At 39.0% G+C, this 72,089-nt stretch overlaps 1 protein-coding gene across 1 annotated transcript; it reads right to left on the bottom strand.

Moving 5' to 3' along the window:
• Positions 1 to 15,617: 15,617 nt before the first annotated feature.
• PTTG1IP2 (PTTG1IP family member 2) lies at positions 15,618 to 47,977 on the bottom strand. Its single transcript, XM_047754390.1, has 6 exons — positions 47,771 to 47,977; positions 37,824 to 37,870; positions 21,798 to 21,891; positions 20,036 to 20,129; positions 16,911 to 17,016; positions 15,618 to 15,791 (listed from the first exon to the last, which is right to left on the bottom strand). Exons 1-6 carry the CDS (start codon positions 47,916 to 47,918, stop codon positions 15,618 to 15,620), a joined length of 663 nt encoding a protein of 220 aa, XP_047610346.1. The 5' UTR covers positions 47,919 to 47,977.
• Positions 47,978 to 72,089: the final 24,112 nt, after the last annotated feature.

Raw genomic sequence — 72,089 nt, 5'->3', positions numbered from 1 at the left:
CACAAATATTCCCTGAAAAGGTTCAACTTGGCAGAAAATAAACCATCTATTCCAAAAGATCACCACGTCAGCCCAACTTTTCATCTGCTGTGAGAAAAATCCTGTAGAAGTCCATTACTGTAAGGCAGCAGCTGTTCTGTAGAAGGACAGCCTCCAAAAGACGACAGTTTCTCATAAGCCCCAGTGCAATTCCTCCTCTTCACTGACTATTTCTGGTCTCTTTGACACACACCATTCTTCCTCACCACTCCAAGGCTTTGCTCATTCACCTCAAATACCTCCCAAATATTCCTCTACATTTTACATAATTTTACATAGTCTTTTCTTTTTTTTTTCTTTTTTTTTCTTTTTGCTTCATCTATGACACACAGAGGTTTCCGGGCCAGGGACTGAACCCTCTCCATAGCAGCAACCCGAGCCGCCATAGTGACAACACCGAATCCTCAATCCACTGCATCCCAAGAGGACTCCTACATTTTACAAAGTCTTGAACACAGCCGAAAATCCAGCCCTCCCAGTCAAGTCTAACACAACCCAAACTCCTTTTACTGGCCTATAAAACCCCTGCATGATCTGATCCCTGCCTATGTCTCCTGTTCAATCCTTGCTCACTCCCATCCATGCTGCATTCAGCTTCTCCAACACTCTAAGCTCTGGCTCACCCTGCAGCCTCCACCTGGTTTTTTCCTTTCCCGCACCCCTGACTCTGCTCCTTGGCTGACTCCTCATCATGTTTTGGTCTTTACTTAAATCCCACTCCCTCAACGCCTTTCCTATTTATCTCAAGTATGTTCCCACCTTTATTTCCCCCAATTTCAGTTCTTTTCTTTCCAGCAGTGCCACAATTTTTTATTATTTTCCTTTGCTCTTCACTTCTTTTATTTTACAATGGGAACATTGTCTCCCCTCCCCTAGCTTTGTTGAGATATGATTGACATATGACATTAAGTTTAAGGTATACAATGTGTTGATTTGATACACTTATATATTGAAATGATGACCATGATAGCATTAGCTAACGGGTACATCACCTCACATAATTATCACTCTTTTTTTTTGCAGTAAGAACATTTTAGATCTACTCTCTTAGTAACTAATATGGTCACTACATATAATATGGTATTATTAGTTGTAATCACCATGCTGTACATTTTGATCTTCAGAACTTATTCATCTTTTAACTGGCAGTTTGAACTTTTTGACCAACATCTCTTCTTTCCCCTGATAGTGTCTATCTTGTTTCATGCTGTATCCCCCATGTCTGACACAAAGCAAAATGCAACAAATGCTTATTCAATCAAAGCCATCCTATCCTGATCTTTTTCTAACTCCCTTTGTTCTTATTGGAATCAGAGCAAAATTAACTCATCATTTACTCAGTTTTATCATTACTATTCAAGTCAACACAAATACCTATACGCCAGGAACTGTCAGGTGCTGCTTACCAGCTATTATTTATTCAGTATTCACTATGTGCTAGGCACTGTTATAAGTACTTCACATACAATCTCATTGTATCATCACAAGTATGTAATCCAGCAACTATTTTTATCCCTATTTTATTTTATTTTTTCATTTTGGCCATGCCCGTGGCATGCAGAAGTTCTCTGGCCAGGGATCAAACCTATGCCACAGCAGTGACAATGCCAGGTCCTTAACCTGCTGAGCCACCAGGGAACACCTATTCTTATTTTAAAGATGAGGAAGCTAAGACAGAGAGAGGTTAATATGTGCTCCAGATATCACAAACAGTAAGTGATAGAGCTGAGATTCTGCATTCTGTCCCATAAAACACAATTTCCACCTTAAAATCAGTACTGAGAGAGGGGAAAAGAAAGTGAGCTGAAAATGCAAAGGGAAGTGATAACAGTTGCTTAAGGCAGAGCAGTAAAATTTGTTTGAAGGTGGCATTTCATCAGAGGGATTATGAAAGCTGACCCTTAAAAACGTCAGTGGATGCGAAGAAAAGTCAGAGGGAACTAGAGAGAGGCACTACACATAGTGACGGCAGTACAGTGATGAAATACTGTCCTCGCCCAGGGTGTTATGTTCTGACACAGAGATGAAGTGATTTGTGTAAATTTCACAATAAATGCAATAAATATGTTAGAAGAAATGTAAAAGACTACAGCTCTAGAATTCCACAAAGCAAAATTGTTTTAAAATTATTTCCAATAGGTATTTAAATTATAATGGTATTTTCCAAAAAGTATTGACATACATCTTTTTCAAGACTAAGAACAGTAAATTTCTAGAAAAATGAATATTTATAAAATAAAGGATTTTTTTGCAATAGTTCCTTATATAGAACAGTGAGGGGTCTCATCTAAACTTTATTAATATGAATTCTCCTCAATGAATAATCCAACTCAGCACTTGCTTTTTATATTCCCTGCCTGTGGCTTTCTATAGTCAAAGTTCTTGACTGGAGAAACTGAAATAATCCCCCCCCCCATTTTGGTAAAAAAGCAATTACTTTCCATTTCCTTCACATATTTTCACCATACTCCCATTAGAACATTTATCTAAACTCTCAAACAACTAAATACACACACACACCAAAACACACCCAATGCTTGTATTAGGAAACAGCTGAGTTAAAGGTATGTGGTGATTCCCTGTCATTTCTCCTGTTGAATGCACATAATTTTTCTTCATTCATTCCCTTTGAAGTGCCTGACATTCAGCCTCATTTTATACATACTGGCAATGGAAAACCGGGCTTTAAAATCATGAGAAGTCATTTCTCTCTCTCCCCCCCTTTTTTTTTAACAAGAGTTGATATGTATGATAAACTAGGCTTTGATTACCACAGAAATTTAGAATTTTAGCAGTACCTCAGAAAGCATCTAATCTGGAAAAGAGCAACTTAGACAAAGTATTCCCCACTCCCACCACAGAGGATGGGTATTGCTAATAGATTGCTGTGTTCTTTCCCACTAAGCCTAAGCATTACTCAAGATTCCTTCTCTACATGATGCTCCAGGCAATGTCTATCCTGTAAGATAAAACATTTATTGTGCATGATCCTTCTCATAGGATAGAAAATGCACTTCAGAAAGCTGCAATCTGGGTCATCTTCTGTGGTATGGATAGACCTGGTATTGCTTATCTATTCATCCATTGATGGACACTTGGGTTATTTCCACTTTTTGACTCTTGAGGAAGATGCTGCTATGAACATGGGGATACAAATATCTCTTTTTGACTCTGCTTTTCATTTTTTTTTTTCATCACGGGAATTCTGTACCCTTCCTCTTGTTTTCCTTCTTTATCTTAACAGCATCATTGTCTTCCAATTCCCCAAGCTAGAAACCTTGGAATCTCCAGCTCCTCTTTTTTATGCTCTACTTCTAAATGATCAAGAGGGTTTGTGAAGTTGAATCTGAAATGTCTTTCCTTGTCACTGCCCATGTTTGGGCTTTCATCTGTGCCCACTTGAATGATTGGCACTCTGCTAACTGATCTTCCTACTGGAATCTCCCCTCTCTAAACCATCCATCCATCCCATCTCCTGTCCCCACCCCCACCCCAATAATACCATCAAGATATTTTTCCTTATAAGTGTGATTGTGACTCCCCACCTCTGCCAAAAGTTGCCTTTCTTCAAGATAAAGTTAATGTCTCCCTTCACCTTTAAAATAAAGCTCAAATTCCTACGTGGGATTTCAAGTTTCTCCACAAATAAGGACCAGGTGCCTTTCTCATCACACATCATCATGATGATTAGAAGCTAAGACCCTGGGGCCAGACTACCCAGCATTGAGACACTAGGCAGGACTGCCCCCACTTTAGGGCAGGCTGAGGGGTCCCGAGTAAAGCATCTGACTGGGTGGGTGAGAGGTAGCAGGGGTAGAAGTGTGGCCTGTGTACCTCTCACCAAACTATGTCTCAGCCCAGGGCTACTATAGGCTCAGAGGATGGGACATCACTTTCTACTTCACAATATAGGCACTATAAGGGCTCAATTCCTTTATCTATAAAGTGATGCTAGGAGTTCCCGTCGTGGCACAGTGGTCAACAAATCTGACTAGGAACCATGAGGTTGAGGGTTCGATCCCTGCCTTTGCTCAGTGGGTTAACGATCCGGCGTTGCCGTGAGCTGTGGTGTAGGTTGCAGACGTGGCTCGGATCCCGAGTTGCTGTGGCTCTGGCGTAGGCTGGCGGCTACAGCTCCGATTAGACCCCTAGCCTGGGAACCTCCATATGCTGTGGGAGTGGCCCAAGAAATGGCAAAAAGACAAAAAAAAAATAAAGTGATGCTAGTACTAAAACTTATCTCATGGAGGTGTTGTGAGGATTCAACAAATTAATGTATTCAAAGCCCTTAGAACAGTGCCAGGCACAGGAGTGTCCAGGGTCAGCTGTCAATCCTGCACCTTCCCTTTTCCTTATACTTTAAAGAAATAGTAAAATTTCTTCACTATTTTACTCATATATAACTGTGCTTTTTCACCTTCATGGCTTTCATTGCTCCTTCTGCTTCCTTTCCCCAAAACTCCCTGCCCTAGCAGCTCTAAGCTCTGCCTGTTTATAACCCTGTTCACTCTTCAGACTCCATTGAGCTGCCATTTTGCTTCCACTGCGTCTTACTTGATACCTACGAATATGGGTTAGCTAGACTAACTCAAGTTTTGGGCACCTATGGATTACTGTTGCGGAACTTATTATATTATATTTTGTACTATCTGAACCTACATTATCCCAAGGCCTTCCTTTCCCTGAAAGATTTTAAATGTCTAAAAAGTAACCTGTAAGTTTCCCCTATACATTCTCATAGGGCCAACAGACCTGCAGTGACACAATAGGCAATGATTGAACAATTTATTGAGTTCCTGCTGAATGCCAGACACTATAAAAAGTGCTTTACATACAGTATTTAAATTACTTATACAACTTTTATAGTATTGTTATTTCCCTTTCATATAAGGAGACTTTCATATTTAAATCATTTGATTAATATTAAACAGCTCAAAAATGGTAAGCAGAACCTAGGATCTTGCTGGTTTAGGAACTAGACTCTACTTCATAGTATCTTGCCTGCTCCCTCCCTTGCCCAGGAGCTACCATTTATTTAATATATATATATATATATATATAATTTTTTTTTGTCTTTTGCCTTTTCTAGGGCCGCTCCTGTGGCATATGGAGGTTCCCAGGCTAGGGTTCCAATTGGAGCTGCAGATACCGGCCTTCGCCAGAGCCACAGCAACACCAGATCCGAGCTGCATCTGCAACCTACACCACAGCTCATGGCAACACTGGATCCTTAACCCACTGAACAAGGCCAGGGATCAAACCCTCAACCTCATAGTCCCTAGTCAGATTCGTTAACCACTGCACCATGACGGGAACTCCTTATTTACTATATATTGTATTCCAAAAGTTTTTCCTACATTATTCCTCAACTTCTTGCAAAGTTATTATTATTTCTATATGCAAGGCTCAGGGATATTGTTTGCTTTAGATCTTACAGCTAGTAAATTCCAGATACATCTTTTAAACCTGACCACAGAATGCTCCCATCTCCCAAAAAGCATTTTTCACATTTTAGGAGTCCCTTGAGAAAAATGTTATTGGTTTCACTTTTTTTTTTTGTCTTTTTAGTGCCACACTCGTGACATATGGAAGTTCTCAGGCTAGGGGTCAATTCAGGGCTGCAGCTGCCAGCCACAGCCACAGCCACAGCAATGCCAGATCCAAGCCATGTCTGCAAACTACATCACAGCTCATGGCAACGATGGATCCTTAACCCACTGAACAAGGCCAGGGATTGAACCCATGTCATCATGGACACTAGTTGGATACTTTACTGAGACGCCACCATGGAAACTCTGCCTTCACTAATTTTTTAAAATTACTCGAGGGTCTCACTTATGTGGTTCTATTTCATTTAGACACTCTTTTGACAGAAACCTTCACTATGTACACTTACAGAAAAAAAAGTTATTCCTGCATTATTGACTAATATCTTTTATCTTTATATACTATATATTATAAATATATTTTATACTTTATGTATTTATATATTATATATTGTCATCTATAATATATTTAATATATTTATATATTATAAATAGCTCGGCAAAAAATGCTTGTTCCCCAAAGAATTTGATGGGGGTTTACATAAAAAAATGATCTTGGGAGTTCCCGTCGAGGCGCAGTGGTTAACGAATCCGACTAGGAACCATGAGGTTGAGGGTTCGATCCCTGCCATTGCTCAGTGGGTCAAGGTTCTGGCGTTGCCGTGAGCTGTAGTGTAGGTCGCAGACGCGGCTCGGATCCTGCGTTGCTGTGGCTCTGGCGTAGGCTGGCAGCTGCAGCTCCGATTCGACCCCTAGCCTGGGAACCTCCATATGCGGCAGGAATGGCCCAAGAAATGGCAAAAAGACAAAAAACAAAAAACAAAACAAAACAAAACAAAAAAATGATCTTGATATCAGAAAGATAAAAGTAATTGATATAAAATAATTGCTTAAATAAACAATAAGTCAGGAATATATTGAGAGATTTATATTTAGTACTTGTCTTTTTTTTTTTTTTTTTCTTTATGGCTGCACCCACAGCATATGAAAGTTCCCAGGCTAGGGACTGACTCTGAGCCACAGGTGTGACCTATGCCACAGGGGCAGCAAGGCCAGATCCTTTAATCCATTGCACTGGGCTGGGGATTGAACTCACACCTCCACAGCAACTGGAGCTGTTGCAGTTAGATTCTTAACCCACTGCACCACTGAGGTAACTCCCTAGTATTAGGCATTATTCATTTCATCAGATCATTAGGTTTTGCCTGGTATTTCTTTTGTGTTTAAGTTATTTGGAAGATGAAGATAAAATAACTACATCTAAGGAAACAAGTAGGCACTGATATGAATACCAAAATGAACTTCCACTTGAATGCCAAGCACAGAGAGAAGGGGGAAAAGAAGGGTGCAGAATCAAAACTAAACATTAGATTTTTAAAATATATTTTATTTATTTATTTTGCTTTTTAGGGCTGCACCCGAGGCATATGGAGGTTCCCTAGGCTGCTGCAGCAACGCGGGATCCGAGCTGCATCTTTGACCAGCACCACAGCTCACAACACTGGATCCTTAACCCACTGAGTGAGGCCAAAGATCAAACCCACATCCTCAAGGATGCTAGCTGGGTTCATTAACCACTGAGCCATGATGGGAAATCCCTCCACCATTAGATTTTAAAAGAATATAAGAATATAATTTGGAAAAGGGAAAATTTGAGGAATTAACCATTAGATTTTAAAAGAATATGAGAGTATAATTGGAAAAGGGCAAATTTGAGGGATGTGATTTATTTATTTATGGGAAAACAATAATGCCAAATTAATATGTATAGAGTAACTACCAAAGTAATGAAAAGATACTTAAAATGAGGATATTGTTTAAAGTTACATGACTTGAGTATCATTAATCAATTTTGCCAATGCTCACTATTTGATTGGAAAAATCCTATTGGTTTTTGAGAGGAAAAAAAATGGGCAGGTGGAAGCAAAAAAATTTAATGAAACCAAGATCTTCCCAAGCAAAGAAATAACTCTTAAAAGAGTATTCCTCGTATGAAAGCACTAGTTTTTAGAGGTCTCAGAGGATTTTGAGTAAAACTGAGCATACTTGCAATGCATTATAAATGTGTAATTACCATTTAAATGGAAGGAGAAAAGCTGGTGGGTAAAATGAGAAAAAGGCATTTTCTTACAGCCAACCAGAAACTGGCATTTCAGGCAATGATCATCTAATCTAGAGAGTCAGGTTAACAAACCTATTGTCATTCTGCCACTCATCCTCAGCCTTTTAACTGTTTTACTCTCCTCTAGCAGGAGGAGGCAGAAGGTTAAGTCTGTCTCCATGATTTTCAGTCACAATTTGCTTGTTAGGCTCTGGCACGCTCAATATATAATTCAACAGCATATGTTTACCAAAAGACATAGTGACACAAAGGTTTCTCTTAATTCTCCCTTTTTATTGTTTGGCCACCCTATTTATAAGAGTAAATGAAATTTTGGAGTAAATTTTTATTGGTTAGGGTCAGCTCATCTCATCCATAGTCCAATGACGACTTTCCTTAATAACCGCCCTGTTTGTGGATTTGGCCAGGCAGCAATTTGGATGTGTAAAATACTGCCTTATTCCAAAAAGGCATTAAACATCCTTTGCAAAGGAGTTTAAAATGTGTCACACAGATTTCCAAACTCTGGAAAATTATCAGATGTGTTTTTATTGGACAGCTGCATAATAAAGAATAGAGGGTAAAAGATTTGTCAAGAATCACATAAATTAAGTGGAAAGACCTCTGTCACATGTATACTTCAGAAGCTTAATCTACTCCTTTTAGATTACTGCTACATTTCTTATCACGAGATTAGCTACTTTTTATGATGCATTTATCAAAATCCATTTGGATTTGTCAGGGTGGCATATGCTGGTGGATTAAGTGTTGCTTCCATCTCAATAATCTCAGTATTTAGGAAGAATATAAATGTGAAGCATGAAAAAATTACTAAATCATGAAATAAAAGACTGTGAATACAAGATCAACCATGTGGCAAAAGTTATGGGATCCTTGGTTACATAATGGTTACTTTATTCTAGCTTTCCCTTTTTATCTTCTTTTGGCTATTTTATTTGGAATCGTTGAAAATATTTGTTACAAGGCTGTGTAAAAAGCTAAGCAAACATGAGTTAGCCACTCACCACCTTTTTTCATCATCTAAACCAGGGCTCCACAAACTTTGCCTCACAAACCAAATGTGACCCTTTCATGTTTTGGTTTTTTTTATTGTTTTTTGTCTCTTTAGGGCCACACTGGCGGCATATGGGGTCGAATTAAAGCTGTAGCTGCTGGCCTACACCACAGCCATAGCAACTCGGAATCCAAGCTGTGTTTGCAACCTACACCACAGCTCACAGCAATGCCAGATCCTTAACCCATTGAGCAAAGCCAGGGATTGAACCTGTGTCCTCACAGATGCTAGTCAGATTCATTTCTGCTGAGCCACAAAGGGAACTCCTGGACCTCTCATGTTTTTGCAAATAAACTTTTATTGAAACACAGTCACATACATTCAATTATGTATTGTCTATGGCTGATTTTGCACGATAGCAAAGTTGGGTAGGCCAGAAAGCCCCAAAGCCTAAAGCCTAAAATATTTACTATCTGGTCCTTTAAGAAGAGTTTGCCAATTCCTGATCTAAACTCTTCCATCTCTTAGTGTTCTAGAAGAAAATTTTACTCTTTAGCCACAACCTCTACTTCCCCACCATCTGTTCCCTTTAGATCTTTTTCTGCTTTTCCAAGACATACATTTTTCAATACTTTCTACCATCTTCAATTACTTTCTGGCATTTCAGTTACAATTTACCATCTTCTGTTCACATATTTTTCTCTTCTCAGTCATCGTTACAATTTGTTCTATCCCCAAATTTATTGAACCTGAAAGCAAAGCTGGTCACATATGGCCCAATTTCTGCATAGGGTCAATCAAAATAATAATAGTAATAATAAGAATTTCAATAACAGTGGAAAGACATAATTGAAATAAATATTAATATTCACTTAGGCTATAAAAAAATGCTGAAGTAAGAGAGGGAGGAGTGTGTGCTTAGCGAGTAGTAGAACATTTCAGAATCCTCTCTTCCCAGCATCACTATTTTCAATATTTCCCCAAATCAGTGACAGCTGCTGTGGTAGATGCCCAGACTTCCCCTTCAGGAACAAGGCACTCATTGCTCCAGGGTAATGAGGTAATGAGAATTACCCTCAGCCAAAGGGAACTGCCCCACTCAAAGTTAAGCCTCCTTTTGGAGAGCATCCCACATCTCATAATAGTTGCTATGGAGGTTTGGGCTCCTTTGCTTCAGTTAGGGAGGCCACTGAAATTCCGGAACACCCCATAAAATTAACTGAGGACTTTGTTGTGACTGTATGACAATTCAGCTATTCCCGCTGCCCAAGTCTGCTTCTCTCTCCCCCTATAATGTGTTATTCCTAAGAGCATTCTTCAATAAATCCTTGCAGGCAAATCTCTGCTTCGGAACCCATTTTCCAATTTGAGATAGCTAACTTTCTCGTTAAATGCTCTCTTATCCCCTTCTCATCCCTCAAACGAAGGCTTCCCTGAATCCCAGTCCTTCTAGCTCTTTATTTCTCTCACCTCACAGTCCTGTTTCCTCACAATCCTGGGTCAATACCCTTCCTCTCAGTAGAGTTCACTACCTTTTCTTAAATTTACCGATTAGATATGAACAGGAATCACCAACTAGGTTCTACAGTTTGTGCTAGCATACTTGTATATCTTATTCTAAGATTTCAAAATACTGCCTTATAGGAGTTCCTGTTGTGGCTCAGCAGGTTAAGTAGCCAACATAGTGTCCATGAGATGTGGGTTCCATCTCTGGCCTCCTTCAGTGGGTTAAGTATACAGCATTGCTGCAAGCTGAGACATAGGTCACAGATGTGGCTTGGACATGGTGTGGCTGTGGCTGTGGCTGTGGCTGTGGTATAGGCCTCAGCTGCAGCTCTGATTTGACCCTAGCCTGGGAACTTCCAATGCCCAGATGCAACTGTAAAAAGGAAAAGGGAAAAAAACTTGCCTCACAGAAGATGGTTTTGGGCTGGAATATAGGGTCTATTTGTTTTTAATGTTTTGTTTTATTTTTAACAGACTATCTAACCAAAAAGCATTAAAAATTGTAACTTTTACATTATACATTTGAAAGTCTTTATGTGATTATCATGTCATCACCAGTATAGTAAAAGCTCTTCTGCAGCAGTATTTTCCCCCTGCAGTAGCATTTGATTCAAAATGAAATGCTCTGATACAAGAGTTGGACAGTAACAAAGCATGAGAAGACATAATTTTTTAAAAAAATTCTTAGGAGTTCCCATCATGGCCCAGCAGAAGCGAATCCGACTAGGAACCATGAGGTTGCAGGTTCGATCCCTGGCCTTGCTCAGTGGGTTGAGGATCTGGCATTGCCATGAGCTGTGGTGTAGTTCGCAGACGCAGCTCGGATCTGGAGTTGCAGTGGCTCTGGTGTAAGCTGGCAGCCACAACTCCGATTAGACCCCTACCCTGGGAACCTCCAAAGGCCTTGCATGTGGCCCTTAAAAGACAAAAATAAATAAATAAATAAAAATTTTAAAAAATTAAAAAATTCTTAATATCAAGTCTTTCTTTGGTAAATCTGCTTCTGGAAGGAAGAAATGAAAGAAGGAAGGAAAAAGAAAAGATAGAAAAAAGAGAAGATAAATCGAAAAAGAGAAAGAAAAAAAGGATGGGAGGAGAGGAAAACTAAATTGAAAGAAATCAGGAGGAAATCACTGTAAATTCATGAATTACTTTGCATGCAGAACCTCTGAAGTTCTAGAATAATTATCTTTTCCAGAGATCAAATGTTTAATTTTCTGAAATTTCCAGCATTAGCACAAGTTAGAATAAACAACTCATCTTTATTATGCTTGAACTTAAAATTAAGAAAAATGGAAACAAAAAGAGTTAGGCGAGGTGGGGAAGTTTAATATCATTTCCAGATATTAAAATAATTTATACATCCTCCATAATTAATTATGGTATTAGGGAGTGATTAGCCAGACAAACCAATGGCAGTGAACAGAATATACAAAAATATACTCAACTGTGTATGGAAATTTAATTTATGAAAAAGATTCCATCTCATATCACAAGTGTAAAGATGGGTTTTTAAAATAAATTGTGTTGGGGTAACTGGATAGCCATTTGGAAAAAGATAAAATTGGAACTGAATTTCACACCATATATCATGCTTAATTCCAAATGGACCACAAAGCTAAATGTTAAAAAAAATGAAACTATTTCAGATTATTTTCATAGGATTGGGATAAAGAGTAAAAAAAAAAGTTAAAAGGTCTCGATTAGAAAAGTGATATTTATTTAATCTTTTTAGAGCTGCACCTGAGGCATATGGAGGTCCCCAGGCTAGAGATCAAATCAGAGCTGTAGCTGCCAGCCTACACCACAGCTCACAGCAATGCCAGATCTAAGCCGCATCTGTGACCTACACCACAGCTCATGGCAATGCCGGATCTTTAACCCACTGATCGAAGCCAGGGATCAAACCTGCATCTTCATGGATACTGGTCAGATTCATTTCTGCTGAGCTACAATGGGAACTCCACCAAAGTAATATTTAGAATCCTTGTACTAATTTATACCACCAGTTTAAGATAGTTCCATTTTTTTATTCAAGTCTATACAAGACTGTGTGTGTCCTATTTAGAAAATACTTACTAGAATACATGTGTGGGTATAGCCTAAGCTCTATGAGTTCTCATTTGCCCTCGGCCTTTCAAGGCCCTGGGAATATGTATTATTAGAGTCAAACATTTTTGTAAAATTAACAACAGGAAGATTTATAAACAACTTTTTGGAGGGTCCCAAAATTCCGTAAGTTTCAGGCCCTACAAAACCTAGATCTTTTTATTGGTTTGAACCACATGAGATTGCTCTTTTAGTATGTCACAAATAGACAAAGCAAGACATTTTATATGGTTCAACCAATAAGCATAATTTTGTTGACTCACAAGGGGAAAAAAATCTCTAGTAGCTAATAACGGAATGACCAGGTCATAGAGTATCTCCCCAAAATATTTTAATAGATACTGTCAGATTGCCTTCTAAAAAGTTTGCATAGATACCTAATCCCTCCAACAGCAAAGAAATGTACACATTTTCCTCACAACAGTGGGTGTTAGCCAGTATGACTACACACTCTTCTTTGCCCAAGAGAGTCCTTATTTACAACTGTTCTCCCTGATATTCTCAGCATGGTCCCAGCTTGGATGATAAAGGGTCTTCCTAGTGTTGCCCATCTTTTAAACTCTCATCTCTCTCAGAATGGAGATCATTCAGGTCTCCAGGGGAGCCCACGGGCTTCTGGGAGTTCCCTGCATTCTCTTTGCACCCCTTCCTTATTAACCTGCACTGACTACTTCAAGAGACATAGAAGAATGGAGCCTGCCTCTAGTTAGGGACTTCCTTTCTGAGTAGGTGCAGTGTAGGAAGTGGCAATAAAAGTATGCCTGGGGTTTATCCTGTTGCAAATCAAGCACCTGAGGATGCATGTATGTACAAGCACACTCACACACACACATACACACATTCACACAGTCAAATTCATAACTGCTTTAATCCAAGTGATAGTCTCTAGCTGTTCACGATCCAACAAGCCAGAAATATTGGCAAGAGGGTCCCAGCCCTGGCTGAGGGGCTGGGTAGGATGACCTTTATATGTCCCCAAGGGCTGAGATTCTTTGACTCCAGCAGTAACAAGTCAATGTTAGTTATTGAGGACTGAGTTTCAGGGAAATTCTAAAAATTTTGCCTGTAAAATCTCATTTTGTGCTCAGAGCTACCCACTGATTTACTCACTATTAGTAGAGAATATTAACGAATGAGTAAAAACTAAGGCACACGCAGGTTAAGTTAGTTGTCCAATATGACATACTTAGTAAACAAAGCCCAGATTTCAGCTAAGGCAGATGACTGAGGAGCTACTGAAGCTCCATTTTTTTTTCTGCCTTCTATACATGTTTCAGACATAAAAAATCAGTTCACATTTTACAGATTTGATTTCCACTTACTTTCTTAACAATTCTAATTATATTTCTGAAAAGTTGCTTAATAGGAGGAGGTTGCAGAAAGTCATGCAGAAAAGTCTATGCAGTATAATTTGAAAGCTTACCGTTGAGAGACACTTCCTTCTTCTCTCTCTGGATGATCTAGCTTTCCAGTTATCTATTCACTATACACTGTGAGAAGAGAGAATCAATTTACCTTTTCAAAGTCTTCCTAAGAAAAATCAATGGGAACCTACTCATTTTTTTAAAATGCTTAACACAAACTATTTATGAATAATCATGTGATTTCTATTCTGAGATTTTGATATTACAGCTATTTTAATACATGACTCAAGTGATTTAAGGTATTATCAACTTGGTTATGAGTTTAATGAAGAGGAAAAAAGATCGGATATTTGGTGGTGACTAGACTAATTGTCTCTGGTGACAGAAAACCTGTGGGTGCTCAATAAAACCCTAATTTCAGAAAATCATCTTCTGAATTCATTTTCTAGAAAAGTTTGGACCAAGGACCAAGAGGGATAATGGTACCACTGCTCCTTGGAAATAACTCTGTGGGTGAGGGGCACACGGTCAAATAGGGTATAATGTATAACGTTTTTTTAGGTTCTATATTTTCCTCTTCCACGAGTTAGAAGTCTGTTTATTTTGTGTCTCAAATAAACACTCATAAGACTACATGCAGATAGGGTATCGGTAACCTCCCAATTTTATTTTTATTATTATTATTATTATCTTTTTAGGGATGCATCTTTGGCATATGGAGGTTCCCAAGCTAAGGGTCTAATCGGAGCTACAGCTGCTGGCCTATACCACAGCCACAGCAATATGGATCCCAGCAGCGTCTGCAACCTATACCATAGCTCACAGCAATGCCGGATCCTTAACCCACAGAGCAAGGCCAGGGATCGAATCTGCATGCTCATGGATACTAGTCAGGTTCCTGACCACTGAGCCACAAAGGGAATTCCTCCCTCCATATTTAGACCTTCCTTTTTTGATCTCTGTGACACTACTGTCTCTGTTTCCATCTTCTCAACTCCTTTTGAAGAATCTTATTTCCCTTAGTCAACATTTTAACATAGTCAGTTCCTTGGACTTGAGATTTTTCTCCTGAGTGGAAAATAATCCTGCTTTGTGAATTTTATTACATTTTATTCCCCATAATGAATCTAGTGCAACTAACTATGATTAGATAACTGTTTCTATCTAAAATGAATAAATATCTGGGAGATCCTGTCGTGGCTCAGCAGATTATGAACCTGACTAGTAACTAGTAATGAGGATGCAGGTTCAATCCCTGACCTCGCTCAGTGGGTTAAGGATCTGGCATTGTGGTGAGCTGTGGTGTAGGTCGCAGATGTGGCTCAGATCTGGCGTTGCGGTGAGCTGTGGTGTAGGTCACAGATGTGGCTCAGATCTGGTGTTGCTGTGGCTGTGGTGTAAGGCTGGCAACTGCCATTCCAATTCGACTCCTGCTAGCCTGGGAACTTCCATTTGCTGCAAGAACAGCCCTAAAAAGCAAAACAAAAACAAAAACAAAAACAAAAACAATAAAATGAATAAACATTCAACCCTGTACTCTTTTCAAAGCATTTCTCCTGACGCGGTTTGCTGTGGAATTTAACATGGAGGGAGATGAGCTGAAATGCTGCATTGTTCTTACCCATCTTCTGGTTTGATTTCAAACTCAGGAAGCAGCAATCACCCTGTACTTCAGTTCCTCTCCTCAAATATTTGAAACAGGTCATGATCCTATTATCATCAAAACAATTTCTACTTAACAAGACTAGGAGTTGGTGGTAGAGTGTATACATGCTTGACAGTTCAACCTTGCCCCTACAAGGTTTAACCTTGCTTCTCCTTCATATTTAGTATCATGTCCCAGGGCCCAGAATAGAACAATAATCTGGATGTTTCCCAGAAGTTATATTTAATGGAAATTGTAAAGGACCTTGAAGAACCCCTCCTCAGTCATTTTTTTATGGTCCAATTACCCAGATGAACAAGGGGGCCACAGTTCTGACTTCAGTTGGGGTTCCAGGAGTGTGAGGACCTGCCCAGGAGCAGAGCATGATGAGCGGAAGGAAGCTACGAAATTTGAGTTCCAGGTAAGGAGGAACGTTGTAAGTAGGAGAAGGTTTAAAGTTGTCAAGCTGAAAAGAGTGGATAGAGGGTCATCCAACTAGGTAAGATGAAATGAATTGATCTGGGGAAAGTCTTCAAGGATTCCTTTTTTTTTTTTCTTTTAAGGGCTGCACCTGCAGCATATGGAAGTTCCTATCCCAGGCTAAGGGTTGAATTGGAGCTACAGCAATGCAGGATCCTAGTCACATTTGTGACCTACATACATCACAGTTCATGGCAACGCTGGATCTTTAACCCAATGTGTGAGACCAGGGATTGAACCCGTGTTCTCATGGAATCTAGTCAGGTTTGTGACCTGCTGAGCCACAATGGGAACTCTCTTCAAGGATTCCTTCAGGCAAAGTCAATCTCTTATTGAGTTGTTTTTGTGGAGTGAAAGTTGGCAGAACAGGGGAAATTTTTTTGTTTGTTTGTTTTTTGCTTTTGCTTTTTAGGGCTGTACCAGAGGCATATGGAAGTTCCCAGCCTAGAGATTCAATCAGAGCTGCAGCTGCCGGCCTACACCACAGCTACAGCAATGCACGATCAAGCCACGTCTGTGACCTACACCACAGCTCACAGCAACACCGGATCCCTGACTGCCTGAGCGAGCCCAAGGATCATACCCACATCCTCGTGGATATTAGTCGGATTCGTTTCTGCTGCACCACAATGGGAACTCCCAGGGAAAGCTACTAATATCCAAGTTAGGTTGGAAATTTTAAATTCTTCTCTACCAATATTATGATTTTTACCCATCTTAGACTAGCTATTGAGGTTATAGGAATGTGTCTTAGAAATGAGAACAGTGGAGTTCCCATCATCGTGCAGCAGAAACGAATCTGACTAGGAACCATGCAGTTGTGGGTAGGATCCCTGGCCTGCCTCAGTGGGTTAAGGATCCAGCACTGCTGTGAGCTGTGGTGGCTTGGATCCTGTGTTGAGGTGGTGCTGGCTGGCCTCTGTAGCTCTGATTTGACCCCTAGCCTGGGAACCTCCATATGCCACGGGAGGCCTTAAAAAGCAAAAAAAAAAAAAAAAAAAAAAAAAAAAGAGAGAGAGAGAGAGAGAGAGAACAGTGTTTCCTGCTCATATTTTAACTTTGATGCCTGGAATAAGTAAGGGGAAGACTTCCAGCTGTGAGTTACTGGAAGAGTCTGGGACATCTCACCAAATAAATTAGAATACTTGCCAGGAGCACTCCCATGAGGAAGGTAAATTGAATGTGGTCTTCCAGCAATATAGACTTGCGCTCTGTTCAAAATGATGGTAAATTTAGAATTAACAAGGTTTATTTTCAGAATAAAGTTACCATTGGAATTATTTTATTTCATTAGATTACATTTATGCAATTTTTTAATTACCACAGCTTTATTGTATTAAGTTCTCCTTTTGTTCATCCACCAGGAGAATTAAAGTGTTTGACTAAGAACACACAATTAAAATAGATGAACTATCATCTAAAATATAAATAAGTTGGCAATAAAATGAACAATTGTTTATTTACTTCTCTGTGTCCGCTGAAGAGGATGTAAGCTCCCTGAAGGCAAGGATGTCTCTTTCTTGTTATGATGATGTCTCTAGTGACAACCTCACTCTTTGAGGCACAGTAAATACTCAGTAAATATATACTGAAATAGATGAGAGTCAAGGAGGCACTGAGACACAAGCAGTTAAACACTGATGTTCTCTAACATTTGGAACCCTTAAAAGTGTGTTAACTTTTAAATCATATCTGCTGACTAATAAGACTATCACATCAGACGCCGTGATCAATATTTTGATGTTCCATTAGTCACTCATTTTTTTTTTTTAATGAAAGATGGGTGTTTCTGGAACCCAAGGAGCATCTTTGAATTATGAAGTACAAAAAGTCTTTAATAAGACTAATTCCCTTAACAGAATGCAGTGCTCACTGAATTAACCAGGTCTAGAAGAGTTTTAGAAGAAATGGAAACAAAGAGATGGCAGACGAATAGCAGAGCTAAGCCAGAACTTAGGACAGTTGTTGGACCATATTTGCAAAGGCGCTTCAGGATTTTCCTTTTATTTATTTGGTTAGTTAGTCAGTTATGTATTTACTTATTTATTTCATGTTTCTAGGACTGCACCTATGGCATATGGAAGTTCCCAGGCTAGGGGTCGAATAGGAGCCACAGCCACAGCAACATGGGCTCCAAGCTGTGTCTGCGACCTACACCACAGCTCATGGCAATGCCGGATCCTTAACCCACTGGGCGAGGACAGGGATCGAACCTGTGTCCTCACAGATACTAATCAGATTTGTTTCTGCTGAGCCACGATGGGAACTCCCAGGATTTTCCTTTTAAACAGCTGAAGCAGGATGGATATTTGTTCAGGCCTCTATTCTCTTGTGGGTATCTTTGCCACTTTACTGAGAAGCACTAAGAAAAAGAAATGATGACATTTATGAGACCAGGATCCTGGTCACATTTGTAATGTACCCTTATTGATTCTTTCTTCTGGGTATATTTTTGTTCTTGATGTAAAGAGTAAGGAATTCTTCCACCTTACCATTTCTTTTATTCTTATATGTTAATAAGAAAAGGTAAGTCCCATAGCCAGAAAAACACAAGTTCTAGTCAAAGTAGTGGTCTTAAGTAAGAATCAGAACACTTGGCCAACACTTATCTTTTTCTATCCTGTCTATTGGTCCTTCTTGAAAAAGGCATCCAATCCGAAGGAAGAAAATAATAGTGTTGGCCTGAAGGAGAATGGAGAAAAACAAACTTCTCAACATGTATGGATTATGAAAATACTTTTCATACCTTCTGTGAACTCCTTTTGAAAAAGTTACTTGAGCAAAAGGGGTGAAAAAAGAATTCTAAAAATAGGAATAAATGGGATCCAAAAATTTCTTTTAACTCAGAAGGGCAGTGTATAGAAACTAGTTTTTGTAAATTATAACAAGAAGTCAGAGAACTTTTAAAAGAGTAAAATGAATATATTCTACCAAATATTAGATGAATGATCACAGTGATAGGAATAAAGATATGTGTGTCCTGTGTCCTTCTTGGCAAGAAATAATGAAGGTAACTAAACTCTATGAAATGCAAAAGAACTGTAGAAGAAAATCACAACATAAACAAGCATTAAACTGAAATGTTCCATGATTTTGAGAAATGGAGAGTAAAGAGAGAAACTACGTTTGATCTTAACATTAGGTAGTTCCCTCTCAAGCAATACAGTTTAGTGACATTGAATTACATTTCCTATGTCCATTTCAGTTCTTTCCTAAACAATATTTATTTGATTCCTTAAACAATATGATTCCTAAAATAATCATCTTTTATTACTTTTATTAGTTAAAATTTTTTAAATTCAAACTATAGAGTAAGCATTTCAAGATATAAATATAGTTAGAGAACAGAATGTAAAGATTATACACTTGACAAGGTCAAATGAACGAGGAAGCTTACGGAGTTTAGCAGCTACAGAGGAGGGATAGATAGAAGGAAACATGGGTTCAAGTTTTCTTATCTTAAACTGTTAATGAGGAGTTCCCCCTATGGTGCAAGGGGATCAGCCACACCTCTGGCATGCTGGGATGCAGGTTCAATCCCCAGTCCAATACAGTGGCTTAAGGATTTGGCATTGTCACAGCTGTGGTGTAGGCTGCAACTGTGGCTCAGATTTGATCCCTGGCCTAGGAACTCCATATGCCACCAGGTAGCCAAAAAAGAAAAAGAAAAAGAAAAAATGGGAGAAGTATTGATGGATAGAGAAACAGGACTAAATAGATTACTCGAAGTCAGAAAGATAACCAAAAGAAGAAACAACAGGTATCTTAAGAACTATTAATGGACAATGACAGTTTATGATTCAAAAAGAGCAATATAAATAATATCCCCTAATAGCAAAATAACAAAAAAAAATATGGATAGTGCAAGATAAAATTTTCAGCTTTTATGATGGGGGGTCAATAGATAACATCTATAGGTAATAAATCATGAAATGGAGATACAACCACATTATTCAAACATATAGAGGTAACCAAAAGAAAAACTACAAATAGAATCATACTAAAAGGATTACTTTTGGAAAGCACGTGCCAGAGGTGGAGGGGGGAATGGGACAATTAAACTTTTAATTTCACAATCTTCTATACTCTTTAAAATTTTTTCCTTTTCTTATGGATGCATGTATTATCTTTATTCCATAAAAAGGTAAAACATTTCCTGATTATTAGCTTAGTATTTTTTTCAATGATATTATCCTATTGTCATTCTTACTAAGAATAAAATGCACATACCTGTGCATGTAATGAAGATAGAGGCAGTATTGACAAATAAATGCTATAATCAATATTATAAGGAGTAGAAGCATCAGGAATCCAAACAAGTCAACTGAAATGTATGAAAAGAGATATATTTTAAGCTAACAGAGGTTAATGATTTCTTATATTTTCATCGCTTCTAATATCATGCAGTCCGTTGTTTATTTATTTATTTTTTTGGTCTAATGCTTAAATATGAATTCACAGGTCATTATTAAAAATGGTACAGTAACATACACCATATGTGCCACTAAAGCTACCATTAATGTAATAATCACTAATATTTGAAAATAATCTGGGTTGCTAAAAAGAGATAACTTTTAATATTTTTTATCTCTAAATTTTTTCTTTTATCTCCAAGTTCACTCCAGGAAATAGCTCAACAGAAAAACAGATCCCTCATGTTACTGTATCTGTGAAGATACAGATAGTAGGTAGCAGATTTCCAGTACTTGTAAACGTTATCCCCTCTGAGTACTATTTAACTTATCAGCCTGGTGTACCTGTGAAATGAAACTAGAAGGGCAGAACTTCAGGTAGGGGACTAGGGTTCCCCATTCATACTAAATACATGAGGTATCACTTGCTTATAGAAGTTCTTTGCTACAAATAATTATGATTTAAATTTAATTGATAGAAGTTCCATTGTGGCTCAGGGGTAATGAACCCAACTAGTATCCATGAGGCTGCAGGTTCGATCCCTGGCCTCGCTCAGTGGGTTAAAGATCTGGCGTTGCCATGAATTGTAGTGTGGGCTGCAGGTGCAGCTCAGATCCTGCATTGCTGTTGCTGTGGCTGTGGCCTGGGCCAGCAGCTGCAGCTCTGATTCAAGCCCTAGCCTGGGAACTTCTATATGCCATAGATGTGGCCCTAAAAAGATAAATAAATAAATAAACAAAAGTAAAAAATTTTTACCTGATAAATCTGAAGCCAACATGGACTTAAGAGCAAAATTCCTATTTTTTTCAATTTTTAAATTTTTAAAAAAACCAAAATTACAACATTACAGATATAATTTAAAGAGTCTTTGATGATTGAGAAATGATTGAGGCAATTCTCAGAATTGAACATGTTATCTGAGGAAATATAAGTTATAGTAATGCTACTGGGCTCAGTATGTCCTCGCCCCCGAACTGGCTTTTAAGAAACTCCTTGAGTTCCTAAAACAAATTAAGAACACAAACTTCCTTTCACTGGGTTATGGTTATTGTACATCAGAGTACTTTAGAGATGAAATTTAGACTATTTAACAACTGGTATGGTAATGTATCCCTCAATCAAAATGAATGTTGATCTAGTTTGAACCATCACTGGCTGGAAACAACCCGTATTAGAGTGTATCAAGGGAAACACCAATGAATAGACTTGTTATGTTTTATTTTATTTATTTATTTATTTATTTATTTATTTATTTATTTATTTATTGACTTTTTGCCTTTTCTAGGGCTGCATATGGAGGTTCCCAGGCTAGGGGTCAAATCAGAGCTGTAGCTACTGGCCTACGCCACAGCCACAGCAATGCCAGATCCTTAACCCATGGATCGAGGCCAGGGATCGAACCTGTAGCCTCATGGTTCCCAGTCGCATTTGCTAACCACTGAGCCACGACGGGAACTCTGACTTGCTATATTTTAATGGAGCAAATATAATAATTTATAATCCTTCAATGATAGCAAATCACTAGCATTTGCAAGTCAACTGAAAAAAGTACATAAAAATCCAAATAAAGATAACTCACTGCGACAGTTTAACCAAAATGCAGAACTGAGTTGACACCCAAAATATGGAAAACAAATTCTTTTGCAAGTATTTTCTTGACTGCACCAAAAGCACTGTATTTGGAAAGAAAAAAAAAAAAAGCAGTGTCCAAGTGTAATAATCACAATCTCAGTAAATTTCTAGTTCTAGTTCAATAAGTATTCAATATATAATAGCCCACATCACTATACTCATTATTTTATTATTATTATTTGAAGTAGATGCTGTTAGTGACCTGCCCAGATCTCTTTACCAGACCCAAGCACACAAACCTTGCTGCAGTGAGTGTTGACTGCCAACAGCTCAAGCTGCCCTTCTTGCATTGTCCTCGTGGACAAGGACCACCTTCCCTGTGAGGTTACTCCCACCTCTGTCAGTAATCAACTGCTATACGGGTTTCTAAACACGGGATATCCTTGCTTCAAGGCAGGCCCCATTCTGCTATGTAACATTTTTGCCCCAGGGCTGCCCATGTTTCAGGCCAAGTGCAGGCTTTTGCTGAGATCACATCTTTGCTTGGCTCTTATCCCTTGGTTTCCCGAAGTTCTTTAGTTCTTCATAGAATTTTGCTGAATAGCAGTCACTCAAGAAACCTCATGTATCTGAATCCCTTTATCAGGCTCTGTGGTTGGAGAATTAAACCTAAGCTATATTTCAGAAAGTAGTAATAAGGATTTCAGCAGATAGGTTTTTGTTTGTCTTTTCTCTCCCCATCCCCAATTCCTAACACTCTTTCCTTCCCCTTTGTCTGCAGCACCCACACTTTTCTCTGGGGATTCTTCTTCTGTTATATGTGGGCTTGGTGGTGCTTCAACTAGCCTTGCTTTACTCTCTCCTCTCTTTTTCTCACCAGTAGTCAGATAATCATGTGGGTATAGGAAAACTGAATTCTAAATCACTTGTTGAAGTAAGCAAAAGCAAGGTACAAAGGTGGTAACCGCTGTGACAGATAAGACTAAAACCTGTAAGGGTAAAAAAAAAAAAAAAATGGGGACAGGGAGTTCCCATTGTGGCTCAGGGGTAACAAACCCGACTAATATCCATGAGGGCACAGATTCAATCCCTGGCCCCACTCAGTGGGTTAAGGATCTAGTGTTGCCATGAGCTGTGGTGTAGGTCACAGATGAGGCTTGGATCCCTCATTGCTGTGGCTATGGAGGAGGCTGGCAGCTGCAGCTCTGATTTGACCTCTAGCCTGGAAACTTCCATATGCCCCAGGTGTGGCCCAAAAAGACAAAAAAACAACAAAAAAATTGGGGACAGAGTGGTAAAAATGACGGCCTACCATGCACTAGGAACCATCCTACACACTTTATATGTGCTAACTCACTTCATCCTCATGACAGCTCCATAAGCTATATGCTGTTATATCCGCTTTATAGAGGAGGATGATAAGGCACAGAGCAGTCAAATGACTCACATAAAGTCACACACTTAGTAAATATTCCTGCTGTATACCCTGATTCCAACAGGATGTACAATACACTCCAATGTAAAAATTTACCCCTTAGATATTGCCTGAGAGCATGAGATATATCAAAGTCAGCTTTTGTGTCATGTCAACCAGGATCAAAAGTCAAATGAAGGTAAGTTTAAGATTGAAGCCATTTATGCTAAGTAGGTTCTGTCCTCTTGGAGTGTTGCTTAAAGAGTGGAACAGCAAAGTCAAGGCCTAGGTTCAAGGATTACAGCCCAGGGACTGCTGGCCTTGGTTAATAGTTCTCAGAGTTTCTAGGAGCCAAAGCCATCCAACATGGTTTTAAGGGAGATGAATGGCCAGAAAAAAACCCTGAACCTGTCAGAGAGGACTACATGGTCATTCATCACTATGCTGATTCCCAGGCCCTTATACTCAGGTTCCAGCACATGAGCTCCTAAAGCAGTGCAGTCCCCAGAGAGACATTGTCCCCTATGTTACTCTCTGAAGGGAGCTCAGAGAATAATGGAAAAGGGAGCTCCCTCCCAGGCTGAGCCTGAGGGATCCCAACTGGTGACCAATAAATTGTTTCTTGGCCAGGGAGACCCAACAAAACATCTGCCCATCATGCACAGCACTCTGAGACTCCAGTTACAGCTGGGGGACAATATTCTGGCAAGGACTCTGGGTGAGCACAATTTTACCTGGTTAGTTGCATTATTTTGCCAGGAGAGTTTTTTGTTGTTGTTGTTGTTGTTGTTTTTTAATGGAGGGATGGGGAAAATAGAATGTGTATTTCCTGAAAGGTCAAAGGGTGAAATACAATAGCCTAAGTAGTTTATTTTTTGACTCCCTGTCTGCCCAGCTTATGTTACCATTCTTCCTCCTCTGGTAACCAATCCCTCTTTCCTTTGCAACTTCTTTCCCAACTTTATTTGGTTCTGCAGCTGTCAGTCAGCTCTGCCCCATCACTTTCCTCCTCCTAGAACCATCTGACCAGGCAATGGCACTCAGAGTAGCCCATTCCACTGGCCTAGTAACTAGTGCTGGATGGGCCCCAAGACCCTAATAGGGTCAATCAGAATCTTCTGATTGTATACAGACATTGGAATAGATCTGCTGGGAGCCAGCCTCTTCCCCAGATAGACAGAGAAGTCTGTTTGCCCCCAGAAGAAAATGAGGTCAATACACAGAGGGAGGCAGAGCCGGGAGATGAAAAGAGAGAGGGGAAATGAGAATAACATCCTTTAAGACTCAGCTGTGCATGAGGTCAAGGCATGCTGCACTTTCTGGTTTTGTGAGTCAATAAATTCTTTTTCATTAAGTTAGTTTGAGTTGGGTGTCTGTCACTTAACCACAAAAAGACATGAACAATTCCTTAACTAAGGCTAAAAAGTCTTCAAAGGACAGAACTTCAAAATTCCCAGAGGGACAGTAGAATATATTCAACACACCTAAATTGGTAATGCATAATTTAAGACAAATTACGTGAATTTTTTCTTGTAGCTGAGGCAGATGACCCATATAAGTACAAAGTCATGCCAACCTCAGAACCTTAAGAGAGTGATGACTAAGAAGTTAGCTAGCAGACATTTTTTTTTCCTGCTGTGGTGCAACTAGGGATTGAACTGGCACTGCCACAGAGACAAGTGGATCATTACCCCACTGTGTCACAGTAGAAATTCATACCAGACTTTAGAATGGAGGTTAATATTGCTCCATGGGAAAACTAGAGTCCTTGTTTTAGGGTAGAACTCTGTATTAATAAGCTTATATAGACATCAAAATTGTTAATTTTATAATCAAATACCATTAAAATGAAAAAAATGCAGAAATGGGGAAGGTACAAAGTAATGTTTAGTGGTTTGTTAATACTGTATGAAACAAGTAGTTTAACATTATACTGGCAAAAAGTACTAAGTGTGTTATTGTGCAAAGAGGAATTTTATTTATTTATTTATTTATTTAGTCTTCTTGGGCACACCTGTGTCATATGGAGGTTCCCAGGCTAGGGGTCAAGTCAGAGCTATAGCTGCTGGCCTACACCACAGCCACATCAATGCAGGATCTGAGCCGCATCTGCAACCTACACCATAGCTCACGGCAATGCCAGATCCTTAACCCACTGAGTGAGGCCAGGCATCGAACCCAGGTCCTCACGGATACTAGTCAGGTTTGTTACCACTGAGCCATGATGGGAACTCTGAAAAGAGGGATTTTAAAATAGTGAACATAGAAAGGGTAAAAAGAGCATTTACTGGAATTCCCTTGTGGTCAGTAGGTTAAGGATCCAGCATTGTCACTGCAGCAGCTTAGGTGGCTACTGTGGTGTGGGTTTGTTCCCTGGCCTAGGGGCAACAGAAAAAAAAGAGAGAGAGAGAAAGAGAGATAGTATTTACTAATGATTTATGAACAAATGCTAGATAGTGAAGGTTAGGTTATCCACTGATATACAAAGCACTGTTTTCTGGTGGTTGAAAATTTAACTGGCAGGTACAACATATCCACTCTACAAAAAAAAACCAAAATATCTCTAAGGAAAGAATACTATCATGTCAAAAGTAGTGGAACAGATAAAGTAATAGGAGTTCATAAGAGAAATTACTCACTTCTAGTTGAATGACTAGATAAGATTTCTTTTAGGGAATAGGAAGAATTTGCTCCTTGAGGAATAAGTAAAATCTGTGCAGGAAGGGAGGGCTTTAGATGCAGAGATTATGGTAGAATAAAGAACAGATTTCCACTGTGAAAGAAGTGAAATCTGTCATCATGGAATTTCATTGAATTATTTGGAAAGGTAAAATTTTCTCAGATTGTGATGGGTTTTGAACCAGACTAAAGAGTTTGTGGGTTTTTTTTCTTTTCTTTTCTTTTAAAAAATTGAAGTATGGTTGACTTACAATATTATCTTAGTTTTAGATATATAAAACAGAAGTTTGATTTTTTAAAGATTATACTCTATACAGTTATTATAAAATATTGACTATAAAGAGTTCCTGCTGTGGCTCAAGGGGATTGGCAGCATCTCTGGAGCACTAGGATGCAGGTTTGACCCCTGGCCTGGCCCAGCATGTTAAGGACCCAGCATTGCCACAATTATAGCATAGATCACAACTGCAGCTCAGATCTGATCCCTGGCCAGGGAATTTCCATATGCTGTGGGGTGGCCAAAAAAGGAAAAAAATATTGACTATATACCCTGTGCTATACATTACATCCTTATAATTTATATATGTTAAACCTCGTAGTTCATACCTCGTAATCCCATTCACCTATTTTGCTCCTCCTCCTACATTTTTCCCCTCTGATAACCACCATTTTGTTCTCTGCATTGGTGAGACTGTTTCTATTTTGTCATGTTTTTTCGTTTATTTTTTTAGATTCCACAGATTAGTAAAAAAAAAAAATATAATAATACAGTATTTGTCTTTCTCCTGTCTGACTTATTTCACTGAACATAATACCCTCTAGGTTCATCTATGTTGTTACAAATGGCAATTTTTCATTCTTTTTTATGGCTGAGTAATATTCCATTGTATATATGTCACATCTTCTTTATCCTTTCATCTGCTGATGGCCACTTACATTGTGCCGGTATCTTGGCTATTGCAAACAATGTTGCTATGAACATTGGGGTGTGTATATCTTTTAAAATTAGTGTAATCAAAACAGTATGACATGCACAAAAACAGAAACATAAATCAGTGGAACAGAACAGAGAGCCAAGAAACAAATTCATGCACATAGGGTCAGTTAATCTATGACAAGGGAGGGAAGAGTATACAATGGAGAAAAGACAGTTTCTTTGATAAGTGGCATTGGTAGTGAGTGGATATAATGTGGAATATTCATACAATAGAGTGTTACTGAGCTATTAAGAGGAATGAAATTTTGGTACATGCTACAACATGGATAAACCTTGAAAATATCATGCTGAGTGAAAGAAACCAGTCACAAAAGGCCATATGGACTGTTTAGGACAGGCAACTCTATAAGACAGAAAGTAGATCTGTGGTTGCATTAGCTGGTTGTGTCTGGGCAGAAGTGGGGAGTAGCTGCTGATAAGTATGGAGTTTCTTTTGTGGGCGATGGAAGTGCTCAAACATTGATTATGGTGATAGTCATACAACTATCTGGCTAAGAAAAACCATAGAATTGTACATTTTAAAAGGGTGATTTGGACGTATGTAAATTATCTATCAATAAAGCTGTTATTTAAAAAAGTCGTTTGGGGAAGACTGAATAGCTATATGTAAAAGAACAAAATTAGAGTATTTCTCATATTGTATAAAAAATTAGCTTAAAATAGATTTAAGATGCAAATGTAACACCTGAAACCATAAAATTCCTAGAAGTAATCATAGGCAGTATACCCTTTGACATTAGTCTTAGCAATATTTTTTTGGATCTTTCTTGTTAGGCAAGAGAAACAAAAGCAAAAGAAAACAGATGGGACCTAATCAAACTTAAGAACTTTTGCACAGCAAAGGAAAGAGTCAACTAAACAAAAAGACAACCTACTGAATGGGAGAAGATATTTGCAAATGATATGCCCAGTAAGGAGTTGATAAGCAAATATACAGAGAACTCACACAACTCAATATCAAACAAAACCCCCAAACAACCTGATTAAAAAATGGACAGAGGGCCTGGATAAGCTATTTTTTTTCCCCTACAATTTTGTAACTATTGTTGGAGTTCCCTCCTTGGCACAGTGCATTAAGAATTCAACTGTAGGAGTTCCTGTCGTGGCGCAGTGGTTAACGAATCCGACTAGGAACCATGAGGTTGCAGGTTCGGTCCCTGCCCTTGCTCAGTGGGTTAACGATCCAGCATTGCCGTGAGCTGTGGTGTAGGTTGCAGACGCGGCTCGGATCCCGTGTTGCTGTGGCTCTGGCGTAGGCCCGTGGCTACAGCTCCAATTCGACTCCTAGCCTGGGAATCTCCATATGCCGCGGGAGCGGCCCAAGAAATAGCAAAAAACAAAAAACAAAAAAAAAAAAGAATTCAACTGTAGCATCTCAGGTCACTGCCAATGTGCAGGTTTGATCCCTGGCCCCGTGCAGTGGGTTGTGGAACTGGCATTGCTACAGCTGCGGTATAAATCACAGTGTGGCTGGGATTCAATCCCTGGCCCCATAACTTCCATTATGCCATGTGTGTGATCATAAAACAAAATTTAAAAAAGGCTATTGTCTTTCCATGTCTTTTTTGGGGGGGCGGGGGAGGGTGCCATGTCCTCGGCATAAAGAATTTCTCTAGGCTGTGAGCTGAACCAAAGCCATGGCGGGGACCCAGGCTATTGCAGTGATAACACTGGATCCTTAACCTGCTGAGCCACAAGAGAACTCCTCCATGTCACTTTTTAATGACTGTACAGATCCACTGAATAAATAATGTCTTATTTAATCAATTAGATAACATCTCCGTTCCCCAGAAAGCAGAGATGAGGCAAAGTGTTTATATAGGAGTGCAATTCCAGAGAACAATGGTGAGGAATGAGAGCAAAGCAAAGGAGAGAACAAAACAGTAAGATGACACATTTTTGATCTGGCCACCACTAGGTATGATTGATCACTTAATCTTTCAGGACCAACTTCTGAGATGCCAATTTTGCCATATTCTGGGACAGTTTGTCAGATGGAGGGTGTTGTTTAAATGCTTCAGTCACTCACTGGTCAAAGGTGTGTACCCTTGGGTGTGACTCCCCTGTGCTTCCGTGGATTCAACATGATGAGCAGGATGGCCCTACACTAGGGCACCTTGCTGTCATCAAAAGGGAAGACGTGGATGCAGACTGAAGGGAACATGAGGCAAGATGTGGGAAGAGCCTGTGCAGAGGGATTGTGAAAAGGCATTTTTCCAATGTAGTCATGTAACTGGCCAACAGGTACATGAGAAGATGCTCAACATCACTTATCATCACAGAAATGCGAATCAAAGGCACAACGAGATATCTCCTCACAGCTGTCAGAATGGCTATCATCAAAAAGACAAGAAATAATAAGTATTAATGAGGATGTGGAGAAAAGCAGGGCTGGTGGGAATGTAAATGAGTTCAGCCACTATGAAAAACAGAATGAATTTTGCTCAGAAAGTTAAAAGTAGAATTATCATATGATCCAGCAATTCCATTCCTGTGTACTTATCCAAAATTTGTGCTTCTTAATAATAGGGATTCAACTGAATTATATTGAGCTCAAAGGTGACATGATGAAAGCCCTACTTTAATATAATGAAAAAGGCATCAAAAGGGATGGGAGGGACCAGGGCGGGGGGGGGGGGGGGGGTGGGTGGGGAGGTGGAGGGTGGAGTAGGAAGCTTCAGACTGTTTCTATCAAAAGGAGGGAATGGAAGGATTGATAGGCCTTCATGAGCTACAGAGAGAGAAAAAGGAAGAGAGTGAAGCCAAAGATTTCTAAAATTATGAGTTCTGAGAGAATGCTACCAGAAATGATAAAGTAGTAAATAAAATGAGTTTTGGGGGGAAGGAAAATGACAAATTTAGTTACAGAAAATTTGAGCTTGAGGTGATGAAAAACTCTAGGGCGAAATGTCAATCAAGCAATTGTGAATGTGACCTCAAGGCCCAGAGTCTATGAGGTCTAAGGATATGAATTTTGAATTTTTTTATGTGCAGATACTAGCAGAGGCCATGGCAGTAGGTGAGATGTCATAAGGATAAGAACCCAGCATAAAAAATGCTTAGGAGCACCATAAAGGATGAGGAAGAAGAGTTGGTAAATGAAATGGAAAGGTTAGGGAAGAAGCAGGGCAGAGTAAAGCCAAATTCACCAACAAAGAAGCAAGTCTCCAGAATGAGTGACCAATTTGAAAGGTCATTGCATTTGGCTATGAAGAGTCTTGTAACTTCTAAATCAGTTTGCTATGGCTTAAATCAGATAATGTGATGAGAAGCAATGGTAGAATAAAGACTTTAGCTGCTAGAAAGAAATAATATGGAGGCTTTGTTTTATTTTTTCAATTTTGTATGAACTCAGAAAGGAAGGAGTCAATGCAGATAACTAGACTGAACTGGTCATAGAGGAAACAAGGAAATGAACATTGTTCTTAGTTTATGAATATATGTATGTGTCTGTGTGTGTATGATGTATGTAGAGGTAAAGACTAAGGGATTAGCTTTGGAACTGCAAATGGACTCCGAAAGGGAAAAAGTGTAAAAGACAAGATGCTGAATTGGTTCAGAAGAAAAATGAGAAACTTGAAGCCGACAGATGACCCTGAACTTCTCTGCTCAAGCTCCAGAAGGATGATCACACCAATAGCAGGTAAGGTGCTGGGAATACTTGCCTTGGAGAATAATCCATGAAACTGGTTCACCACATTTTTTTTTTCTGCCGAGAGACTCTTGACAGATGATAACCACATGTTCTGGCATAACCAGATTTGGATCCACAACTCTGTCTATGCTCCCCTACTCCATACCTCAATAAACACACACACACAATTTTTCAGAAAAATAAATATCAAAGTGGGCATGTCTGTGGAGTGTGAGGGATGCCATTTATTAATGCATTTCACAAGCATGTGAGTGGTGGTCATTCCCTGAACTGTGCAGCAGGTGAGGTAGTGGAAGGAGACTGAAAAATTCCCATTGTGACATATCAGAATGGAATCCGACTAGTAACCATGAGGTTGCGGGTCTGATCCCTGGACTCACTTAGTGGGTTAAGGATCTGGCATTGCCGTGAGCTGTAGTGTAGGTCGAGGACGCACCTCAGATCCTGCACTGCTGTGGCTGTGGTGTAGGCCACCAGCTGCATCTCTGATTCGACCCCTAGCCTGGGAACTTCCATATGCTGTGGGTGTGCCCTAAAAAGCAAAAAAAAAATTCCTGTTGGGCCTTTGCTATGACTTTGTTCCTTTCATTCCAACCAATAATCCATATCAAGATGCAATGAATGATTGAAATGGCAGATTTTTTTCAAGTCTCTTGGGAATAGTCTCCCAACAGTAAAAATCAGTATTCAAAGACTCTATGTGTGTAAGTATCTGCCTCTGTGTACAGCTGCTTTTCCATTGTGAACATGAATTAATCTAAATCTCTCTCCTAAGTAAAGAAGTCAAGGCCAAATTCTGTACTCACGTCACCATGTAAAATGCAAGGCCCAACACTGAGCTCTTGCTATAGAAGTAACATATCAGATTTCCAGTTTTTAACCAAACAATAAACATCATGTGTGTGTGTGTGTCCGTGTATGTGTGTGGGTAAATCACAATTCAGGGGAAAAAAGAATATGCGATTATGTTTCTGGCAAAAAAAAAAAAAAAAAAAGATTCAATGAATGAGAAAGATGTCATTACAAACAAAATCTAGAATCTACTCTAATTTATTTATTTATTATTTTCTTGCTTTTTAGGGCTGTACCCATGGCACATGGAGGTTCCCAGGCCAGGAGTCAAGTTGGAGCTCTAGCCGCTGGCCCATGCCACAGCCACAGCAACTCAGGATCCTAGCCGAGTCTGTGACATACACCACAGCTCATGGCAATGCTGGATCCTTAACCCATTGAGTGGATCAAACCTGTGTCCTCATGGATACTAGTTGGGTTCATTAACCACTGAGCCAAAAAGGGAACTCCAATATTCGAATTTATTTTTTAAGTTGATTGCAAAACTCAGTCTTCTGTCATTAGCAAAAAAAAATTACTTATGACAAATTTCACTATTGTGACATCATGATTGAAAACTATAATTCTAATAATTCAGTGACACATAAATGATTCTGAATAGAATAAAAGCCCAGGTGAAAGTTAGCACTAAGTTTCTTAGAATGGTTTTCAGAATTTTATTTCTAATGGAAGAAAAGATACCCCGAAAAATACAATGTTTTTCACAGGCTGTGTTTATGAGTTGCATATTGGGGGTAGTACAGTAAACTATTTGCTTTTTATTTGTTTTTGGTAAGAATGCTTTTTAACTCTAGGAAGGCTAGTTATTTACTATTGAAGTACAAGGAAAAGTTTTAGATAGAATCTGAGGAAGATTCCCTTATAGTTAAGATGATAAGCATATAACTTATAATTCAAATTGGAATATTCTGGGGAAATGAAAAGGAATTGGTATAGTAATGTCACCAAGTCAATGGTGTGGGCACAACCATAAAGTTTAGGACAGTCCTAGCCTTACCAGGACTTCTGTCATCCCCTCTAATCATACAAAGATTCAAATGTTCTCGATTGTTTGATGAATTGCCATCTATAAATTCTGGCACTCTCTCTGGGAATATGGGAGGTAGCAGACATTGTCATCAAAAGCCTAGTGTCCTTCCAACTCCTGGGAGAAGAGGGTATCTTTTGGCAAAAGATATCCTAATTCTATGTTGACCATATGGAATTACCACTTTTATTCATCTCTGTGAGGCATGAGAATGTATTACAAATTACCCTCAAATATACATATCCCCATGGAGTTCCTATCGTGGTGCAGCGGAAACAAATCCGACTAAGAACCATGAGGTTGTGGGTTCAATCCCTGGCCTTGCTAAGTGGGTTAAGGATTCGGCATTGCCATGAGCTGTGGTGTAGGCTCACAGCTGTAGCTCCGATTCTGAGCTGTGGTGTAGGCTCACAGCTGTAGCTCCGATTCGACCCCTAGCCTGGGAACCTCCATATGCCATGGGTGCAGCCCTAAAAAGACCAACTATATATATCCCCAGAATTGCCATAATGGCTAATTTCTCTACCTTGTTACATTATAGAGTGTGTTTAATATAATTTCACTTTCTAATGGCTCAAGTGTTAATTCAATTCAAAAGTTTTTGAATATGATCACGAGCTGGGAAATACATGAGGTGTTAGAGAAGTAAAGATAAATAAAACATGTGCTCACAAATTGTATGATATGAGTTATAATTCAAAAATGTACATGTTCAAGATCCAAAACAGAACTATAGAAGAGTTGGAGGTAGTATTCGTCTTCCTTTAAGAGGATGTACAAGAATGGATGGGTAAGAATGACAGAAACTTTATCAGTTGGGGAGTGAAGTTTATACCTAGAGCCTCTTTGTTACATATAAAATCAGATACAAAGTCATCTGTTAAGAATTAGTGGGATGAAGGAGTTCCCATTGTGGTGCAGTGGTTAATGAATCTCACTAGGAACCATGAGGTTGCGGGTTCAATCCCTGGCTTGCTCAGTGGGTTAAGGATCCGGCGTTGACTTGAGCTGTGGTGTAGGTTGCAGTCACGGCTCGGATCCCGTGTTGCTGTGGCTCTGGTGTAGGCCTGCGGCTGCAGCTCTAATTAGACCCCTACCCTGGGAACCACCATATGCCATGGGAAGTGGCCCTAGAAAAAAAGGGGAAAAGACAAAAAAAAGAAAAAAGAAAAAAAAAAGAATTAGTGGGATGATATGGGAACTTTAAGGATGGTAACAAAATTTTGAAATTGCCACTGCAGGAAATTTTAGGAAATGGTGCTAATCAACGGCAAGTAATAGGTAGTATTTGAACTCAGGTAATACCAGAAAGTGTGAATTGAAGAGAGGTGGTGAAATAGGTGAAGGAGTTTAAGAGATACAAACCTCTAGTTATAAAATAAGTAAGACATGGGGATGTATCATACAGCGTAAGAAACATGGTCAAGAATATTGAAATCACATTGTGTAGGGAGAGGTGGTTACCAGACTTACCATGGCAATCATTTCATAATGTGTACAAATGTCAAATCACTGTGTAGTACACCTGAAACTAATAAAATGTTGTACATAAACCATATTTCAATAAAAAATAAAGTTTTTTTTGGCCACACCCATTAGCATGTGGAAGTACTTGGGCCAGGGATCGAACCCATGGCACAGTAGTGGCCTGAGCTGCCAAAGTAGCAATGCCAGATCTTTAACATGCTGGGCCACCAAGGTCCTCCTAAAAAATAAAGTTCTTAAGGACTTCCCACTGTGGCTCAGTGGTTAACGAATCCGACTAGGAACCACGAGGTTGCGGGTTCCATCCCTGGCCTTGCTCATTGGGTTAAAGATCTGGCGTTGCTGTGAGCTATGGTGTAGGTTGCAGACTTGGCTTGGATCCCATGTTGCTGTGGCTCTGGTGTAGGCTGGTGGCTACAGCTCCGATTAGACCTCTAGCCTGGGAACCTCCATATGCCGCAGGAGCAGCCCTAGAAAAGGCCAAAAAAAAGAGAAAAAATAAAAATAAAAAATAAAGTTCTTAAAAAATAATTTAAAAAATTGTGAAGTTGTATTTATACTAATTCAGACTTTGATGCATTATGCTCCAGCAGCAATAGGTTAATAATGCATAGCAAATGAAAAGATAGACCAAAGGACAAAATAGGGCTGGGGAATGTAGACCCAAGACCAGTTAAAGGTAAGAAGACAAGAGTATTTAAATAGTGGTGATTTTGCAACCCCCAATGAAATAAAAGATCCAGACAAGGATCATCAAGGCTGCTAACATCACGAAATGCTAGACAACAGATCTTTCTGCCTCCTAATGAAAGCCCGCAGCATGAAGTATTCCTGCCAGAAGATGAAACGGAATCTGATTAAGCCTCCATATCTAATTACCAGTTTACAAGAAGAGAAGAACATGGAAAAGAGGAACATGACAAGGCATGTCATGGGGATATGACCAGAAAAACCCGGACTGTAGGAAACTCAAGAGGACCAACAATTCAGTTTCTGTAACAAACAAGTTGCAATAAAGGAAAAAGAGGGAGGACTATATGGATTTTTAAGAAAGAAAGATGTGAAGGGCATATCAGCCAACTGCAATGCAAGGATTTGGTTCAAAATGAAAATATTAAAATATTATTAAACAGTAAGAAAAATGTGATTATTTCCTAGGTGCTTGATGATATTAAAAAGTTGTTAAATTTCAAGTATGATAATAGACTTGTAATATTTTAAAGCAAAGTCTTTATCTATTTTACAGACAGTATAAAAATAGATTTATATGCAAATAAAATGATATGGTATCCATACTATTATTTGGTTCAAAATAATCCATCTTAAGGGGAGAATGCATAAATGAAAAAATACTGGCCAATATGGATCTTGGGGGCATAAATTTTACTATACTGTTTTCTCATGTTTTAAATTTTCCATTGACAAAGAAAGGTAGAAAGAGAAAGTATGAGAGGACAGTCTTGTCTTGTTGAAGTCAAAAACTAGGTACAGTGTAATGGAATGAGAATGAAAGAACTATTGCAGATTGTGCAGGGCTCAGGGTGTGGCCATGGAAGTAACTTTTTAAAAAGCACAGGTTTGTGGAAGTCAGGACCTGCGAGACTGAGGATGTCTGGGCCATCTCCAAGTGAAAAGGAGCTTGCAGGAACTGGGTGAAGAAGTCCATGAGCCAGGAACCCAGGGCCTCATTAAATTGGAGGAGTGGCCTGGAGAAGGATAAGATGCACAGAGTGATATATCTAGATCATTATGACAGGCAGCAATTACTCAAGTGTGCCCTTTTCTAATAAGGGATTTTGTGTTTCTTTGTCTTTGGTGTTAATTATCAGTTCTCTAATGCTGGTTAGATCAGAATAATTTTATCTCAAAAATATGAAAACAATTCATACAACTCAAGGGCAAAAAACCAAAGAAGCCAATCGAAAAATGGGCAGAAGTCCTAAATAGACATTTCTCCAAAGAAGACGTATGGATGGCCAGTAGGCACATGAAAAAGTGCTCAACATCACTAATTATTGGAGAAAGGCAAATCAAAACCACAATGAGGTACCACCTCACACTGGGCAGAAAGGCCATCATTAACAAGTCTACAAATAACAAATGCCGGAGAGGGTGGGGAGAAAAGGGAACCCTCCTTCACTGTTGGTGAGAATGTAAATTGGTACAACCACTAGGGAAAACAGTTTTCTGGAGGTTCCTCAGAAAACTAAATATAGAATTACCTTATGATCCAGCAATCCCACTCCTGGGCTGGACAAAACTTTCTTTCGTTCAACAAGATGCATGCACCCCTAAGTTCACTACAGCACTATTCACAACAGCCAAGACATGGAAACAATCTAAATGTCCATCGACAAATGAATGGATTAAGATGTGGTATATATATCCACAATGGAATACTACCCAGTCATAAAAAGAAAAAAATAATGCCATTTGCAGTGACATGGATGCAACTAGACATTCTCATACTAAGTGAAGTCAGTCAGAAGGAGAAAGACAAATATGATATCACTTATATGTGGAATCTAAAATATGGCACAGATGAACCTGTCTATAGAAGAGAAACAGGAGTTCCCGTCGTGGCGCAGTGGTTAACGAATCCGACTAGGAACCATGAGGTTGCGGGTTCGGTCCCTGCCCTTGCTCAGTGGGTTAACGATCCGGCATTGCCGTGAGCTGTGGTGTAGGTTGCAGACGCGGCTTGGATCCCGCGTTGCTGTGGCTCTGGCGTAGGCCCGTGGCTACAGCTCCAATTCGACTCCTAGCCTGGGAACCTCCATATGCCGCAGGAGCGGCCCGAGAAATAGCAAAAAGACAAAAAAAAAAAAAAAAGAAGAGAAACAGACTCAGATGTGAAGAGCAGACTTGTGGTTGCCAAGGAGGAGAGGGTGGGAGTGGGATGGACGGGGAGTTTGGGGTTGGTAGATGCAAAATATTACATTTAGAATGGATAAGCAATGAGGTCCTGCTGTATAGCACAAGAAATTACATCCAACCACTTGGGATACAAACGATAGAAGATAATATGAGGAAAAGAATGTGTATATATAACTGCGTCACTTTGCTGTACAACAGAAATTGACAGAACATTGTAAATCAACTATAATAAAAAAAATAAAACGGTTTTGTGAGGGTTGCTGCAAAACTCTCTGTGGAGAAAGTAACACTATTTCTCTCATTACTTTTGGCATTTCTGTTTATCTGAAGAATAATGATGTCAGACGTCCAATCATCAGAGAAGGGGACCTTAGCGTCATCGTGGCTAAGGAATAACAGTGTGCCATCCATTCTAGTCTTGAGGGAATAGAGTGGCAAGAAAACTGTCAATGCATCTCAAGGGGCTTATCTTTTCCTTGACTTACAAAAAATTCTTCACAAAGTCAGTATAATTTTTTTCAAAATGAAGAACTGTTTTGCTTTTTAAGTATAATTTTCTGGAGGAAGTATGTGTTTGTACTAAATTATTTCCTTTATTTTTATATTTTCAATAAGTGGTTTAAATGCAGAAATGCATCTTAATAACTTCTATTAGTCATTCCTATTATAAAAAATTGTGTAAAAATCAGAATTCCTGTCGTGCCACAGTGGTTAGTGAATCCGACTAGTAATCATGAGGTTGTGGGTCTGATCCCTGGACTCACTTAGTTAAGGGTTAAGGATCTGGCGTTGCCTTGAGCTGTGGTGTAGGTCGCAGACGTGGCTTGGATCTGGCGTTGCTGTGGCTCTGGTGTAGGCTGGCAGCTGCAACTCTGATTAGACCGCTAGCCTGGGAACCTCCATGTGTCGTGGGTGCAGCCCTAGAAAAGACAAAAAGACAAAAAAATTGTGTAAAAATGAAGTTTAGCATATATTTTAGACTACAACTGTAAATGTGTGACTTTATAACATTCCCAAGACAATTTCCTTATATAAAAGTTAACTTACACTATTATCTTCTGTGCACATTTGACAATTTTTCTGTACAGTACATCCTACAAAAAAAACACAAAAATGTGAATACAAAGCCTATTTGTTATGCAATTTTATATAAAAATGCATTTCATTGTCATTCATGTTTTATGGTATAGGTATACATACCCCCAGAGTTTTCCTTTACTATTTCCATATATCTGGACACTTTCCTATCGATACTATTTAAATCTTCACTTTTATTTTCTCTTGCTACTTGGAAAAATATGAAATAGCATCATTCAGCTTTGATCAGCCAAGTAAGTTCTTAAAAATAACTTCCAAAACACATTAAGGGAAAACAAATTGAAAATATCATTTTATATTTAAAACATTATACTTTTAAAACCTCTTTTAATAACTTCTTTATTATTCACCATGGTTTTGCCAAAACATTCCTGGTTAACTAATCCTTTAAACATTAAAAAAAATAATAATAATTCCCCGTCTTGTTTTGCCACAAGGTTTTACAAACTTCTTCCAAATGAGGACTTTCAATATTCTGGTTTTGTGAAAAAATATACAATTTATATTTGAAAGTTCTTGAATTAAAAAAATACGAGTTTGAAGAAAAGCAGTTGATGGCTCTTTTCTTACTTCAACGTCTCTGTAAAGTTAAGTAGGATCTGGAATTAATACCCTGGTTGTCTTGTGATACACTAACAATAAAGTCACTATTATTTCAGGAACAGGGTTCACAGTCTCTTTGGAAGCATCAGACCTTTCTATTTAATTTCAAATTGTTTGACTGGATACAGATCTGATTTGGCTGGGGAAAAACTTAGGATAGTTTTTCAAATTAAGTCCAATTGAATATTACTTCCTCTCACCACGAAGAATCCTGACATCCTCAAGGGAAAGTTGAATGGAGGAAAAACCAAGCCAAAAGGGTAAGATTCTAATGCTTCAGCCATGTGGGGGACAGCTAGCTTTAGGATTACTGTAGGAGGCAGGAACAAGGAAACAAAATACACGTGACTTACCCACCATTATCCAAATTCTACCTGTTTCTCACAGTTTTTTTGTTAAAGTTTTTATTTTGGAATAATTTTAGATTTACAAAAAAACTGCAAAGATTATACACGGAGTTCCTCAGTACCCTTCACCTAGCTTCCTCATCATTAATATATTACCATGGTACCTTTATCAAAACTAAGAACCAACATTACTTTTATTTTTTATTAGAGTATAGTGATTTACAGTGCTGTGTCAATTTCTGCTGTACAGCATAGTGACCCAGTTACATATATAAATGTTCTTTTTCTCATACTCTTTTCCATCATGTTCTATCCCAAGTGATTGGATATAGTTCCCTGTGATGTACAGTAGGACCTCATTGTTTATCCATTCTTTTCTTTTTTTGTCTTTTTAGGGCCACAACCACGGCATATGGAGGTTCCCAGGCTAGGGGTTGAATTGGAGCTGTAGCTGCTGGCCTATGCCGCAGCCATAGCAATGCCACTTCAGAGTCACATCTGTGACCTACACCATAGCTCACGGCAATTCCAGATCCTCAACCCACTGAGCGAGGCCAGGGGTTGAAACTACGTCCTCAGGGAAACTAGTCAGAATCATTTCCACTGAGCCACAATGGGAACTCCTGCCTATCTATTCTAAATGTAATAGTTTGCATCTACTAACCCCAAACTCCCTGTCCATTCCATGCCCTCCCTCTCTCCCTTGGCAACCACAAGTCTGTCTGTGGCTCTGTTTCTGTTTTGTAGATAGGTTTGTTTGTTGCCTCATATAAATGATATCATATGGTATTTATCTTTCTCTTTCTGACTTACTTCACTTAGTATGAGAATCTCTAGTTGCATCCATGTCACTGCAAATGGCATTATTTTGTTTTTTTATGGCTGAGTAGTATTCCATTTTGTATATGTACCACATCTTCTTAATCCATTCATCTGCTGATGGACATTTAGGTTGTTTCCATATCTTGGCTGTTGTGAATAGTGCTACAGTGAACATAGGGTTGCATGTATCTTGAATGAAAGTTTTGTCCAGCTACGTGTCCAGGAGTGGGATTGCTGGATCATAAGGTAATTCTATATTTAGTTTTCTGAGGAACCTCCAGAAAACTGTTTTCCCTAGTGGTTGTACCAATTTACATTCTCACCAACAGTGAAGGAGGGTTCCCTTTTCTCCCCACCCTCTCCGGCATTTGTTATTTGTAGACTTGTTAATGATGGCCTTTCTGCCCAGTGTGAGGTGGTACCTCATTGTAGTTTTGATTTTCATTTCTCTAATGATTAATGATGTTGAGCACTTTTTCATGTGCCTACTGGCCATCCATACGTCTTCTTTGGAGAAATGTCTATTTTAGGACTTCTGCCCATTTTTTTGATTGGGGTTTTTGCTTTTTTGTTGATATACTACTTTTAAATAAACTAAAGGTTTTAGTAGATTTCATCAATTTTTACACTAATCTTCTCTTTCTGTTCCATGATCCAGGATACCACATTGCATCTAGTGATCATGCCTCCTCTGATCAGTGAGTTTCTCAGGCTTTCCTTGTTGTTCATGACCTTGACAGTTTTGAGGAGAACTGCTCAAATATTTGGTAGAATGTCCCTCAATTTGGGTTTGTCTGATCTTTTTCTCATGATTAGACTGGAGATATGAGTTTGGGGGAAGAACACTACAGAGGTGAAATTCCCTCCTCTCACATACTATCAACATATATATGCTATCAACTTGGTTTTTATTTAACTTTTATATATTCACATACATTAGATAAAGTTAAAGACATAGGGCTGCTGTTAAGTTAAAGACACAGGGCATCTCTGTGAACCAGGAAAAGGTACATCTTTGAAAGGACCAATTAGAAAAATGCACAGCTTTTCTGAGCAGCCATAGTCAGGAACCTGGCTTAATGGGAAACATGGAGTCCTTATTAAGCAATTTATAAACAAAAGTGCTTATTCATAAATAATTATAGCCAATTTTCACAGTCTCAAATGGTAGTTATTATATTCCCACCATACTGACAGAGAAACTAGACTGAGAAAATTAAAAAAACACATTCAGTTTACTTGCTAATAATGACAACAACAGAATATGGATTTGAGCCCAAGATCTTTATATTTTGACCACCAGCACCTCTGCCTTCTCCTGGGAAGTATATAAGTCACTCTTCCTTTGCAGAACTGCTACCTCCTTGGGCTCCAGACACATGGCATGACAGGTAACTGCTCTCTCCTACATGAATTCCCTGCCCCCAACCAGACATCAAGGGTTATGCACCTGAATAAAATTGGGCTAATCCTCCACCATGCTTATTGATCCAGGGAGAAGGTATCTGACCAAGATCAGGCCTGTCAGAACCCTCCTCCCATGATTTACAAATTGGCACTTGAGGGTTAGGTGTCGTGGGGAGAGTCTGTCTCCACTTTCTCCAAAATATAAACAGGATTTTTTTTTTGTCTTTTTGTCTTTCTGAGGGCCGCACCCGCAGCATATGGAGGTTCCCAGGCTAGGGGTCTAATTGGAGCTGTTGTGGCCAGCCTATGCCAGAGCCACAGCAACACCAGATCCGAGCCGTGTCTGAGACCTACACCACAGCTCACGGCAACGCCAGATCCTTAACCAACTGAGCAAGGACAGGGATCGAACCCACAACCTCATGGTTCCTATTCGGGTTGGTTTCCTCTGCACCATGACGGGAATTCCAGGATTTTTGTCTTTATGTAGGCATAAAACAATAGAAGAAATAAGTAAGAATGTAAGTATATATAAAATGTAAGCAATAGGTTTACATTTTTAAAAATCAGCTGAAATTCCACCATTCAGAGAAACTCTGATGCTTCATCTTTCTTTAAACAAATTATTTCTATGATCTAAACTTGGGTTTTCCCATCATTCCAGATGACTCCAACCATGAAGTCTTAAACTCCAATGTTCTGTTCTCTGAGTAGAATCTTCTTTCCTTTCCTCTCTTGCTTGCTTTTTGACATGACTCAGATCATTTCACGTCCCTTGATCTTTTCCATTGTTTTTCCAAATCTGTTTGCCCCTCATGGCCTCCTTCCCTTCGCTTTAGCCTGAATTTCATGTCAGTGAATGTTCTGATCTTGTTCCATCTCAGAGATTTAGATTGAGCATTTATATATGTAACCAGCAATTTTTTTATTGTTCTTAACAGTTATTTTATTTTTAAAATTTTTTATTACACTTGATTTACAATATTCTGTCAATTTCTGCTGTATAGCAAAGTGACCCAGTGATTCATTTTTATACATCCTTTTTTTCACATTATCCTCCATCATATTTCATCACAACTGATCAGATATAATTCCCTGTGCTCTAAGCAGGATTTCATTGCTTATCCATTCCAAATGCAAGTGTTTGTATCTACTAACCCCAAACTCAGTCCCTTGCACTCTCTCCCCTTCCCTCTTGGCAACCACAAGTCCATTCTCCATGTCCATGAGTTTGTTTCTTTTCTGTAGATAGGTTCATTTGTGCCATATATTAAATTTCTGATATAAGTGATGTCGTATGGTATTTGTCTTTCTCTTTCTGACTTACTTCACTTAGTATGAGTCTCTAGATCCATCCATGTTGCTGCAAATGGCATTATTTTGTTCTTTTTTATGGCTGAGTAGTATTCCATTGCGTATATGTACCACATTTTCTTAATCCATTCATCTGTTATTGGATATTTAGATTGTTTCCACGTCTAGGCTGTTGTGAATAGTGCTGCAATGAACATAGGGGTCCATGTATCTTTTTCAATGAATGCCATTTTTCTTATAGTTGTTTTTGCCATTACTGAAGAATCAATGAGGGACAGCTGACCTACAAGACCATTTGCTACAGGAAGCAATAGGTTCTTTCCTTCTTTCACTCTGCTCCTAAAGAAAGAGGTATAAGCTATTTCCACAGCATTCTCAGGACCAGATTTTTCCTTACCCTAAAGGCCTGATTTGTTGTGTATTTGTTTTCTATCTAGCCACTTCCTTCCTCTTGATTACATTTTCATAACTTCTGCAGCATCAACCTCTCCTAGTTCTCTTGGAACATCTCTGGCCATTCTTTTTGAGTTTCCTGACTGGTTCCACTTCTATCAATGTCTAAAATGTGGTTAGCCCATAAAGTTCTGTCTTTGGTCCTCTTCTCTTTTTCCATTAGGGAGCACAATTTCAAATGCTTAGAGATGCCAGACATCAACATATATCAGATATCAAAACAAAAATTTTGGGATTGGCATTATAAAGAAGTAATAAATTAACAATTTTAAAATAGAACAATGGGATCAGGCAAACTGACTCTAAAGTTTATCTGAAAGGGAAATTTTTTTTGTTCCTGTTGGCTGTGCCTGCAACATGTAGAAGTTCCCTGGGCCAGGGATCAAACTCAGCAGCAGTGACTGTGCTGGATCCTTAACCCACTGCACCACAACGGAACTCCTGGAAAGGAATTTTTTTGACAGATAAGAGAAAAAAATTGGAGGTTAGATAAGAAAATTTCATATATTACTATTCTCTATACTACAACCTTATATTTTATTTAACCATCTGTGGATTTCTGATATAGGAATGTAAAATGAGTCCATGTGTCTTTTAATTGGTTAAATGTTCTTTTTCTTTGTTTTGGCTGCAAGTATTTTAAAACTATGTTGTTAGGTGAATAAAAGCCCACAATATGTCATCTTTATGTATTGTGCTACATGTCAGTATGTAATATCACCTATTCCTCTACTTCGAGAATTTTTTATTTAAATTCTATTTTATCTAACATTAATATTGCTACATTTGCTTTATTTTTCAGCAGGATTTACAAGGTATATCTTAGTCTATCGATTTATTCTTTGTTCCTTTATTCTCTCTAGTCATACCTCAAAGTGACACCTGTTACTTATAATTTTTGAGAGATATATTTTATATGCTTCTATCATTGCCTAGTCAGTATCTACATTTTCTACCTATATAAGGATCCTAATATATTAGCTTTTATTTTCTTTCTTTTCCTTCTCACACCACTTTTGAGGTAGAAATTATCTGAAATTTTTATTAAATAAAATAAATTATTTTATTAAATAGTATTAACTATTTGATAATAATAATTATTAAATTATTATCAAATAGTTAATTATTATTAGACTGTTAATGTACTTAAATAACTATTGACTTACAATCACTCATTTAGAATTAACTCTAAGTTTTGCTGGTTTCTTTTCTTTCTTTCCTTCCTTCCTTCCTTTCTTTCTTTCTCTCTTTTTCCACACCTTGGCGTATGGAAGTTCCCGGGCTAGGGATCAAATCAGAGCTGTAGCCGTTGAGCTACACCATAGCCACAGCAACACTGGATCCATGCCATGTTTGTGACCTACACCACAGCTCACGGCAATGCCGATCCTTAGCCCACTGAGCGAGGCTAAGGATCAAACCTGCATCCTCATGGATCCTAGTCAGGTTCGTTACCACTGAGCCATGACAGGAACGCCCACCTGGTTTCCTTTTTAAATATTCTTTCTTGAATCCCACATATCCCCTTAGTTTATTTTCATTTTGCTGAATAATATCCATGAGTACCTTTTTAAGATAGGGCCTGGGAGTGATAGCAATGGTATTCTGAGTATATCCATCACAGGGAACTAAGTATTCAGAATCAGGGTTGCAGGTATTGGAAAAGACTGAGAAATCTACTATGGGAAAGATAATGAAACCCCACCTCTTCCCAGATATCAGCACTCACTAGGCTAGAGGACAGAGGAAGGAGGCAGCTGCCAGAGTCCCATAAATATATCTGGAGCATGCAGGACAAACATTCTTGGTGTGATCACACTTAGAGAAATAAAGTGTGGGCACTTAGAGAAATAAAAAGAAAACATGAAAGCCTTGCCTCATATTCAAATCATTTAACCTTCAATTTATTTCCTTGGATAAATCTGTTTTTCATCTCCTTCTGATATCTTTTCCTGACTCTGAGGCATGCTTCACTGAATCTGTTTCTCATTTGGTGGTTCTCTAGCTCGGCACTTGTGGGGAAATTTTCATCTGTTCCTTGAGTTATTTTTTTCATCTAAGGGTAGATTATCTGTTTTTCTACATGCAATCATGTACTCCTTAATTACAATATTTATTTTGTTAGCTATGAAGTATTTGTGTAGGTCCTATATGGTCTCTTTTCATCTTACTAGTGCTTGGATGGCTTTGTTCAGAACTTCTATCTGTGCCAATAAAGTAGAGTTGCCATTTTGACAACTGTACCATTGTCCTTGAATTTTTCTGAGAAACTATAGTTTTAGTGTATTTTATGCTCTCTGCACTTGGTTGTTCTCAGCATTTGACAAAGGCGGAGAGCTCAGGTGAATCTGTGCCAGACTTTGCTAGAGTATCTGTGTTCTGCACTATTTTCTGAGGTTTCATCATTCTCCACTGCTAGGGTTCACTCTAATTTAACTGGAAGTATATCCTATTTCCATACAGGGAATGTATGGATTGTAGATCGGCCTCTAAACCTAGTTTGTTGTCCAGACACTTGTGTTTCCATCAGAGTCAGACCCGCTGTTCAGTTTCTCCATTTTTCTTACTTCTCTGTAACCATTTCTCTGTTGACCTTCAGAGGAAGGTCAGGGTGAAGAATAGGACACCACTCAATTTGCCTCTCTCTAGATCTGGGAGTATTAATGAAAATCTTTGGAATTTAGTTATTTTCCAGTCACGTCTAAGGGTCAACAGTGGCATCTGGAGTGCTGCCATGCTGTGCTATTCTATTCTGATCCAAAATCTTCTATTTCTTTCCTTGGGTGCCACTTGCTTTTTAGGCTATACATTTTTGTTGTCTGGTTGCTTTTTTGATAAAAGAATTTCTCTACATTTTAGTATTTTTTATTCATTTATTAGGTATAGGGGAGGAAGATTCTTAACCCAAAGTTCCAAGAGCAAACTACAACTTCTTGGGATATTGCTTAGTTAGCTCTCAAACATAAATGATCATCAGGATTAAAATCCCTGGGGATCCTGCTTTGTAGGAGATCTCACTCGATATGGGATCATTCACGAAGTCCTACCACTCAGAGTGCTAGCTGGGAGGTAGGTGGAAACTTCAGTGAGAGGTTAGAATCTTTTTCTCAGTTTTGGAAGTGAAGGAATCCTAATGTCTAAGAAACCATATCCTTATAAAATGAGAAAGTTGAATGTAAGCTCAAAGAGGAAATTACCGGAGTTCCTGTCATGGCGCAGTGGTTAACGAATCCGACTAGGAACCATGAGGTTGCAGGTTCGGTCCCTGCCCTTGCTCAGTGGGTTAACGATCCGGCGTTGCCGTGAGCTGTGGTGTAGGTTGCAGACGTGTCTCGGATCCCGAGTTGCTGTGGCTCTGGCGTAGGCTGGCAGCTACAGCTCCAATTCGACCCCTAGCCTGGGACATTCCATATGCCGAGGGAGCGGCCCAAGAAATAGCAAAAAGACAAAAAAAAAAAAAAGAGGAAATTACCCCAGGCTAGGAAGCAAACAGTCAGGGGGGTGCCCAGGACAGGCTGAACTAGGCTTTACTTCTTTACCTCTCAAAGGGATGCTGTTTCCTCAGAAACACTGACGAGGGAAGTGAGCTAGCTGGAATCAGAAACTTCAGTCTTTAGAAGACCAGACTATGTTATCTATGATTCTTAATTTATTTTTGTTTACTCCCTTTTGTTCCACCTCAGCATTTAACAAGCTCTTTTGAAAAATTCTATTATGACTCTAATTTGCGAGGGAACAAAGTGAGGGTTTTGTTTCTATGCTCAGCCTATGTTTTTAGGCATTTATTGTGGGGAGGACGTGGTGGGGAAGGTACCAGAACACTGTTTGTCCTGAAGTATATATGGGAATGATCTAGAGGTTAAATGAGAGAGAAATGGATGGAAAAAGCCAGATTTTTTGACTCAGCCTCTCCCCACCCCCCCACCTTCTCAAAGGAGACTATCATTTCAATGCAAAGCTGAGAGATTTGGGTTTGGTTTAGGAAGGAAGACTGACTTGCTTATACATACTAACAATCTTTTAGATGCTGGACAGGAGTAATTATTCTGTCTTATAGTTTTCATAAAAATGGCAGTCTTGGCCTTAGAGGACATGTTCCAAGTAATTCAAATCCTGTCCTTATTCTATCTATATAGTTTCAATTTAAGATACTGAAAACTTTATCTCCGGTTTCATGATTTTAACTCAGTATGACTTTTTTTATTTGATCGATTGATTGATTTTGCTTTTCAGGGTCATACCCACAGCATATGGAGGTTCCCAGGCTAGGGGTCAAGTTGGAGCTACAGCTGCCGGCCTATGTCACAGCAATGCAGAATCCAGGCTGCAACTACGACTTACACCACAGCTCATGGAAACACCAGATCCTTAACCCACTGAGTGAGGCCAGGGATCAGGAATTGAACTCATTACCTCATGGTTCTCAGTCAGATTAGTTTCTGCTGTACCATGACAGGAACCCCTCACTATAACTTTTAATGTTCCAAAATTTCTTCTGTGGAGGAGAACCAAAGGAAATTTCCAAACCAAAATAATTATTTCTTAATATAAGACTCACATTAAGCAATTTACTAAGACCTTAAAGCACTAGGAAAGACTAGCTATGGCCATTGAGTGGGGTCTGACTGCAACAAAATCCAACGCCTTATTCACAGCACAAAGCTTTTGCACTAACGTCTTGCAAAAAGTGAGGGTAGGATGGGGATGGGGAACATGCTTTCTATATATAAAACCATTTTAATCCACTTTTCACATTTCAGATAAAGCAAATCAATTCAAGTCCAATTTAATGTGATTTCACCAAAAACATTAAGAACCTTAAAAAATATCTTCCAGACAACACCAAAAAGCAACTTTAGAGATGAGAAGATCTAAAGTTGACACAACCAGAAGGAAATACAACAGCGGTGGCACGCATCGGTAGCAGCCTCTGGGCTCAGGATGGCTCACCGTCATCCACGGATTTCAGTCTGCGCGTGTTCTTGTGCCTGGAGATTTGGGAAAAGCTATTCTCTGAGAAGCTGATAAACAGTTGGATGAGAAGGAGGGAGAAGAAAACTGACAGGAGAATTTGGCTCCACGACCGTGGCCAGCACATGGCTCCTTGGGCCTGGGTTCCACCTGTTGCCGACAAGTGGGGGGGCCGCAGCGAGCATCAGGTACCACGCTGGCCTAGCAGACTCACTCATGGACTGTGACACATCCCAGTCCCCATCCCTTCTGAGGCAGCCCCTTCCAAGACCCCAACATAATCCGAAGAATTTTAATACCCTTACTGTTCCAGCCAGAACGCGGAATGTTTGTAATGCAACCCAAGTCCGCGGTCCTGACCACCGTTGACAGTTTATCCACTGGACTGGCTCCAGGTCTATTTTCCTCCAAAGCCCGCAGCTCTTTTCTGCAAGGCCACTGCTTTTGAAGGACGACCTGGATTCTAATTTCTACCACTCAGTAGCTACAAAGCAGCTACAGCTTTCTGTGCCACTTTCCTCAGGTGTAAAGGAATTTACCATCCATGCTATGTCATGGGGGTTATTGTACAATTGATGAGTGGTGAGGTCCTGAAATTCACAGGTCTCTCAATCTTTGATCATGGTCATTGACCGGTCTGAGACCCTGTGGCATGTCCTATTGTAATTTCTCAAAGTACAGTGCACTTTAAGTGGTATTCAGATGAGTATCTTTTATTTTCATAGTCATGAAATTATTCTTAATGTGTATGGGGAAGATAGAACTACTAGATATAGTGGAGATAATAGTTTTTTAAAACATATAAATCTATGTGAAATTTTCACATTTCAGAAATAAATAGTCGTATGATTTAAAGGATAAGACAAAATTGTGGAGGTGATTCCGGAATGACTGAAATTTGACCAATATTGCTGCAGCGTTGGGGAGAAGGACTTAGGGAAGACAGGCTGGGCATGGAGGCTTGTCTTTGACCAGGGCCTGCCTTATTTTGTTTTTCAAAACTGAGTGATAGAGTTGTCCCACAGTTGTCTTGACATATTGATCTAGACTGCAGCCTGAGGATTATGGATCCAGGAAAATAATGAAAATGGTGAGGAGGAAGGTTTGCAGAGTCCCAGATGGCTTTTTCTTTGCCTCTTTGTAATGCAGAGGACAGACCAAACTATAATATGAAAAGAACTCTTGTAAATTGACAAGGACAGGACAAAAATAAAAACCATAGGAAAATGGACAGGGATATGAAGAAAAGAATCTGCAGAAAAGAAAATCCAAATAGCCAATGGATGTATGAAAAAAATATTTTAAAACACGCTAGTACTAGGAAATTTTATGTTGAATTAATAATGAGCCAGCACTTTGTAGCCATTGGGTTGGCAAAATTTTGAAAGAAAGCTAACACATATTGCTGGTGAAGATGTGGGGAAAATTACCCTTTATATATTTTAGTGGAACGATGAGTTGCTATATTGTCTTTGAAATGCAATCTAGCCACAGCTGTAATATTAAAAATACATATATTATTTATGTACATGTTTTGTTTGGGAATCTGACCCATTTCTCAGTTCCCCTACCCTGAAAGTGTAGCATGAAATCCAGACCTGAGCAAATCCTAACATGGCATTTCCCTGGTCACTGGAACTAGATCAGGAGTGTGCATATGACCTAAACTTGTCAAGTCAGTCTCAGGGATTTTGCCAAGAATGTTGTGACAAAGATACTTGTTTTTCTCTGGATTCAACTTTGGAAGAATTCAATCCCCTTCTCTGCTAAAAGACATCTTGGGACCATGCAAAGTGGGGCCATGAATATGCCAGGGCCGGGCTTTCTACATGGCAGCAGTACTAATGTGATGCCTCCAAAGGAAGATTTTGGATTAAAGATTCACCATCAATCTGGTTGAAACTTTCTTAGACCTGGACTGTACTATGAAACTCTACCAATCAAATCCCCCTTTCTTCCCTTCTCTTTTATAGGTATCGCTGTTTGAAGGTTCTTCTCACCTTCACTAGCTCCCTCCCTTTTATCTTTCCCCATTGTTTTCCCAATAAACATCTTGCACTTTTAATCCCATCTTGGCAGCCCAAGAAGGATGCAAACTAACACAAACACTATTGGAAAGTGCTCTAAAAAAGCAAGTGGTAAGGTAAAGCTTGAGAGTAGGTTACTTACTATCCAATGGGTAATGAAAATGCTATCCTGAGCAGAATGTGGAGTGTGGGTAGTTCCTAGAAAGAGATGGCAGTTGGATTTCTAAATACTTTTCTGGTGGTTAAATATTTTCCACCTAGAAAAATGAATGGTAGAGGGCTATGCTGTGATAGATATAATAATTTAAACATTTGGAAAAACATGGGGAACAGCGTCTATAATCAGAGTTGTTTGGTTACAGTTGTATCAATGCCTAGCAGAAGGGTAATGAGAAACTGAGCCTCACTAACTAGCAGTTAAAGACTAAGTGTGAAAGCCAGAGGATCCCATTGGCACCCTTTGCCCCCTATAATGAAAGAGTAGACACAGCTAAACAGCAGACCAAGGACCTGACAATTAAAGTGCCCAGCCAAGCAGGTCTCTTATGCTAAGGTCAGAGATTGGGTTGGGAAAACACAGATCTTCAAACATGGCTTCTGAATTTAAGTACCTCCATCAGACCTCTGTTACTTTAGGGATCTTATTATGCCCATGGATATTAATAAGCCCAGCTTTGTGATTGCCTGAACTATCAGTCTTAGCCTTCAGAGGAGAGCTAAGGACTTTGTGGTGGTACTGGTGCCTTTCTTAGTAGCACATTTGTGGCCTTGGTGAATGGGTGGATGCTCCTGCAGATGTTGACTCCGCAGATCCCCCTGAAATCTGAGTGCTCCCTGTGGTGGCTTCTCCATGTTCTAGAAAGCAAGGGTCAGAGTTCCTGTTGTGGCTCAGTGGTTAATGAATCTGACTAGGAACCATGAGGTTGTGGGCTCCATCTCTGGCCTTGCTCAGTGGGTTAAGGATCTGGTGTTGTCATGAGCTGTGGTGTAGGTCACAGACGTGGCTCGGGTCTCGTGTTGCTGTGGCTGTGGGTAGGCTGGTGGCTACAGCTCCGATTAGACCCCTAGTCTGGGAACCTCCATATGCCGTGGGTGTGGCTCTAGAAAAAGGCCAAAAAAAAGACCAAAAAAAAAAAAGCAAGGGTGTCTCCATCACAGGAGCTTCCTCCACCAACCTCTTATCTTGGGTGGTAGGCCAATATCTAGAACTGAATCCCAGTAGAAGCCAGCTGGTGACATGTTAGGTCTGAAAAGGGACGAAAGAGATTATGGTCCAAAGTATAATTAGTGCATATTGGCAGGATACTAAGCTAAATTTTGAGGGTACATGATCAAGGGGCTGGAATATAAAGCTGGCTAAGCAAGATTTCATCGACTTAGGGATACTTTCATAAGGTATGGGATTTACTACCCTGGAAAAACCCTGGGGGATGGGACAAACTCATTGTTAGGGTGACTCTTAGAAGCCTGAATAAAGTGATGGCCAACACTGAGGAAAGTAGAAATGCCTGGGTTGCCCAGGCAGGAGGAAGAGGAAGGAATAAAATGTCTGAGAGAAGTAGGCTTACTGAAGTAGATGTTACGTGAGGCTGAAAACCTCTAGACGGTCATATTCCAGGAGGGGTCCAGAAAAATCCCCATTCACCAAGCCATGAGAAATGTACTGGTAAGAAGGTCCCAGCAAGGAAGTTCAGTGGTGGCTATCCTCTGTAAGCCAATACTGACAGTAGGGGCAGTCACAGAGCTGGGCTTGCTAATATCCAATGCGGATGATGGAATCCCCAAAGGAACAGTAGTCAGATGGTGATGATTAAATGCAGGAGGTCAGAAGGCCACAATTACCATAACAACAGCCCAAGGGAGAGGGGCAGCCAATGGCAGCTTGACCCAAAGGGCAGAATGGAGATGGCATCTCCAGGGGCAAAATAGAGGGGGAGCCGGTAAGGGTGCTGCTTAACCTCCATAACCAGAAAAAGGGCAAGGATGGAAAAGCAAGAAGCTGAGGGAAATGGACCCAATAAAAGGACATAACTCCTTCTTCAGTTATCAAACTTGAGCCAATTTTTAGATCCAGAACCCACTGACTGGGGATGTATCTAGGATCTCGAAGGGGCTCCACAACCCTGCATCAAAAATGCACTATAATGATATTCCCAGTCCCCCCCCCCCCCCGCCCCCTCAAAGGGACTTAAAACCATTTCCTAGAGTGACTGTACACTAGGGGAGAGGAATTCCCAACACTGAGAACATTTGGACACAGGCCCTGAGTTACCATTCATATGTAGAGACCCAAACCATCCCCATGTCCAATTCCATCTTGCACTTGCTTCTCAGAGGACTACAGCCAGCAATAAAATGGAGATATTCCAGAAGAACCAGGTTCCTGCTGATCCATTTGCACACTGGATCAGACTGTTCCTGGAGTCAATTGTTCTATTAGCTGAGTCAATAATTCCTCCTTTGCTTAAGCCAGTTTGAGTTATGTTTTCTGTCTCTTGGGCATTCCTCAACAGCAACATACCAAAATTGCAGTTGATATAAATATGTACAATGAGGAAAGCGAATATGTAAGTCTACAAATCCCATGTATAGGCTCTCTTTATCCATTAATCAAGTTTGCTGTTGTATTGTTGTTGTTCTGTTCTATCTACATACACATTCCCATGTATACAAGTACACACACATTTCCATAAACACACACACACATACAATAAACAAAATTATCTATCCAAATAAATAAAAGATAAAGGGAAAGTTTTTTATATTGTCCCATATTAAGAAAAGAAGATTGTGATTGTTGTCTGTTACAGGAGACCCTTAATTTCCAGGGCAGAACAGAAGAAGGGTTCAGGACAGTCTCTCCCCAAAAGCATCACTTTGCTGTGCCTAGTCATGACTCTCCTGTCCCAGATGGGGACCTAACCAGCTCTGAGTCCCTGAATTTGTTCAAATAATTGCAACATCCTACTAGAGGCAGAGGATTAAGACAGTCATGCTACCACCGGCAATGCCAAAAACCCTTGGAAATGACCTCAGTCTCTCGGTACTTAATGAGTTAGGTTTCATTATCTTGTTGCAAGTACCATCTTGCCAAGAGAGGTTGCACCAACTGTGGCTGACTTGGAACAAGCCTCATGCACTCTGACATAACAGTTGCTACTTATTCATCATCCTTCCAAACCAATCATCGCTGATGACCCTTTTTACTACCTCACAGAGAAAATGGAACCAGTTAGAAGGAAATTTATCTAGATCTCACCTCCACGCTTAGCTCTGTGTCTGCACTCACATTCTGTTTTCCGCCTGTAACTACAGAGAAATTTTCATGCTTCTATTCAAAGCTAAACCTGCCTTGGGCACTAGTTGGCACCCTCCACATCTCTCCAATAGCAGTGACCCAGAAACTCTCCTCTTGTCTAGTTCTTCTTCTGCGTTTGTTTTTCAGTCTTTATTGGATCATTCTCAATAGTATACTAACATGCTGTTGTTGATCCTGTCTTTAGAAACACATGCAAACTTTGCCCCAGATCTACTTCCTTAATTAGCTATCACTTCATTGCTCCCCTTGGCAGAAAATTTCTCAGAAGCTGTCTATACTCATTGACTTTCATCCAGTTATCTCTTAGACCCTTTCTAATCAGAGTCCCCAGTCCCTATTCCACCAAAGAGTCTCTTATTAAGGACACTAATGATCTTCATGTACTAAATCCAATCATCCAATTTCAGCTGCCTTTGGTACTGTTGATCACACCACCTTCTTTGGTATCCCTTTTCACTGGTTCTCTTGCATCTCAGGTTTGTTACAGCATAGACTTTTTTTTTTTTGGATGCTACTTTTCTCTAAGACATGTTAATATTGGAGTGGTCCAGATAGAATCCTTGGTTTTCTTTTTAAATACATGTATTCTCTTGGCAATTCCATCCAGTGATATGACTTTAAATATCACCCATGTGCCACTGACTTCTAAATTTCTGTCTCCAGCTTGGACCTCTCTCTTAAACTGCAGTCCAATAGATGAAAAGGCCTATTCGACATCTTCAAACAATGGCAAACAAACATCTTATCTCTACCTATTCAAAACTTATCATCTTCTATCCATTTTCCTAACCATCTAGTTCTTCGGTCCCCAAACACCTTGGAATCTTTTTTTTTTTTTTTGTCTTTTTTGCCATTTCTTGGGCCGCTCCTGAGGCATATGAAGGTTCTCAGGCTAGGGGTCGAATCAGAGCTGTAGCTGCTGGCCTATGCCAGAGCCACAGCAATGCGGGATCTGAGCCGCGTCTGCAACCTACACCACAGCTCATGGCAACGCCGGATCCTTAACCCACTGAGAAAGGTCAGGGATCAAACCTGCAACCTCATGGTTCCTAGTCGGATTCGTTAACCACTGAGCCATGACGGGAACTCCTGGAATCATCTTTAACTGCTTCTATTTTCTGAAACTCCACACCAACTTATTAGCAAATCACCTCCATCTTCAAATCAGCAAAGCTCTACCTCCTCTTTTGTTACTCTACTTGGACGCTTGCCCTGCCCTACTCTCATTGCCTATTAACACAGCAACTAGTAATTCTGTTAAAATAAAAGTCAGACTGGGTAACACCTCTTATTTGGAAATTGGCATCTCAGAGTAATACCCAAACTCCTTACAAAAAGTCAACGCCTGTGTGATCTGACACTTCCCTACCTCGCCTCTCTGGAATCATCTACTGTTACTCTCCTCTTGTGTGATTTAGCCATAGCCATGCTGGCAATTTTGCTGTTTATCAAATATACCAGGCATGCTGTCACTTCAGGGCCTTTACAGTGGCTGTTTCTTCTGCCTAGAACACCCTTCCTTCAGACAGCTCCTTGGTTAACTATCTCAAGTCTTTGCTTAAATGGCATCTTCTCAAGAGGCTTAACCTGAACAATTCAGAGACTATTGCACCCCCTCAGCTCAGCACTCTAAATCCCCCTGGCATATTCTCTTGTTCACAGGCATTGTATTACCTTCTAAAATACTGTAAATTTTACTTGTAATATTATTGCTTTTTTTTTCTTTTTGTCTCTTCTGTTTACTGATATAACCCAAGTATTAGAACAATACCTAGCACATAGTAGATGCTCAATGAATATTTTAGAAATTGAATCTACATCCAAAAATCATTTATCACCTTAGTTCTGGTCTTATACTCCAAGTTATTTCCAGAAATCTCTATTTTAATATCCTTCAGTCCCCTCAAAATCAGTATGCTCAAAGTCAGTTTCATCTTCCCCATCAAATTTATTCTTCCTCCTGTTTTCCTAATTTGATTCACAGCACCAATACCCACCCAGTCACCTAAGAGAGAAGCCTCAGAGTCATTCCTCATTTAAAGTTTTGGAACAAATTCCTATCCTTCTCCTAATGTTAACAGTCATTTGATATTAATTATGATCCTTTAGCCATACACACATTCACAGGTTACTGTTCATTGTTTAGTGCATAAGTCTGCTCAGGCTGCCATAACAAAATATCAGATTGGTGGCTTAAACAATAGAAGTTTATTTCCCACAGTTCTGGAGGCTGGAAGTCCAAGCTCAAAGTACCGGCAGGGTTGATTTCTCCTGAGGCCCCTCTCTTTGGCTTGTGGATGGCCATCTTCCTACTAGGTCCTCATGTGGCCTTTCCTCTGCATGTACCCACTCCTGGTGCTTCTTCCTCTTCCCATCAGGGCAAGCCAGTCTTATTGGATTAGGGCCCCACCCTTATGACCTCATTTCACTTCAATTACCCCCTCAGAGGCCCTATCTCCAAACAGAGTCATACTGGGGATTAGGGCTCCAACATATGAGTTTTGGTGGGCACACTCAGTTCCTAACAGTCAGGCACAGGACCTTCCCCTCACCATGAGTTTCTCTCTTTGTCCTTCAGGATTATTCCTGTCAGAACATTGTCATTTTTTGTGCACATGCAAACTTTATTGTTTTCTATCTACTTTGCGTTTTTCCAAATCATCTTTATTCTTCCCTTTATCGAAAGCAAATTTGTGCCATTAAACAGTTTTTTGATGAGTTCACTACTTTTGTGTTTTCTGGGTGGCGAGGCGAGGTGTGGGGAAAGGATGAGGAGCTCCCATGTGCTCTCCAGGCAGCCATTCTCCCCACATTTCCTCACATTCACCAGCTGGAAAGCTCTTCAAAATCAGTCCTTTTGGGTTTCTATGGAGGCTTCATCATGTAGGTCTTATTGATTAAATCACTGGCCACTGGCAACTGACTCAACCTCCAGCCTCTTCTGAGGAGGCAGAAGGGAATAGGGGATGACCAGCTACCAGTCCCCCATCTTTATCTGGGGGTCCAAAAGTCACCTCACTAACATAAAAAGGCACCTTTATTACTCTCCTCACTTAGGAAATTCCAAGGGTTTGATTGATTGATTGATTGAGATATAAATGATTTACAATATGAGTTTCAGATGTACAGCAGTGATTCAGTATTTTTTACAGATTATACTCATTAAAGGTTATCACAAAATAATGGCTATAGGAAATTCCAAACATTTTAGGAGCTCTGTGTCAGCAACAGCATGAAGACCAAATATCTATTTCTTATTCTGAATCACAACATTGCAAGAGCCAACAGACTCAAGAACAATATACGGTCCTAAATAACTGACATAACTGCTAATGCCATCTGTTGGTGGCAACAGAAATAGGATGTTTTTAGTCTGAATAATAGCTTTGCTCAGCTCTATTAAAGTGTGTATGTTGAACACTGAAGGTAAAGGAACCTCTCTATTATCTTTCTTGACCTTCCGTATTTTTCTCTGTGTCCGTCAAGGGCTAATTGAAGAGAATTTAATGAAGGAGTAACAAAAACAAATCAAGGATGGTGGAGCACTCTGGAAGTTAAAGGGGAGCTATTACCAGCCCAGGAACTGAAGGGGCAAGTGGAAACCCAGGGGCTAAAACCCAAAGAGGACTGAGTAGGGGCTGCCTGGCCAGGAACTGTGGCCATAAGGTAGAAGAACTACAGTTCAGTTGGGTGAGTAGGGGAGATAAACACCCCAACCTCTTTTCTCCTACTATCTAGCCTCCCAAACCAGAGAGGTGGAGAAACTCAGGTAATGCAATCTGTAGCAGTCGGGAAGGGCAGAGAAATGTGGATAGTGAACTTGGAGGGTTAGCTGGTGGATAACCTATACCTTTCCTTCACAAAATAAATAGCTATCTCCTCTGACATATATATATTTGTGTATATATACATATATATATATTTGTGTGTGTGTATATATATATATATATATATATATATATATATTTGTATTTGTACATTAAATTACCTTGTATTGTGGATACTCATTTTCTGTCTTTGGCTCCCTATACTAAATTAAGATTGAGTTCTTACATGTCTCATTCATGGTGTTAAGTATTCCAGTACCTATCAGAGGAGGAACTCATAAATAATTTTGTTTTGTCTTTTTTTGTCTTTTTAGGGCCACACCTGTGGCATATGGAGGTTCTCAGGCTAAGAATCAAATCAGAGCTCTAGCTGCCAGCCTCCACCACAGCAACATGGGATCCAAGCAGCATCTGCGATCTATACCACGGCTCACAGCAACGCTGGATCCTTAACCCACAGAGCGAGGCCAGGGATCCAACCTGCAACTTCATGGTTACTAGTCGGGTTAGTTAACCACTGAGCCATGACAGAAAACTCCATATTTTTAATAAATAAATAGATGAGTGCTTACTCATTATTTGTCCCTGTGGCTTTAAATTTTGCTGGGGGAAAAGGGCAAATGTATTCCATTTTATGTTATGTCTTAATACCCAGTGACTCCTAAGTACAATGAAGACATCAATAACACAAACGGGATAATTTTTCCTGACTGCCAGCTATAAGCGTATGTGAGAAACACATTCAAAGAGCAGATTCTAAGAGAGTTTCCACCATGACTTGGCTTTTAAAAATTAAGTTTGCAAATTAAAAAATAACACTAGCTCATTTATCTTTACTTTTTGGCTTTGAAATTCCACACACTTTTAAATGGAAGTGAAGAAGTGAGCTTACCTCCACAAGAAGCACTAAAGTCAACATTTAAAGCATTCAAATGTAGTCTAACAGCTGAACTTCAATAACTAAACAGCCTGTTGAAGGCAAGCAGATGAAAAGTCCCCTGGACACTACAGATTAACTAGTGAATATGCTAAACCTAGTGTCTATACCCTCTTTCCCCAAACACACAGAGGAATTATGTTTATGGTGACTAGTATTATCCCATTTTGGCCACCATACCTGTGGACCACCTAGGTGTGGAAATTGTCTGAAATGACATTTAAGACAGACATGCAGACTCATCATTTGCTGTCTAATGACTACAATTGACTTAATGACAGGGTTGCATCAGCTTTTCAGCAGTCCTGCAGTAGTAGAACAGATAGTTCTCCAAATGCCACATTCTTTATTACATGCCCAACCAGGGGAAAGACAACATGGTGGGGACTGTTTTCTTGGAAACAGTTGTAGAGAAAGGAATGATTGTAATCTATTAGACATTTTTGAAGGCACGTATATCATGAAAATGACATTTCAATGGAAAATGTACATTCTGGTTGGTCACTGTTGTTAAGTGCATTGTTCAGCAAATGTTCCACCATATTGAGTTTCAGGCATCAGTTGAATTGTGTTATGGTGAAATTTGTGATTAAGGTAAGCTAACTCAAAATGACAAGCCAAGGGCTTTTAGAACCCACATTTCAATGAAATCTGGCAGCACAAAAACAGCTGCTCTAAGTCTGCTCCTCTAATATTTCAAAGGAAGAATAGTAATGGATTTCTGATACCATGTGTGCCAACTGCAGAAATTCTAGAACAGCCTAAGAGACCCTGGGTGAAAGGTCACACTCTGCTTTATACAGATGGCATGTTTAATTATTAAAGAGCAATTTTAATCATTTAATCATTTCAGGTCCTGAAATGAAAGGTCTTCTCGGGTATCTCAAAGCTTGTTGCAACCTCAATTCTGCTGTCAGACTTCTATGGAGCCAGTAAGAAACATATGTGATTTCATATCCTAACTTGATTTATGTTCTCATGTGAGTTGAATTTGTTTTGCAAGCTCTAAAAGACATTTCTCAGGAAAAAAAAAAAAACCAAAAAACAAAAACTGAAGGTCATGTCTTTGGCAGAGAATTTACTTATCCCTAGCAGAAAAATTGAATCTAAATCCTTGCTTCAGACTTAAATTAGGCTCAAATTCCTCGGGAGGAAAGATGAATGGCCCCTTCTTTCAGCAGATTGTTTGCAGTTCTGCTGGAAAATTTTGCAACTAACCTCGAAACATTTTTCAGAAAAATCTCCTTAGCTTTTGTTTGTTACAAAAAGTAAACAGCTCCAGCTAAGGGTCTGGTATGAAACGTTCAGTAAATATTACATCCTCCTCTCATCCACTGCTTGCATGTTCACGTTCATATGCATATATTGGGATTCAAGATTCATGTCATTTGGCAGGAACCATGGAATAAAATCAAGGATAATTCCACCAATCTATAAAGGCAAAGTCAAATGCAAATCTTAGAAATAGCATGTGCATTAGAAGAAAATGATACCATTACTGAACCAATAATAATAGCAAGTATTTACTGATAATTTATGATGCATCAGGCACTGCCCAAAGCTCTTTATATGTTAAGACTCATGGCAATTTGATGGAAAGGTGTTATAATTATCTCTGTTTTATTAATGAGGAAATAGGCACAGAGAGGTTAAGATACCTACAAGGTCCTATGGCTAGTGTGGTGGAGTCAGGATGACAAACCAGGCCACTGAAATTTCAAAAGCCATGATTGTGTCAATCAATACTCTCTGTCTAAAGACCATGACCAACATGCATGTAACTGAACAAGTTGGTTTTCTTTCTTTTTATAAGTTTATTTTTTAAATTATTTTTTTTTCCATTATAGCTGGTTTACAGTGTTCTGTCAATTTTCGACTGTACAGCAGGGTGACCCTGTCACACACATATATATACACATTCTTTTTTCTCACATTATCATGCTCCATCATATGTGACTAGATATAGTTCCCGTGCTACATAGCAGGATCTCATTTCTTATCCGTTCCAAAGGCAATAGTTTGCATCTATTAAGCCCAAATTCCCAGTCCATCTCACTCATTCTCCCTCCCCTTTGGCAACCACAAGTCTGTTCTCCAAGTCCATGATTTTCTTTTCTGTGGAAAGGTTCATTTGCGCCATATATTAGATTCCAGATATAAGTGATATCATATGGTATTTGTCTTTCTCTTTCTGACTTACTTCACTCTGGATGAGAGTCCCTAGTTCCATCCATGTTGTTGCAAATGGCATTATTTTGTTCTTTTTTATGGCTGAGTAGTATTCTATTGCATACATGTACCACATATTCTTAATCCATTCATCTGCCAATGGACATTTGGATTTTTTCCATGTCTTGGCTATTGTGAATAGTGCTGCAATGAACATGTGGGTGCATGTGTCTTTTTCAAGGAAATTTTGTCCAGATATATGCCCAAGAGTGAGATGGCTGGGTCATATGGCAGTTCTATGTATAGTTTTCTAAGGTACCTCCATACTGTTTTCCAAAGTAGTTGTACCAATTTACATTCCCACCAACAGTACAGGAGGGTTCCCTTTTCTCCACACCCCCTCCAGCATTTGTTATTTGTGGACTTATTAATAATGGCCATTCTGACTGATGTGAGGTGCTACCTCATTGTAGTTTTGATTTGTATTTCTCTAATAATCAGGGATGTTGAGCATTTTTTCATGTGCTTGTTGGTCATTTGTATAACTTCTTTGGAGAAATGTCTATTCAGGTCTTTTGCCCAGTTTTCAATTGGGTTGTTGGCTTTTTTGCTGTTGAGTTGTATAAGTTGTTTGTATATTTTAGAGATTAAGCCCTTGTCAGTTACATCATTTGAAACTATTTTCTCCAATTCTATAAGTTGTCTCTTTTTTTTATGGTTTCCTTTGCTGTGCAAAAACTTGTCAGTTTGATTGGGTCCCGTTGGTTTATTTTTGCTTTTATTTCTGTTGCCTTGGGAGACTGATCTGAGAAAACACTTGTAAGGTTGATGTCAGAGAATGTTTTGCCTTTGTTCTCTTCCAGGAGTTTGGTGGTGTCTTATCTTAGGTCTAAGTCTCTAAGGCATTTTGAGTTTATTTTTGTGCATGGTGTGAGGGTGTATTCCAGTTTCATTGATTTACATGCGGCTGTCCAGTTTTCCCAGCACCACTTGCTGAAAAGACTGTTTTTTTCCCATTTTATATACTTGCCTCCTTTGTCGAAGATTAATTGACCATAGGTGCCTGGGTTTATTTCTGGGTTCTCTATTCTGTTCCATTGGTTTTTCTGTCTGTCTTGGTACCAGTAATACACTGTCTTGATTACTGTGTCTTTGTAGTATTGCCTGAAGTCTCAGAGAGTTATCCTTCCTGCTTGGTTTTTGTTTCTCAGGATTCCTTTAGAAATTCTGGGTCTTTTGTGGTTCCATATAAATTTTTGGATTGTTTGTTCTAGTTCTGTGAAAAATGTCATGGATAATTTGATAGGGACTGCACTGAATCTGCAGATTGCATTGGGTAGTATGGCTATTTTTACAAGATTAATTTTTCCAACCCAGGAGCATGGAATATTTTTCCATTTCTTTGCATCCTCTTTAATTTCTTTAGTTCTCAGCACATAAGCCTTTTACCTCCTTGGTCAGGTTTATTCCCAAGTATTTTATTTTTGGGGGGTGCAATTTTAAAAGATATTGTATTTTTGTATTCCTTTTCTAATATTTCATTGTTAGTATACAGAAATGCAACTGATTTCTGAATGTTAATCTTCTATGCTGCTACTTTGCTGAATTTGTTGATCAGTTCAAATAATTTTAGGGTTGATTCCTTAGGGTTTTCTATATTAGCATCATGTCATCTGCATAAAGTGACAATTTTATCTCTTCCCTTCCAGTTTGGATACCTTTTATTTCTTTTGTTTGCCTAATTGCTGTGACTAGGACTTCCAATACTATATTGAATAAAAGTGGTGAGAGTGGGCATCCCTATTTTGTTCCAGATTTTAGCTGGAAGGCTTTCACCTTTTCTCTACTGAGTATTGTATTTGCTGTGGGTTTGTCATAAATGACTTTAATTATGTTAAGGAATGTTCCCTCTATACCCACTTTGGTAAGAGTTTTTATCATGAATGGATGTTGGACTTTGTCAAATGCTTTTTCTGCATCTATTTGGATGATCATGTGGTTTTTTACTTTTCTTTTGTTAATGTGGTGTATGATGTTGACTGATTTGCATATGTTGGATCATCCTTGTGAACCTGGGATGAATCTCCTTGGTTGTGGTGTATGATCTTTTTAATATATTTTTGGATTCAGTTGGCTAAAATTTTGTTGAGAATTTTTGTGTCTATATTCATCAAAGATATTGGCCTATAGTTTTCTTTTTTGGTAGTATCTTTGTCTGATTTTGGATTAGGGTGATGGTGGCATCATAGAATGTCTTTGGGAGTGTTCCTTCTTCTTCAACCTTGTGGAAAAATTTAAGGAGGATGGATATAAGTTCTTCTTTTTATGTTTGGTAGAATTCACCTGTGAAGCCATCTGGTCCTGGACTTTTATTTGTAGGGAGTGTTTTTATGACATATTCAATTTCATTTCTAGTGATCAGTCTGTTCAGTTGATCTATTTCTTCTTGATTCAGTTTTGGCAGGCTGTAAGTCTCTAGAAAGTTGTCCATTTCTTTTAGGTTGTCAAATTTGTTGGCATACAGTTGTTCATAGTATTCTCTTACGTTTTTTTGTATTTCTCCAGTATATGTTGTGATTTCTCCTTTTTTATTTCTTATTTTGTTTATTTGGGCTTTTTCTCTCCTCTTCTTGGTGAGTTTGGCCAGAGGTTTGTTAATTTTGTTTACCTTTTCAAAGAACCAGCTCTTGGTTTTATTGATTTTTTTTCTATTGTTTTTTTGAATCTCTGTATTATTGATTTCCTCTTGGATCTTTTTGATTTCCTTCCTTCTGATGACTTTAGATTTTGTTTGTTCTTATTTTTCTAATTCATTTAGGTGGTGGGTTAAGTTGTTGATTTGAGATTTTTCTTTTTTAAGGAAGGCCTGTACTGCTGTGAATTTCCCTCTGAGCACTGCTTTTGCAGCATCCCATCGATTTTGAATGGTTGTGTCTTCATTCTCATTTGTCTTGAGGTATTTTTTTATTTCCTTCTTGATTTCCTGTTAACCCATTGGTTTTTTAGTAGCATGTTGTTTAGTCTCCATGTAGTTAGTTTTTTCTCATTTCTTTTCCTTTGATTGATTTCTGCTTTCATGCCATTGTGGTCAGAGAAGACACTTGAAATAATTTCTATACTCTTAAATTTGTTGAGGTTAGCTTTGTGCCCCAGTATATGATCAATCTTTGAGACTGTTCCATGTGCACCTCAGAAGAATGTATGTTCTGGTTTTTTTTTGGATGTAATGTTCTGAAAATATCAAGTCCAAATTTTCCATTGTGTCATTTAGGATCTCTGTTGCCTTATTGATTTTCTGTCTAGAGGATCTGTCCACTGATGTGAGTGGGGTGTTAAAAGTCTTCTACTATGATTGTATTCCCATCAATTCCTCCTTTTATGTCTGTTAGTATTTGTTGTAGGTATCTGGGTGCTCCTATATAAGAGGCATATATATTGATGATTGTAATATCCTCTTCTTGAATGGATCCTTTTACCATTAAATAGTGTCCTTCTTTGTCTGTCTTTATGGCCTTAATTTTAAAGTCTATTTTGTCTGATATGAGTATTGCAACTCCTGTTTTCCTGTCTCGTCCATTGGCATGAAATATCTTTTCCCATCCTCTCACTTTGAATCCATATGTGTCCTTTGCCCCAAGGTGAGTCTCTTATAGACAGCAGATTGTAGATTTTTGCTTTTTTATCCAATCTGCCACTCTGTGTCTTTTGATTGGAGCATTCAGTCCATTGACATTTAAGGTAATTATTGATAAATATGTATCTTGGTTTTATTTCTTACCACAAGGAGGGAGGATGCACGGCCTGGGGAAAGGTGGAGTATCTCAGTAAGCAGGTACTTAATACTTACTAAAGTATTTGGTCTTGTGTTAGGTGATTTGAGGAAGGAAGCAGGATTTTTCTCTGGACTGGGTGCTATCAGGAAATGGTGGTAGTTCTATGATTGGGTATCTTAATAAATCTTATGTAGAAGGAGGATATCAGAGAGCTGTAAGTGGTAAACCAGCAGCAGGCACTCATATTAGCCAGGAAAGGGGCAAAGAAGGTCACTCAGAAAGTAGGTAGACGAGTCTGAATTTGAACCCAGGTGGGCCACTCTGGAGTCTCCATATTTACCTGCTCTATAGGTAAATCAGAAACAGCAGCAGAGACAAATGATGGGAGAGAATTTTTTTTTTGTCTTTTTGCCATTTCTTGGGCCGCTCCCGCGGCATATGGAGGTTCCCAGGCTAGGGGTCAAATCAGAGCTTTAGCTGCCAAGCCTATGCCAGAGCCACAGCAACTCGGGATCTGAGCCGTGTCTGCAACCTACACCACAGCTCACAGCAACGCCATATTGTTAACCCACTGAGCAAGGGCAGGGATCAAACCTGCAACCTCATGGTTCCTAGTTGGATTCGTTAACCACTGTGCCACGACGGGAACTCTGGGAGAGAATTTTTGGGAAGAAACCGTGGCTATGTAGTCAGGCTGAAGTGCCAAAGTGGGAGACAGTCTTCTAAGGTAGCTAACTGCTCTAACAATAGTCTGAGGGTTTTTTTTTTTTTTTCCAGTCCCTTTAGGGTACCTTTTTGGTTTACTGGAGGCCTTCTAGTTCAGATTACCATGTACTCACCAAACAGACCCTTCTCAGCTTTAGAAGGCTCAGCCCCATTATTCATGTGTGTGATAATGCTACTTTCTCCAAGAGGGCTTTGGTCCATGGTAACAGCCTGATGCCCCCAGTGGACTTGATGGAGCTCCCTTTCCAGCATCCTTGAGCCCAGGTTCCATAGGAGTCATCTCCTCCTTGGGACCTAGTCACCTTTCATGCTATTGCCAGGAGGTTCTGCCAGGAAACTGCTATATTAAGCTTTCATAAAAAGCAGACTAAGGAGGGATGATATGGATATCTGTAGTGTCCTCCTGTACAGCAGTTCTCCTCCTCTCTTGGGTAAGAAAACCCCGATTTCTCTTGGGAGCTTCCCCAGCACATATAGTCTTGGAAGGATTTGGAAGTGAAGAGGCTCTTCCTGCTGCCCTCCTTTGGCCACCAACACACACCACCCAGCACCCATCAGGCAAATCAGTCCCTCTCCTCCGGGAGTCTGCACCTTGAGTGGAGTGACACATACTATTATATGTATAGGGCTGACACGTGACAGTTTTCTGCAGAGACTGTCCATTCGTTCCTGTTACCTGGATCCCCAGAGCTGCCTTCATCCCTTTCCTTCCTGAGACCTAATTGTTTAGCATGTTCTTTGATTCTCTGAACTACCTTGAATATTTCCAGTAACTTCTTTGCTTAAGTTAGCCAGTTCCTATTGTTTGCATCCAACGAGTTCTAATTGACACTTAAGAGTTTATTTGGTAATATTTTCTACTGAACAGAGTTTGGGGAAAATGTCCTTTAACAATGTCAGTTCAAAATAATAAGAAAGGACATACAGTTAAAGCTCTGGCTTCCAGTTCACCTGGAAACCACACTATGTTCTCCTAGGAAACTTTTGCTTTATTTAGACTACTGATCATTTTGCCCAGTACTGATAGGTGGTCAGAATAAATGGCCATAAAGATAATGGATCTTTGACCTTAATTTTCATTATGTGACTCTACTTTTCTTCTCAATGGGAACAGATGATGTGACTTCACGTTCTTCTAACTTGTTTTTACTGACAAACAGAAAAAGGACACTTTTTTTTTTCTGCTCTGTTTACAGAGAAATATGATTAGGAGCTTCATAAATCTAAACACTATTTCTCCACAAAGTCCTGTTCTATAAAATCACAGAGATTAAGTGGGATACTATGCTCTTCTTAAAATAAAAATCACCCATTCGCTTCCAATTCTTTGGCCTTGTGGTGCTCCATTTGAAGTCACTTCAAGGAATAAAGCCTTCAGGCAAGAGAGCAAGAAAAGAACACGCTTGTAACTATACTTCCAGGAAAACATTTGGGATGGGGACGAGGAGGCATTTCTTGAATATCTGCATTGAAACATATTGGGGGAAAAATGTAATTGTAATGTATACATGTAAGGATAACCTGACCCCCTTGCTGTACAGTGGGAAAATAATAAAAAAAAAAGAAAACGGCAAAAAAACAAAAAAACAAAAAAAAAACCAATGAGATCCTGTTGTGTAGCACTGGGAACTATGTCTAGATACTTACAACGCAGCACGACAATGGGAGAAAAAAATTATCTATATATGTATGTGTAACTGGGTCCCCATGCTGTACAGTGGGAAAAAGTGTTTTGGGGTGAAATAACAACAAAAAATTTTTAAAAGGAATTTTTAAATAGACAAAATAAATACATGTGTTGTCTTAAAAAAAAAAAAGAAACATATGCTTATAGGTACTGATTTCATTTTAGGAATCAGATATCCTAGGAGCTTTTAATTCTGTCAAATAGCAGGTCACACTAAGAAATATGATCATTCTAAAAATGTGTGCCTGTTCTTATTTTCAGATGATTGCCCACATGAAAAATCCAAGAGAGTCTACAAGCTATTAGAACTAACAAATGAGTTCAAAAAGTTTTCTTGATTCCAAATCAATATGTTCTCATATGCTAGTTGTAACCAATTGGAAAATGTAATTGTAATGAAGGTTCCTTCCACAAAATTATAAAAGCTAAAGGTATAAATCTGTGAGCTTTAAATATTATAATTCCCAAAATACTGAATATAAAAAAACAAATTGCAGAATGACAGATAAAATATATTTATATAAATGCTAAATTTATCTTTTTATATAAATACAAAAAAATTCTTTTTTTTTCTTTTTTGGGGCCACACCGGCGGCATATGGAGGTTCCCAGGCTAGGGGTCAAATCGGAGCTACAGCTGCCCACCTATGCCACAGCCACAGCAATGCACGATCTGAGCTGCATCTGCAACCTACACCACAGCTCACAGCAATGCCAGATCCTTAGCCCAGTGAGCAAGGCCAGGGATCAAACCTGCCACCTCATGGATACTAGTTGGGTTTGCTTCTGCTGCACCACAAAGGGAACTCCCCCCAAAATTTCTTATATTAAAATTTTAAATGCTAATGTACTGTATAAGCATTTACGGATTAATATAAAAAATGTACACTGCTGGTTATGTCTGGGCAGGGCAAGAAAAGAATGGGATTGGGGGAACATTCACTGGGACTTTATTACTTAGGAAGAACCTGAAACAAACATTTGGTAAAACATTAAGGTGTATTGTAGTTGGGTGGTAAATATCATTATTATTTTCTTCAAGGGATCATCATTATTTTCTATGACTTTATTTATATTTCATAATAAAATGTTTGAAAATGCCACTGTAAGAAACAGGACAAAAACATTTTTTTTTATTGTTCTCTTATGCCAAGTGGAGAAATCTGAGTGTGAAATAAGAAACAGTTTGAACGTGTGAATGGTTTTGTTTTTTTTAAGAACTTCACTGGCAGAGTTCCCATGTGGCGCAAAGGGTTAAGGATCCATCGTCACCACAGTGGCTATGGACACTGCTGGGGCTTGGCTTTGATCCCTGGACTGAGGACTTCTGCATAATGCAGTTGTGGCCAAAAAAAAAAAAAAGAAAAAAATTTAATTAATTAAAAATAAATAAATAAATGACTAGAAAAAAAGAAAAGAAAAAAAGAATTTCAACAGCAACTTGGCCAGAGTTAAAGCATGCAACAAGTTGGAAACTACATGATGCTCTTTAGCCTCAGAGTTGACACTCTTTAGACAAACAACCTTCTACGCTTCCCCTTATGAAGAAATTTATTCCTCCAGCTTTTATAAAACATAAGTGGTTACAGTAGCCCTAAACTATGGAGGAAAACATCCTGGGACTTGACACCAATTTTACCACAACTTGGTGACTTTAGAGAAGTTATTTTCTCTTGTCCTCAGTTTCTTTATTCATAAAATGTGGAAATTCCCAATTTCCCCTTCTTACAGGCTTGTGCAGAGTAAATGAATAAATAAATGTGAAAATAAATGAAAAACTGTTTACTGTTGTAGAAATGTTAGAGGATTCTGTGTATGCAGTTTTCCCTGATTTTCAGACTGAATTTTATGAAAAGCCAAATGTAGTTAAGATGTTGGAGGAGAGCAAAGACCATTACTTTGCAGGGAAAAGAGTAAATTCTGACTAGTACCAAAGGCTCCATATCAGGAGAATGATAATGTACAAACAGGATGTAATCCTGAGGATTCTCTTTAGAAGAAAGCGTACATGAAGTTCACATTGTGGTGCAGTGGAAACGTATCTGACTAAGAACCATAAGGTTGCGGCTTTGATCCCTGGCCTCACTCAGTGGGTAAAGGATCTGGCATTGCGGTGAGCTCTGGTGTAGGTCACAGATGCAGCTCGGATCTGGCATTGCTATGGCTGTGGCATAGGCCAGCAGCTACAGCTCCAGTTAGACCCCTAGCCTGGGAACCTCCATATGCCTCGGGTGCAGCCCTAAAAAGACAAAAAGACACACACACACAAAAAGCATACAAAGATGTTATTTTAGTCCTTTTTTTTTCTTCTTGAATTATTAGAGGACTTGACTTGAAAACTTTCATTCTTCCCTTATCAGACTGAGATGTTTGATGGAAATTAAGATGCTTAGGTTATTTTTGTTGGGACAAGGGCTATCCTCTGGGATTTACTTTAACTGGAAAGAAAATGTCAGTTATTTTCTTATTTTTATCCAGACATTGAAAGGCAGTGGTTATAAGCACAAACTACTGATAGTTCCATTGTCTGGCTTTGAATCCAGACTTTGTGACTTGTAATTGATGCCACCTTATTTAACCTCTCTTTCCCTCAGTTACTTCCTAAGTAAAACAGGGATAATAATCATGCTACCTAACTTTAGGCTTTTGGGGTTTTAGAGGAGGCAATCATACCTCTCCCCAGAGGTGGGCCTAGGTTTTGTCAGGTCTGAAGCTTCTATTTTTAAGGATCTCTTTAAGAGAAAGAATACGAAGTTGTAAGGCCATAAAAGGAGTCCTGAAGCTTAAGCTTCATCACTTTCATGGTACCACTATCTCTTTCTTGAGTCTCCAAGCCAGGAACCAACTGAGAAAGTAGAGACAGTTGGAGATCAAAACATGGCCAAACATCCCCTTATCTACAATTCAAAATCCAAAAAGTGTTTTTGTAACTCATTTGGCAGCAAAATCCAACATCATCCTAATTCATCTGACAGTAAAATCTGATCTGATTTAATATGGTATAGTCTTTTTTTTTTTTTTTCTTTTTTAGGGCCACACCCACAGCATGTGGATGTTCTCAGGCTAGGAGTCAAATCACAGCTGGAGCTGCTAGCCTATACCACAGCCACAGCAACATCAGATCCTTAACCACTGAACGAGGCCAGGGATCAAGCCTGATTCCTCATGGATACCAGTCAGATTTGTTTCCAGTGTGCTGCAATGGGAACTCCATAATGTAATATAGTCTTAATTTATCCAAATCTGAGTGAGTATTCATACATTTTATTGCAAAAATAACAATATGTTTAACAATGGGGAAGTGTCCCAGAACTTGTAAGTGAAACATATAACCTTTCTAAAATCTCAAAATTTCTGAAATTTGAAACCCACCCAGTCTCAGGAGTTTCAGATAAGGAATTGTGTCTAGTGTCAGGTCTATTACAGATAGAGCTGAAGTGAGGACCACATGGGAAGCCCAGGAGGACAGGGGCAGAGCTCTCCAGTGTATAGGGAGGGGCAGAGAGGCTCCTGGGCTGGGGAGCTGGCCTCCCTGAGGAAGGAGCTGCAGCTGACTATCCTTCTCTCAAAGGCACCAACTCTCTCAAACTCCTGAAGAGGAAGGGGTTACATAAGGGGCAGATGTGAGAAGCCCAAGGAATCACTGCCAAATGTTTTCCTCCTGGGGAGCTGGGAAGAAACATAGCAAACAAGAAAAAATACCCCCACTAATAACAGGGTTACTGTGAAGGTGAAGTAAAACCACAACCTAAAGATTAGCCTTGTTCTAACCCATAGGAAGCCTCAATGGAAGCTGTGGTCATTGCTGTTGTCATATGTAACCTCATGCACCCAGTGATTTCCCTTTGGTCTCAATCTCAGGACAGTCTGACCCTCCCTAACTCCAGTCCATTTCTTGAGGGGTGAGGAGCTATTCAGAAGAGTTAAATCACCCTCAAAAGAGTGATGGCCCTTAAGGGATAGGTTTCGTCTTGTGGTTTCATTTTATCTCTCTCTTCTCTCTTATTTTTTGTCCTGATTTCTTCATCCACTTATTTTACGTTTTACTTTATTTGATTACATTTTACTTATTTTTGAACCTTCTGTGTTTTTACTAACATCTTTAAATCCTTTCTAGAACAAGACAGTATAATTATATAAATAATTTTAAAATAATTCAAAGAATATCAAAAATATTTGCTATTTATTCTACATACAATAGAGGTGAAATCAGTTAAGTATGGAGGAAAAGTCCAAGATTAAGAGGTCTCGCATGACTGAAATTTGGAGGAAGAAATAAACTTCATGTCCTATATATCTGTATCCAATTATCTTTTGGCTCCATGAACTAGAAATTTCTCCTTTTAAAAGTATTAGGAAGTATATCAATTCATAAGAAATGCCCGATGAGTCAAAGTTCTTAATGATAGGAGTTTCCATTTGGTTCAGTGGTAGTGAATCCCACTAGTATCCATGAGGACATGGGTTCGATTCCTAGCCTCGCTCCATAGATTAAAAGATCTGATGTTGCTGTGGGCTATGGTGTAAAATGGCAGCTGCAGCTGTGATTCAACCCCAGCCCAGGAATTTCCATGTGCCACAGGTGCAGCCCTAAAAAAACAAAACAAAAATAACTTCTTAATGATAAAATAGATTGTTGGAGTGGGGAAAAGAGAGTGGGTGCTACTAGGCCTTTGAGTAAGTTAAAACATAAACTACATGAAATTATAGCTAATGTATTTTACAGAGATCTATACACAGTAATTAGTTCTGATAGATAGATGGATGGGTTTACTTTTTATAATCATAAATTTAATATGTGCCCACTATAAAGTATTTAGGAAATAGAGATCAGTACAAAAGAAAATAATTAAAATTACCCAAATCCTTCAACTCTGAGATCACTATTAACATTTTGGGATAGATCCACCCCATCTTTTTTCTTTACCCAGACATTCTTTGATATCCTAAAGTGGGATCATATTTTACTTATTGTTTATCACTTGCTTTTCCAGTTAACTACAGATTATACATATCTTTCCTATGTTATTAAATACTACTTTAAAATAATTTTATAACATATATAATACATGTTCATGGTAACATGTTCAAATAGTAGAGAATCATATAGAGACAAAAATAAAATTCCAGTTATCTCACCAATATCTCATATGCACTCTCTAGAAGTGATCACTGTTAATAGTTCTGTGTGCGTGTGTATATGTGTGTATATATAGCCTTTCAACTTTTTTCTATGCCTTTTCAAAGAAATAATTTTTCCACATAAATCATATTATCAATATTATTCTACCTTTTGCATATTTTTACATCTTTTCTCATCAATGTAGATACACATCTCAGTCTTTTTAAGAACTATACTTACATTTACCAATCTCCTTTACATTGACAGGGGATTTTACTAAAGTACCAAATAGATAAAGACTAAATGCAAAAAAAAAAAAGAAAAGAAAATGAAAATAATATAAATAACATACATGATTATGTTATATAAATAAACATATATAACTTTTAATTTTTATCCCTTGAAAGAAGAGATAGCCTTTTAAAATATTACATAAAACAAAAATTATAAAGGAAAAAATTGATATATCTGACTACATAAATAGTAAACTTTTGCAAAGCAAAAAAAAATCATAAAATATAAATAATAAGTGACAAACTGGGAAAAATATTTTCCACGCAAATTACAGACAACTGACTAATTTCCTCAATGTAGGTTAGCACTTTACCGATTAGGGAATACAAGTGGCCAAACAAAATAAAACACAAGAGAAAGAAAAGAAAGCCATAAAAAGATGAACTGCCCATTCATAAAGAAATGAAAATTAAAACA

The sequence above is a fragment of the Phacochoerus africanus genome, chromosome 11 (assembly GCF_016906955.1).
Source record: "Phacochoerus africanus isolate WHEZ1 chromosome 11, ROS_Pafr_v1, whole genome shotgun sequence".
In the NCBI taxonomy this organism is placed as follows: Eukaryota; Metazoa; Chordata; class Mammalia; order Artiodactyla; family Suidae; genus Phacochoerus; species Phacochoerus africanus.
Note: the sequence above shows the minus strand (reverse complement) of the source record. Positions and strands in the feature narration are given on the sequence as shown.

Excerpts from the sequence above, each read along its gene's own strand:
- PTTG1IP2 (XM_047754390.1), bottom strand. The coding sequence starts at position 47,918 with ATGTGCTGGCCACGGTCGTGGAGCCAAATTCTCCTGTCAGTTTTCTTC. Across the intron at positions 20,130-21,797 it reads ATTTTGGTTAAACTGTCGCA|TTGACTTGTTTGGATTCCTG; the intron begins GTGAGTTATCTT and ends CATACATTTCAG. Across the intron at positions 15,792-16,910 it reads AGATGTCCCAGACTCTTCCA|CTTGACAACTTTAAACCTTC; the intron begins GTAACTCACAGC and ends CACTCTTTTCAG.